Source organism: Lactuca serriola, chromosome 9 (genome assembly GCF_051521515.1).
Source record: "Lactuca serriola cultivar US96UC23 chromosome 9, Lser_US96UC23_V15, whole genome shotgun sequence".
NCBI classification, from domain to species: domain Eukaryota; kingdom Viridiplantae; phylum Streptophyta; class Magnoliopsida; order Asterales; family Asteraceae; genus Lactuca; species Lactuca serriola.
Window position 1 is genome coordinate 209,492,916 of NC_136416.1, and position 60,811 is coordinate 209,553,726.

Genomic DNA, 60,811 nt, shown 5'->3' on the forward strand with positions numbered 1-60,811 from the left:
CACACACTTTACCCTTTACAGTGCACCGGGTGCGAAAGATGTTATTTCAAAGCCATCGATTATCGTCAGTGAGGAGGCTAGGGATCATGCCAAGAACACGCTGGGCGATGAGGGCTTAAAATAATTTTGGTGTCCTCATCTTTATGTATTTCACCGTCAGAATCGTATTTTGGTGGAGTGTCCTCTATGAGAGTCACGAGTTGGTTGTTGGGGCAGTCGGGAGCAAAATGCCCTAATCCTCCACATTTAAAACAACGTGGTGGGTTTCGGGTTGGAGTGATAGATGGATTACTCGAGCCTTCAGATCGAATCGAGTTGAACTGGTTCGCTAGGGTTCCACCCAATGTTCCTTTATAAGTTTCAGTTTTCTGGAATGTGGGTCGAGTCATAACGGTTTTGGCCTTGATTTTCATCTGTTTTCAACTTTAAGTGCTAGTTGACATACGTCAGTGAAGGACCAATAAGGTTGTAGTTGGACGATGTGATAACTCAATAATAATATAAAATAAATATAAATATAAAATATAGATAAATAATTATTAGGGTTAATTGATGACTATTAAACTCTAAAAACGTCATTGATTGGAGGCATAAATTCGGACTCATGAGTGAGCTAGGAAGGTTACAAACTTAGGCTTTATAAAGGGCTTGAGAAATGGAGTGGGATGCCCACTGGAATTGCAAGAAATCATTGAGAATCAAGGGAGAAATTGGAGAAGAAAGTTTGTAAAGAGTTTTGATATTTTGCTAGGAATTAAGGTATGTTCCTTTGATTTGAGGTTAGATTCATTGTTTATCTGGTTTGGCGTTGTAGGGTTTCAGTGTCTAGTTGAGTCCTTGTGTTCTAATTCGGCCGAAAATATGCATTCGTGTATCAAAATTCGAAATTTTATTTGGTTGGTAATCTCCAACAAATTAGATGTTTGAAATTTAATTTATGAGCTATGGTCATAATGTAACGATAAAGGAAAATAGAGATAAGTTTTTTAGTACGTTATCTAAATTTATTACGTGGTTTTATTGAAAAATGGAGGCTTGAATTTACAGAAATGGTGGAAATATATTTCTTTACTTTCGGGTGAAGAAGATAACCCGTTGAATTTTCGGGGTGGGCGTGTCCAGATCCCATTTAATTTGACTAAATTTAAAATATTTAAGTTGACACACACAGAGACGTTTTCTTCTTTGAAACTAGATTCATAATTTATAGGTTTACCCCATGTATTTGAATCATTTTAAAAGTTTGGCCGATATTAGCCATATATGCACTTAAAAAAGTTTTTGCAATCTACAAAATGGTCCCTGAAATATTATTGTAATATTTATTTTAGTAGTATTATTAATTAAGATTGATACTCGGTTCGTGTTTACTAAATTTATGATTTTTTTAAACATTTATCATATAAACACAAATTTTGTGAATAGATGGAAAAGAAACCTTAGTTTATCGGGCATTTCTATTCGCTAATATATTTTTACGTATTTTAAAACATTGTCGATGCATTTAAAAATTTATATGTTAGAATATCATTAACGAAAAGACACATTAAAAAAAAGGATGAATCATAACTTTTCGTTGGCTGATAGGAACACATGAGTCACTCAACCAAACTCAGTGAATGATATAGTGAATGAACTGTTAAGAGATAGATTACTTGACTTAGAGGTATCTACTAAAATTTGTAGGAGGTTTGGTTGGCGGGGATAGGCTATTCTAAGCACCTCATCTACCAGGTGAGTTTTTTTTTTTTTTTTTTTTTCCTATGGTTGCTCGCACATAAACGTTTATCATGCGTTTATTATGTGGTTTTTATTTATTTATTGACGGTATGTTTTATGATAAGTATGGTTGCGTGCAATTGCAAATGTTATTTTGAATTGTTTATCTATTGTGAGTTTTTTTGGGTGAGATGTTTAGTGAGAACGGGTGAGATATTTAATCGCCGTAAGCATGGCGGATGTGTGTGATCGGCGGGGATGAGAATTGAGAATCATACTCGTTTCCTTGGATATTTAAACTACTTGAGTACAATGGATAATAAGTTGTCTCAAGGAAAAGGGAAATGAACCTTTGGTTATTTCTCTGAATAATTAATCGTTCCCCTAAATTATGTCATCGGGTGATATGTTTTGTTGTATGATTTATTGAACATATGTGATAAAACTATTTGTTTTTTTTTAAATGATGGACATGTATGTGCAACACGAACTCACTAGGCCATAGGCTTACCCATTTAGAAACTTTAAATGTGCGCAACCCAGAAAACTATTTAGCAAGTGGTAGTAGGAAGGCCAAGGAGAAGGATTTATCAACAAGACAACAAAGGAATTCCGCAAAGACGTAACACCCGAAGTTGTTTAACTGAATATTTTATTTTATTTTATTTTGCTTCCGCTGTAGTTTAGTCTATAAGTAAGTTCAGAATTGATCTTGGGAGATGTTGGAACGATTATTTTTCATTTAATCGATATTTGAAAATTGGGGTGTTACAGACGACATTTGCGATTTCGGACTTTAAGGCCCCAAAAAATCGAGCTATAATTTGTTCCTCCTCTCTTTCTACCCCACATCTTATGCGTAATCTGTCGAACTCACTTATGATCTCTTCCACTGTTGATGATCTTTGTGCTACGTTGTGATAGTCTAAGAATGCCTCTTGATGGAAATTAGGTGGCAAAAACCTTCCCGCAAAAGTTTCTTCATCTTTCTCCATGTCGTTACCTTCGAGTTTCCCTCTCGATTCCGCTTTTTCTTCACAGTTTCCCACCACATCGAAGCATATTTAGGGAGTTTTAGGGCTACGAGTTTTACCTTATACTCATCTGATATATCCCGCAAATCAAATACATATTCCACTATTTGAAGCCAATCAAGGAACACATCAGGATCTGCTTTCCCATCAAACTCTGGTACGCCAATTTTGATTCCCAAGTGTTGGAATGGGTCTGTTTTCCGCTCTCTCTGTTCGAACGGGTTCCCACCGTGTGCGAATGGATTGTTTGCATAATCCCCATCATCCTAAATGCGAGGATCAATGTTCGTTACCTCCTCTAAGCATTCCTCATGTTGCATCTCCAGGTCCCTGACCCGTTACTGTAATCTTGCTATCTCTTCAATGTCTAGTGGATTACGTTGGTGTTCCTCATTGACTCTGCCGGCGAATCGACGGGGGTTCCCATACCTTCGTCCTCCACGGTCTCCCATTGTCGAATCTTCCTTGAGCTCTGATACCAACTGATGCCGTTCTCCAGGAACGGCCTGTGAGCTGATGGAATGATACGAATTGGAATCTCTTTACTATTTCCAAATTAAAAAAACTAAAAACTGATTAGTTTTGATAACAATGACAACTATATGTAATCTAATGACCCCCACAAAATAGGAGCTAACTCTAAAGATGAATTAACTAAACAACTAGATAAAACTTAAAACATCACATAGACTTGAGATTCCAACTTGATCCAATCACCTTTAACCTGGACCGCCACCATTGTCTTGATCTGGCCCAAGACTAAGCAGGTCCACTGCATCACAGAGACTATGAACTGTAACCAATTTTCAATGGGTGCAAATGTGTCTTGAAAATCCACTCCTTCCATCTATGTGAACCCCTTTGTTATAAGTCTTGCTTTATATATTTCAATTTATCCGTTAGGTTTATATTTTATTTTATAAACTCGCTTTGAATCAATGACATGCTTTCCTTTAGGAAGGTTCTCAAGAGTCCATGTCCCATTATCTTCTAGAGCTTTGATTTCTCTTTCCATTTATCATCATGTGTTGCTTCAACAAAATTCTTTGGCTCATTATTTATAATGATGGCTGCTAAGAGATATTTGTGAGAATCTAAAAGCTTTTCATAAGATTTACATTTAGCTAAGCGGTGTACCGTTGAAGATATTTGATCAAGCGTGGGTGGCGCATGGTTTATGGAAGGTGGCAAGTTAACTTCATAGTGCTTTAGATGTTTTAGCTGAGATTTGGTTTTTTCTCTTTCTAGTATTGTTGTCGAAATTTGTAGTAGCAGAAGTAGTAGCCTTGAAATTCTCAACGTTTTGATCCTCATGATGTGTACTCTCATAGTTAAAACTTAAACCATTATTATTATTGGGTCTCAAATAGTCTTCATATTGATCAAGTGATTTACATGTTTCTATGGGAATGGTGTCACTTTGACAATTGCAAGGATTGTTAAAAGTTATATTTGTTGGATATTCGAGAATTATAGTCTTGTGATCATCATCTCTCTTTCTTGTTGTGAAAGGAAAAGAGTCTTCAAAAATTTTTACATCTCTTGATATCACGACCTTTTTATGTTCTAGATCATAGATTTTGTAGCCCTTTGTCCCTTGGGGGTATTGTTATGACCTTATTTAACTATGTATTTTAGGCCATTATCCTAATATATTTGAATACAAAAGTTATATTTTAAGATATATGATACACAATATGCTTTGAAATGTTCAACTATATTTAAAATAGAAGATTGGAATGCAAAAGGAAGATAAAGGAGCTAAAAATATGCAAAAAGGATGTTGCTGGACAACTTGACCCATCGTCAGGTTTTTGACCATATCTCATGATTCGTAACTCAGATTGATGAGATTTAATATGTTCTGAAAATTAGACAAAATTACATACGACTTTTGTGTTTGTGAAAATTTTGGATTCCCGGTTCCCGCGTCATGGCAAAGCCATTTCCACAGCATGGAAAATCAGAAAATTTCGTGTATGGGAAGATTCCATCTCCCACAGTGTGGCAAGTCTTTTTCCACGCCGTGGCGATGCTGGAACCTATAAATAGAGTTGAAAATTAACCCTAATGATATACTTTCCACCCTAATTAATACCCTACAAAAACAAACCCCCTAGTTGTGATTTTAAGGGTCTAGAAAGCAGCCAGAGGGCCATTAAATTGATATGGAGTGAAGATTTGAAGGATTCGAGAGCTAATTTATGACATGAATCATTCGGTTTGCTATTCTGACCATGATTAGAATTCCAATGTTTCTATTTGTGTTTTTGCTTTCTGAATTTAAGTGTTAAAACTTGTTGCTTTCATTTCGAGTAGATGAAACTCGATTTTATGTGTTGATTTCAATGATTTTGGATTTTTTTTTAGTTTGGTTATTAATTGTATTTGATTGATCATCACCTATGATGTTAGAGTTATCATTTCTATTGCCTATTGCTGAGTTATGTGTAGTTAAGAGGACTAATCTAATTACATTAACTTGAATCTTAATTAGTTTATGATCAATAAATTGTTAGGAGTAGAGATTGATCAAATCCTAGGGTTAGGTAAAGTTAATCTGTTACTTTGCCTGTGTTAGAGAGCTTAGATATCCATGCTATCCTACAATTGATTGTCATGACCATTGATGAGAAATCACTAGATCATATCTTTCATATTCCAAATATATTAAATTAATTAGGTGTTCACTAATTACATGATCATTGTGTTAGTTGTTCATTAATTATTAATACTAGGAAATCCGATCAAGATACCTAGTCACATTAGAATTCGGTAACCAACTAATAGATCCGTTGCACTATTAACAAAGTTAACCATGATTTTGAGAAGTAATCCAAACTAAACCAAAGTACCTGAAGTGATTTGTTTCCAACATATCTAGTTTGCGGTTTACTAATAAAACCCTTTTTTTACATTTCTTTTATTTAATATAACCTATTATAAAACATCCACCCTAATAAATGAAAATGACTTTGCCACATGTCATCTTCTCATTCATTTGGACACATGGCATTTTCTAGAAATTTAAAATTTTTCTATTTTCCACTTGTCATTTTATTGTATTTTTGATTTTATTAAATTAAAATCCACATTTAATATATAAGGTAATATATATGTAAGGTATTTATTAGAAAATGGTTTATATATGTAATGTATCTAATGCATTAAAGTCTCATTAATTTTAATAATTCAAAAAATTTCTTATTTTTCTTATAAATTTAAAGTTTTCAAATTGTTAAAATTTTATATTTAATTTTTTTTAAATAAACTCATGTAATACATGGGTCTCACACCTAGTTCTAATATTAATTCACTACTGTTCCCCTTGAGTTCAACACCCTTGCTTATCAAAACTATACTATACTCGATTAGGTTCATTGCCTGTAAGACATGGTTAAATGCGATAGACTAGGAACTATAAATTTAAAACTAGTGCATTAAAAATACACATCATGTGTCCTAAGAACAATCATAGCCTCCCCCTCACTTCGAACTTACATCCCTCTGTTTTGTGCTTCTGTAGTAGGCTAAGAATCCTAAGACTTTTATACAATCATTATCGGACTCTTGATTGAGAAAATCTCATATAGGGTTTTGTTTTTGATGACATTAAAGGGAAAACGATTTATGACATATGTGGCCATTAAGATTCATTTTCCCCACAATTTAGTTGGAATATTGGCTTCAACATGCAAAGCTCTAGCGATTTCCAACACATATTGATGCGTTCGTTCCACATCCCCATTTTGTTGAGGTGTATGTGGGCATGTAGTTTCCAAGAGAATTTCTTGCTCAATGTAAAAACTAGTCATGATATTAGAGGTGAACTCCCTCCATTGTCACATCTAGTCCTTATGATACTTTTTTAAATTGGAATTTTTGACCATTTTGTAAAAATTAACTATACAATTGCTTCCTTCAGATTTGTGTCTAAGAAGAAAAACCCAAACGACTTTATTGAAATCGTTTATTATATTTTTAAAAATAGTTAGACCCTGAAAGTGAAGGTGTATGATATTTTCCCCAAATATGACAATGTATTAACTCAAAAAAACTACTAGTTTTATTGAACTAATTAGAAAAGGTAACCTAGTGTGCAGTTTCCACAAGAACATCATGGCGTGGGAGAAACAAATTGAATTTTGTCTCATATGCTTCGTAATTTTGTGTTGTATGCTGATACGAAGGATCCTTCTTCGTTTGTGACTGTGAGAGATTGTTTGATTTCATACTCCCTTGGTGCACTTTTTTTGCCAAATATTTCTTCGAGGTCAAACCATATCTCAGATCCGTTAGCGTACATTACGCTACTTCTAATCGCTTTCTCCATCGTTATGGTGAACAAAGCCTTCACCATAACATCGCACTACATCAATGTCATATAGTTTGGTAAGGATTCTTCCGCCTTCTGGAGAGTTATAATATTGATGAAGCCTACTTTGTTTTTGGCAAACAATAAATTCAAAATCTCTTGTGACCAGTCACTGAGCACATCGCTGACTTGCATCTATCTAGTGTAGTTAGATTCATAATTGTAATATGGGGAGTTTGTATCGATGGTGTTTCCATCATTATTTGGTGGCGGTATTTCATCATCTTCAGACATAATTACTTTGAAGTTTGAGATAGATCAATCTAGATCCACTTTGATGCCATAAAGATTTTGATGTTTGCAAAAGCTTGAATTCATTCAACTGACCAAATGGTATAAATACAAATGGAAGGATCAAACAATTAAGAAAGTAGAAACCTAGAAGGAAACTAAATAAGATAACTATGAAAAGCTAATAATAAGGAAAATAGACAAGCCTTGGAGTGCAAGGCAAAGTTATTAATTTATTTATAGAACCTTTAAGGTCTAACTTGAGAACAATCATGGTCGTAAGATAAAAGTTGTCAGATAATAGTAGATAATATTATACATGACATATTAAAGTCTGTTAAATTTCCATAATGTTTGTAGAGTTTTAAGGTACATGGTATAGTTACTCAGCTTAGTATGTTGGCTCTCAACAAAATGGAGTTGTGGAAATGTGAAACTACATCATTTATGGATATGGTGTGAAGTATGATTACTAACCACACTGACTTTAAAAATAAGAAAATCTAGTATAAAGTATTTAAAGGTTTAGGAATGTCCAATGAAAGCCAAAGTTTATAATCCTCAAATTAGAAAATTAGACTTTAAGACCATCGATTTCTATTTTATTTGTTATATATACCAATCCAATGGTTACATGTTTTACTTACCTATTCATCCATAAGACTTGTAGAAACTAGACATGCTAAGTTTCTTGGGAACAATTTTAATGTGGGAGACAGGGTTCATGAGAGATGAAAAGTGGAGAACATGGAATCTAACGAAACTCGACAAACTACTGGGTCAATTATAATCTCAAATCATGATATAACATCAATACCTCAACCTCCTATTGATGTTATCGATGTTTAAATTGAGAGAGACTATCATATCATGATATCACAAAAAAAGACATATTACGGAGAAAGTTTCAAGAAACACAACTATGTGATTATCGAAAATACCCCTTAGGGTTTGCATTAACATTCTCAAGAAACCATACGTACCAAAAACCAACACAAATAATAGAAATAAACAATACAATTAACACCCCCCTCAGTTTGAGCGGGAGGTTCTCTAATGCTTAAACTGTCCCGAAAATCCACAAATAACTGTCAAGGTAGTCCTTTAGTGAAAATATATGCAAATTGATGATCCGAGGACTCACATTATCAACACTCCCTAACAAAATGTAAATCTATTTCCACATGTTTGGTCTGCTAGTATTGAATTGGGTTAGAAGCTAAGTACGTGGCACTCACATTATCACAAAACACAATTGTAGAGTGGGTCAAGTGGTACTAAAGTTCAAGAAGAAGATTTCAGAGTCAAGCAGTTTCGACGACTACATTAGCTACCCCCCGATACTCAGCTTTGGCACTAGACCAAGGGAAGACGTGTTGACGTTTGGAAGACCATGAGACAAGAATATCACCAAGATAAACACATAACCCAGATGTGTACTGACGTGTCAAGGGACAGCTAGCTCAGTTAACATCAGAATAAGAGACCAAACGATCGACATAAGACATAACTATGAATAGACCATGCTGAAGAGTACCCTGTAGATAACACATGATTCACTTAAGGGCTAGAAAGTGTGGTTCGTGAGGATCATGCATAAAGAGGAAAAACAGTTGAATCTAAGTAATATCTGGATAAATAAAGGTTAGATATAAAATAGCCACAACTAAACTTTTATAAAGGGTCATATCAGCTCGGGATAAAATCTCCTTGGCAAACATAGTTTGTGAGAAAAACAAACTGTCAGGGGAGAGGGTAGCAACAATGTCGAGGAAAAAAGATACCGGTCCTAGATTCGTCATGATAAACTTAGACAAGAGATGTGTAATGACTCTCATAATGAGCGAGAGGCTAGAATCCATGGAAATGATGTCAACAACATATAGCAGGAGATAGATAGTCTATGAATCACGATGAAATATGAAAAGAGAATTGTCTGATCAACTACTGGTGAAGACAAGAGTGGAGATGAATACATAAACATTGACACCAGGCACGAGCAGCATGTTTAAGACTATACAGGGCCTTACAAAGGCGGAAAACATGATCAGGGAAGGTGGGATAGACATAGCCAGGTGTTGTTTCGTGTAAACTTTTTTTTTTGTTAAATCGCCATGAAAGAAGGTGTTTTTAACATCAAGTTGATGGATAGGTCAGTGACGTGAGACAACCATACTAAGAATAGTACAAATGGTAGCGGGTTTAACAAATGGACTAAATGTATTGTTAAAATCTAGACTGAGTTGTTCAGAGAAAGCATGAGCAACTAACCTGCCTTTGTCGCGATCGAGGTAACCGTGCGAGTCTAAATTATATCGGTAGAGCCATCCAAAACCAACAATATTGGCAGTGGGTGGACGAGGAACAAGATCCCATGTGTTATTGTTAGTGGGGGCTAACATTTCCGCATCCATTTCTACCTTCCAATTCGGATCACTCATGGCCTGAGCTATGGAGTGAGGAATGTATGAGAATTCAGAAGTAGTGGAGAGATTGAAAAGAGTGTGTGGTTTTAGGGAACCTGTTCTAAAGTGAGTACTCATAGGCTGACTAGAGGGATGATGAGGAGGAGGGGGTGGATGGATAGAAGGAGAAGGAGGAAAGTGTGACGGAGTGGCCATTGGCTCGGTAGGAGGATAAACCGAGGGCAGAAGAGTGGGAGGTGGGTCATCATTATCAGGAGTGAATTGGTCGTAGTCAGAATTGGTAGGGGCTGGGTGAAAATCACAATATGGAAAGTGATCTTCATCAAAGACAACATGTCGGGATATGATGACATGTTATGTGACAAGATCAGGACACTTATGACCCTTATGGTCCGATGCAGGACCAAGGTAAACACAAGCAGATGATCGAGGATAAAGTTTATGAGGAGAGGTGGAAGATGTGCTAGGATAACACAAACACCCAAAAAGACGGAGGTGGTCATACTTTGGAAAGAAACCAAAAAGAACCTCAAAAGGAGTTTTAAAGGATAAGGTGGTGGTGTGGAGAAGATTAAGAGTGTGGACAGCAGTGAGAAGCGCCTCAGACTAGAAGAAGGGAGCTAGAGACGTCTGAAACAAGAAAATATGTACAATATTGTTAATAATACGAATAGATCATTCAGATTTCCCATTTTGCTGAGACGTGTATGGATATGAGAAGCGAATAGTAATACCATTAGATTGGAGATACGTGTGCAGGAGACGATTATTAAATTTGCATCTGTTATCACACTGAAAAGATTGGATGTCAGTTTTAAATTGGTTTTTGACGTAACATTCTAAAATTACAAAAGACAATATAGGCTACATTTAGCACGTAGAGGAAAACCCCACAAACAATGAGAAACATCATCAATAAACAAAATATATTATTTAAAGCCATCACAACTAGTAACATGATATGTCCATAAATGATAGTGAAGAAGTTCAAACACATGAGTAGTGTTTGTTAAAGATGACGAAAAACATAAATGAAAATGTTTTCCAAATTGACTATAGCAGCGAAGCCAAATGGAAAATAAAACGACGCGACTGTAAAAACGTGAGAACAGAGGAGCCGGGATGTCCTGAGAGGCGAAGCCTAGTGGGAAGAGAAACCGCAGTAAGAGCAAAATCTGTGACTGTAACGGAAGGGGTGCACGAGTATAGATCACCAACACTATCGCATCGCTTAAAAAGGGCACGATAATCAAGATCGTTTATAGAAAAACCAAACGGGTGAAAAGAGACAGAAGCCCAATTATCAATGGTAAATTTAGGATCAAAGACTAAAATTTTAATTATTTGATTTGAAACAAGAACATTTTTGAGAAAACTTCGATAGGCGAGAGGTGTAAGCACCGTGAGGTGTGAAGCGATCTCGTACTAAACGAAAAAACTTTCACTTTCCATAACCAAAATGAAAGAAAGTCAACCTAGCTTATTGTGAGAATAAGGAAGAAAAGTTTGACCAATATGTATTCCTGGAATGATAGCAACATTACCAATTATTATGGATTTAGAATTACAAGACGTAAGAGAGTGCATAGTACCTTGATTAAAATTCATGTGTGAGTTCTCCCCGTATCCATGTAATAATTATTATCTGGTGGTAGTTGAATTGACATAGCCTGAAAAATTGAAGACAGATCTGTAGGTGTTGGGCTGTTGGAACTGGGCTACTGCTAAACTTGGAGCAAAAGTATTGTTGGGCTGTGAAGGGAATATGCTGCTGGGCTTGATCTGCGCTTGAGGAGTGGGCTGGCTGTATATACATGGCGGGCTGCTGGTGGGTAAGCAGTGCTTTGGCTGCTCAGTCCAGCTTATTAGGCTGTCGCTGATTGGGCCGACAGGCTTGATCCGGCTGACATAATATTGGGTTGCGAAAATGGACTGTAATTATAGTAAATTGGTGGCAGAAAAATGCCAAATGGAAATTGAGCATTCTGGTAATTTTGTGGCAGTTGATTTTGAGATGTTTAGCCCCTTGCACTTGGATGAGGCCCCATAATACCCGCAAATTGTGAGTTTTGACTCGTATTTGTTGCGTATTGCACATATAATTAATGTGTAATTGTAGTTATATCACCATAACTTTATATCATATTCATAACTAGTATAGACTTCTTTGGCTTTGTTGAATATTGAACATATACTTAATGTGTAATTGTAATTTTTGCCTCAGTTTTCTGTTTATTCTATTGAAGATGAAGTGGACTAAATACCTAGCTAACTTAAGAATAATGACAAGAATAATACCCAAGTTCTAGAAAATGGGATCAAGGGTGATGTAAGATTTAGACAATCGAGTCTCTACCTGAACATAGAGAACGATTTCATTGTATGAATGATGATCTCCTAAATATGAAATCTTAAATCACAATGTAAAATAAATAATAGTATGAAACTAAGGAGAAAAACCATATACTAGCATAAAACTAACTTTAAACCAGCTACTTCAGGTCTTTCATCACACTATCTTTACATTTCCTAGTTAGGCGTCCTCTTTCCATCACATCATCAACTGTGATTGTTTTCGGCATATCTTTCGACTTGTCCAACTTAAGAAAATTTAATATGATAGACATACAACCAAATGGGAGAATGAAATTTTACCATTAATTATGTGCCTAAACTTTTTACAGTATATGGAAATATTTTTCTATCAGTGAATCACTTTAATAATTGTGGCTTTACTTACTTTTTAATTATTACCAAACAGTCCCTACAGAATCTCGATAAGCCATTCTAGTCCCTCTAAATAAATTAAACGATGGTTAACGCGATTTCTAATGTGCTTTAATTTTTTGTTCCTAATTACAAAACTCTCATTTATTATCTTTGAGACTAAGGATGTGTAAAAAATCAACACCATCACAAAGGGGACATACTTAGAATTGTTAAATCCTCCTTAATCGTCTACTCTCGTGGCGTCTTCTAATGAAACAAAATCAAGTAAGGTTTCATGTTTAATGAATGACATTTATATGTATTTTATGATGATTTTAGAAATCCTATTTTACATTTATGTTGAAATTATTTGGTGAAATCATTCAACTCAAGGGTGCTTACCCAATCAAGCAACATGACCTCTTCGTCATAATTGGCAAGCCGAGCAAGGTCAAAGGCTGGTCGCCCAGTGATTAGTTCTAGAAGCATCACACCATACCCAAAAACATCAGTTCTTTCTGAAGATCTCCCCGTGGCTAGATACTCAGGGGCTATATGTCCGATCGTACCACGAACACCTGTTGTTACATGAGTATCATTGCAGTCCATGAGTTTAACCAACCCAAAGTCTCCTACAACCGCTTCAAACTCCTCATCCAACAATATGTTTGCAGCTTTCACATCACGATGGATTATCTTAATGTCACAATGATCATGCAAATAAGCAAGTCCCTTTGCGGATCCCAATGCAATTCGTTTCCTTGCTGGCCAATCAAGTACAGGTCGTGTATAAGTTCGATCTACAATAATTTATCATTTAGGTTGTTAGATATTATCACATTTCATTGTTTACTCTATTCGATGTTTTGTAAGTAGTGTTAAATGTTACTTGAAAATTGAAGACCACTAGCTAACCATCCATTAGCTTGGTCGTCGATCAACTAATGGAATTGAGGCCCATTTCAGTTTTAATTAGGATTTGAATTGCACCGAATCATATTCGTGTTTAAACTTGTGAATAATAATACTCCATTTTGCCTATGTATGTAGGTCAGAATGACCAAACCACGCAAACACTGTGTCTTTGTGTGTGAGATTATTCTCGTTTATTCCTGACAAGTGGTATGAGAGTTACATTTTGCTTTGTCAATTGGAGAGATGTCGTCTTACAAATTTAAGTTGAAGAAATTCAATGGCTTGAAAGACATTACTTTATGGAAGGTGAAAACGAGAGCTCTTATTTTTCAACAGGGTCGTGTAATGGCTTTAAAAGGAGAAGTAAAATTACTACAAGACATGGTGGGTGTTCTGGAAAAAGCACATATCGCTATTATGTTTATGAGTAACTAATGTTGTGTTATAGGAGGTTGACGATCAAACAACAACTTCTAGTCTTTGGGAGAAACTCTTTGATTAATATCAGAACAATTATCTCATGAATTGGTTATATGAGATGGAAGGTTTGTATACCCTTCTGATGATAAAAATAACGTAATGATCATCTAGATAATTTTAATCGTATTAGAATTGACCTACAAGGTGAATAAGTTAAAATTGAAATGAGGATCGAGCTATTAGTTCGTTGTTCTCTCTATTGAATTCTAATGAGAGTCTCATTGATACCGTGTTGTATGGTAGAAAAACGATTATTGTCAATGACATGAAGGATTCCTTGGTTTCCAAGGAACTAAAGTGTATGGGTTTTGGTAATGAAGAATGTTTCAATTCAATTTTATTTGTTGGCAAAGAGATGGTGGAAACAAGGGGAAGCCACATTATAAGTCTAAATCTTATGCTAAGATAAGTGTTATAACTACAAGAAAAAAGGGTCACTATAAAAGAGATCTCCATAGCAAAAGAAAGATAAATTCAAGGTTGAATCAAGAAGTAATAAATGTGATGTTATGGTTCAAGAGATTTTCAGATGAAGAAGACATATATGAAAATTTAGCTATATGTAAGACTGGTTCTGCAAATGCTTGGATCTTGGACTTGGGCGCATCTCACCATATGATCTATAATCATGATTTTTTTTAATCTTTTAAAGAATAGAATGGCACGGTGAAGATGGGTGATGTTGTAATGTAATGTATTAAGGACAATGACACAGTGCAGATCAATATCTACGATGACATGGTCAGAAAACTTGATTTTTGGTATGTTTTTGATCTTCAGAAGAATTATTTTGGTGAAAATGTGTAACACCACGTTTTGAAAAGTACTTTGGTGGCGGTCTCAGAGGCCCATGGTATAACCAATTCGGTTGTTTATGGGTCTCAGGTTCTATTCGAAAGGTTTTAAGACTTGGATATGTAACTAGGAGGGCAGGGCTTCTCGCCACCTTTTTGTGGATATAAAGTTCGTCAGAAACGGACTTAGAACGAAGAAGTTATAGCACTTTGAAGTTATTGGCATAAATGGTCCCTAATGGAAATGTTTGACAAGCAAATCCCATGCATGCAATGGAAACATGCACATGTACGGCTGGGTACGCTCAACATAAGCTAGTGTACGCTCAACGTAGTGGAGTACATGATCGCGGGTGTAGGGGGAATACGCCCATCATATGAGAGGTACGCCCAGCGTACTCTCAGAGACCCTAATCCCTAATTTTTAGGGCATGCCACTATATAAGGAACATTATGGCTCAAACCATAGCCCCATATCAGCCTCCCCAACCTTAGAGAAACCCTAAAACGCCTCATCCCTTCATCCTTGGGTGATCTTGACCTTGAGAGGCTCATTTTGGTGGTGTAAGCTTAGAAGAGGAAAAGAAGAAGTTGGCAAGGAAGAACTTGGGAAGTTGGAGCTTATAGATTTGGGATATCATCATCATCTGGAACTCCTTGGAGGTATAAAGTTCATAACTTTACCTAAGAGTACTTAGATCTAGTAATGTTTAGCTTTAAAGTAATTTTGGTCCAAAGGTGGAAGCTTTATAGCCCAAGTGCGATTTCCAGGCGAAGGGTTGCTACCATTGGTGCTAAATGACTCCTTAGGTCAGAAAGTTGACACCTTGATGGTCTTAATGGATTCATGCATGACTTAAGACCATCTTCATGGAAGTAATACATAATTTTTGGAGTTTGGGTTTGTTTGGGACAAGTAAAGTCACCAAGTCAGTGACTTTATGGATTAGGACGATGAAAAGGACTTGGATATGTAATTATAGCTTCTGAATCTGAGTATTAAGCACTTAATGAGAAATGGACTTAACAGAGGATTACGCTAAATTTACATGCAGGTACGCCCAACGAGCACATCATTTGGCCAATACACTTAGCGTACATAGGAGTACGCCCAGCGTACTAATCAGAGACGGGCCTTATGTAATTTAGGCCTCGGATTGGGCCATACAGGGGAATTTTGGTCCTTTGGGCCTAAGTGGGCCATCAGAAGCCAGTTAATGTGGTTCAAGAAGATGTTTGGGCTGTAAGGCCCATTAGAGGGATTGGGCCTAATTTAGCAAATTAGACCATTAGTGGGTTTGGGAAGCCCATCAAGTGTTGCGGTTTGTATATTAGAGTTTTGAGCCTTAGGTATGGACCAAGTTGGACTAGGGATAAAATGGTCATTTTACCTTAAGAAGGATTAATGTTTTGGACTAAGTGATATTTTGGTATTGTCAGCTCAGGAAGACGAGAGATCAATAGTTCGGGGATTTGCCAGCTAGCAACGAGGGGTTATTCACAAGATTCCATAGTCAGCCTTGCGAGGTGAGTTTTATCCAGTAGGAACGGGTCTAAGGCATCAATGCCAACCCGTTTAGGTGTGGTAATGTATACTCGATTTAGATCTGATGCTGGGGTTAGCCCGATGCAGTTTATATGTTCTAGATTTTGGTCCGATGTCGGGTGGTACCCGAGGCAGTAGTGTATGTAGTTATACTTGTTGTCTTTGTGATACTTGTATATGCCTGGTAGGGAGGTGAGTGTGGTCGGGGGCCCGTATCTCATCACTAGCTGTGTGTGGATGGGGTTCCATATCTCATTAGCATCAGAGTAAGGGTGGGACCTTTAGACTAGTAGTTACAACGTAGAGATTGTCTGTATGTATTAGCATGATATTATGTGTATGTGATTGTATGTGTATAACGGGCGAGGCCTAGGTGAATCAAATATGTATATCGAGGGGGATTGATGCCAGTCGGGGTTTGATGCCAGGCATGACTCGATGCCGAAGCAAGTCCGATGTCGGGTAAGTCCCGATGCAGCGGGCGGGGGCCCAATATGTGTGTTTATGTGTATGGTATGTGGTAGATTAGGGAGCTCACTAAGCTTCGTGCTTACGGTTTTCAGTTTTGGTTTCAGGTAGTTCCAGTAGCGGAGGAAAGAGCTCGGGATGATTGCATTGCACACACCAATAAGCTTTAGCCTGGGATGTTTTACTCTACTAAAAGAACATGTTTTGAGATGATACTCTGATGTGATATAACGACTTTTGTTTATGAATGATTTGATATGTTTATTATGGTTTTATTAATGATTTTAAAACGAAATTTTCAGACCGTATTTTTGGATATTACAAGTTGGTATCAGAGCCTTAGTTTGAGGGATTCGGGCACACTCTCAGGTGTGTCTGAATTCAAACTGAGGACTTGGTATGAATTTTTTTTTTAAAGAAAAATCATTTTTATAAAAGAACTTTGAGAAGAGAAAAGAACTTTGAAAAAGAGAAAAAGGGTGTGGTGTATTCAATCAGCTGAGCTCAAGTAAGTTCTCCCAAATTACCCATACTTATTTGTTTAGATATGATATGCTTATGAGAACTGCATGCTAGATTAGGACTAAGGATCTAGGAAGGATGCCTTATGTGCTTGTTATATGTGTATGAGCTTTATGAGTTGTATGCTAGTACAAATTCCCGACATATGAATAGAATAACTGGATTATGTTATGATTAGATTTTCCTTTTTGTCTGAATGCTACTTACTTTGTGCTTTGTGGAACTCTGAGTGATGGGAGTTAGCCATTAGGTGATACTCCAAGTCACATGTGATCAGGGTTGAATAATCTCAGAGTGCTAGATTTGGCCATATTGCGCAACTCTTGTTTGAGTCTAACCGTTATAGGAATGAGTCCTTTACTTGAAGGATTATCTGAGCCTCGTCACATGTGATGACATTCAGGTAGTGGCCAATTGGCATTATGAGGATACCTGCAGTAGCTGAGGAATGGGATTAGGTTGGAGGTTACCCTAGGGAAAGACTAGGATGAGAGTAGTGTTGGGAGCAGTAGTAGTAGTAAGGGACTTGATGGAGTCGAGGCAATTCTCGAGGAAAGTATAGATAGATGTGGAAGGTAGTATGGGCCCGTACTACTGAAAGCAGAGGATCCGTACTCGATTTGAGAAAGGCTAAGATAACACCAAGGAACTTGTAGTGCGTGTATGATCCCTCAGTAGTGATGAGTATTCTGATGATAGTTATGTTATGTTGCAGAATGGTGACGTTACGTGAGAGACCAGTGGGCGATTCAGGCGCCGATGAGGGATCAGGCTCAGGGAGCAGGCGGGAGAGTTTATATCAACTGAGATTATGTGCAGTATTCTAGACCAGACTCCTGTGATCTTTGGTACGGTCAAGTAGGGCATATTGGAGATTATAGAGGAGAGGCTCAGGGCATTCAGAGTCGAGATTGCTGCGGACTAGGCTGGGGCCCGAACTCCCTCGTTCTAGGAGTTCAAGGCGTGCAGGACGCCAAAGTTTTTTGGGGTTAGGGACCTTATTGTTATCCAATGCTGGGTGTTAGATATTGAGAACACCCAGCGCATTAGTTCTTGCCCGGATGCAGAAAAGGTGGGTTTTGCTTCATATATGCTGAGAGACAGAGCCGAAGATTGGTGAGGCGAGGTTACTAGCCAGGTGGGAGCAGCCGGTGTGGCTGAGATGTAATGGGCTGAGTTCGTTCGGCTATCTGACTTGGAGTTTGCACTAGCCATTGAGGTGCAGAGGATGGTGAGAGAGTTCCAGGAAATCCAGCAGACCACGGAGACTGTGGCGGAGATCACCGCCAAGTTTCGGGAGCGAGCTTTGTTGATCCCACAATATGCTACATATGAGGATATGAGGTAGACGAGATATCACACCATGCTGAGGGATGATATCTGGGAATTTTTGAGATTTACAGGGTGAAAAAACCTGAATAAGATGGTGGAGAAGGCCTGTAAGTGGGAGATAGAGTTAGAATCCCGCACTAAGCAGAATCCTGAGCAGGCACATGCATCAGTGGGTCAGGTTAAAAAGCCGAAGACATCAGATTCTAGATCGAGAGGTCATCAGGACCGTAGCTGCTGTGGCAAGTGTGGCAGGACGCATGAGGGTGCGTGTAGGACCGGCAATGGTGGTGATTCGGGCTGCTTCAAGTGCGGTCGTGTCGGTCATTTTAGCAGAGATTATACCGCTACCACTACCCAGGAATCAAACTTGATATGCTTCCATTGCAGTTAGCGGGGCCACAAGAAGGCCTAGTGTCCAAGTTTTCTTTCAACAGGACAAGTAATAGCACCTACCCCTACGACTTTGAGGATCACCGATGGCCGTTAGGGGCGGGCAGAGGCGCCTACGACGAAGAGCAGGGTGTACCGGTTGGTTTCAAAGGAGACGCGAGCAACCCCTGATGTGGCAGGTGCGTATCTTTCATTTTCTTATCAGCTTTTAGTTATGATTTATTTGTTATGGTACTGCATCGATGTTAGTGACTATATTTTAGAATATTATAATTCCTGCTTATGATGTTATATGCCATCTGCATACCATGGATGTTAGAGTAGTAGTTCAGAGATGTTTCCCTAGGGCAGGTTCTCAGGATGCAGTCACTGTAGCAAGTGTGAGTAAGGCTCGAGAGATGTTCTGTTAGTCATTCAGAGTAGTTCAGATTCGGTATTGGTTAGTTTTGGAGCTCTGGCAATAGTAAGTATTGGTTGTCAATAGATCGACCATTAGATGGAGAGAAGGATTGAGAATCCTTTCCAAGCGGGGAGCTGTAGGGATCTAGTTGAATCGAAGTGGGCGAGAACCATCCTAGTGGTCAGGATCAGAAGTGAGTACACAACTGGGATGCGTTCACGACTTTGTTGGGAAGGAAAGCTGCCAAGTGGCTGCTTGAATAAGATAAGGAGCGCGTGAGTTTGGAGTTTGGGAAGACTTCCCAACATTAAGTCCGTGTATTCACGACAGTTGATAACTGGTTGGGAACCAAGTTAGAGATCTTCTCGGTGAGAATGCGAGTTTAGCCAGGATGTAAGACTACGGGATAGCCGTAGCATTCATCAATAGTTAGACAACGTGAGGTGTTGTAAGATTGCGGGTAAGCCGTAACATTCATTAGCAGCCTAGTTAGAGGAGTGGGTGAGGGTCCGTATCTCCTAGTTAGTGGAGTGTGGGCGGGGGGCCGTATCTCCTAGTTAGTATGATAGGAATCAGGAAAAGATAGCAAGTTGAGATTCAAGGAGGAGTGGGCCTGCATAGCCCTAGATAGGTGAGACCTGTGGGAGAGGCCGCTCCAAAATATAGTTTGGGTGAGACCCATGGGCGAGGCTTGTGTACTTATAGCAGCGCATGTGAGACCTGGTAGAGACGGTAGGGTCAATGTAGGGGATCGAGGGTCCCAAGATTTATAGAGCCATAATATGATAGGAATCAGTTTTAGACAGCCGAAGCTTCCTTCGGAAGTCGCTGGGAGCGACTGAGAGATGGAGTTGAGTTCACTAACCGGTCGGAGTCCGGTAACCATGATGGTGGTGGATTAGTTGGGACCAGGGTGGTCTCGGATCATCCGAAAAGCGAATAAGAGACAGCAAGACCTCCGGATAGGAGCAAGGATGGGAGAATCCTTTAGGGGAGCAGCCAGTTGAACGAGTGGTGCTATGTCCCTCACAACGAGATCACATAATCACATAGGGGATTGATTTGACTTTGTTGTGCAGCTCTTGTCTGAGTCCAACTATTGCAAGGATGAATCTTTTACTCAAAGGATTATCTGATCCATCCGCTGAGTTGGGTGTTCAGCACTGAGACGCGATAAGAGGAAGCATTCAGTGTGTAGCAGTGAAGAGACAGCACTGGGAGTGACTGTAGATTTGGTACAACGTAGGGTTGTCCAACGCAGAGATAGAGAACGTTGCTGCTTATGGAAAGTTGCCGTGGGAAGGCCAGTTAACGCGCATGAAAAGAAGGAGTGAACCCCTAGAATGTTCAGCGTGGGTACTCCGACAGTACTAGAAGAAGTATCGATTAGGTAAGAGCGGTGTACTAAAGGTTTATAGCGATTAGATGGTTCTCCAGAGGATACCCTAGAGGGTTAGAATTTTGCTCAAGAAGGATCGGATGGAAGACAAGTAGAGGCGGTTCTTCGAGGATTGGATCGGGCAGACAGAGTATGCATCATATCGGAGCACCGTTAGAGGAAGCGGGGTAGTTGGCTGTAGCAATCTTCGAGGATGAAGTCTAATTTAAGTGGGGGAGAGTTGTAACACCCTATTTTGAAAAGTACTTTGGTGGCGGTCTCAGAGGCCCAAGATATAAGCGATTCGGTTGTTTATGGGTCTTGGGTTCTATTCGAAAGGTTTTAAGACTCGGATATGTAACTAGGAGCGTAGGGTTTCTCGCCACCTTTTTGTGGATATAAAGTTCGTCGAAAACGAACTTAGAACGAAGAAGTTATAGCACTTTGAAGTTATTGGCATAAATGCTCCCTAATGGAAATGTTTGACAAGAAAGTCCTATGTATGTAAAGGAAACATGCACGTGTCCGGCTGGGTATGCCCAGCGTAAGCTGGTGTATGCCCAGCATAGTGGAAATGATCGCGGGTGTAGGGGGAGTACGCCTAACATACGAGAGGTACACCCATCGTACTCTCAAAGACCCTAAACCCTAATTTTTAGGACATGCCACTATATAAAGAACATTATATCTCAAACCCTAGCTCCTTATCAGCCTCCCCAACCTCTGAGAAACCCTAAAACGCCTCATCCCTTCATCATTGGGTGATCTTGACCCTGAGAAGCTCATTTTAGTAGTGTAAGCTTGGAAGAGGAAAAGAAGAAGTTGGCAAGAAAGAACTTGGGAAGTTGGAGCTCATAGATCTGGGATAACATCATCATCTAGAATTCCTTGGAGGTATAAAGATCATAGCTTTACCTAAGAGTGCTTAGATCTAGTGAGGTTTAGCTTTAAAGTAATTTTGGTCCAAAGGTGGAAGCTTTATATCCCAAATCCGATGGTCTTAATGGATTCATGCATGAGTTAAGGCCATCTTCATGGAAATAGTACATCATTTTTGGAGTTTGGAGTTGTTAGGGACAAGTAAAGTCATCAAGTTAGTGACTTTATGGATTAGGACGATGAAAAGGACTTGGATCTCTAATTGTAGCTTCTAAATCTGAGTATTAAGCACTTAATGAGAAATGGACTTAACAGAGGAGTATGCTGAGCGTACGCCCAACGTACGCATCATTTGGCCAGTATGCTTAGCGTACATAGGAGTACGCCTAACGTACTCATCAGAGATGGGCCTTGTGTATTTTGGGCCTCAGATTGGGCCATACAGGGGGATTTTGGTCCTTTGGGCCTAAGTGGGCCATCAGAAGATAGTTAATGTGGGCCAAGAAGATGTTTGGGCTTAGGGTAAGGCCTATTAGAGGTATTGGGCCCAATTTAGTAAATTGGGCCATTAGTGGGCCACTAGTGGGTTTGGGAAGCTCATCTAGTGTTGGGCTTTTTATATTGGAGTTTTGAGCCTTAGATATGGACCAAGTTGTACTAGGGGTAAAATGGTCATTTTACCCTAATAAGGATTAATGTTTCGAACGAAGTGATATTTTGGTATTGTTAGCTCGGGAGGACGAGAGATCAGCAGTTCGGGGATCTACCAGCTAGCAGCGAGGGGTTATTTACAAGATTCCACAGCCAGCCTTGCGATGTGAGTTTTCTCCAGTAGGAATGGGTCTAAGGCACCAATGTCGGCCCGTTTATGTGTGATAGTGTATACCGGATTTAGATATGATGCCGGGGTTAGCCTGATGCAATTTATATGTTCCGAATTTCTGTCCGATCTCGGGTGGTACCCGAGGCAGTAGTGTATGTGTATGTAGTTATAATTGTTGTCTGTGTGATACTTGTATATGCTTGGTAGGGAGGTGAGTATGTGCGGGGGCCCGTATCTCATCACTAGCTGAGTGTGGACGGGGTTCCATATCTCATTAGCGTCTGAGTAGGGGCAGGGGCCAAGATAGGCGGGGCCTTGAGACTAGCAGTTATAGCATAGAGATTGTCTGTATGTAATAGCATGACTTTATGTGTACGTGATTGTATGTGTATAACGGGTGAGGCCCAGAGACATGCGAGGCCTAAGAGAAGTAGATTTGTATACCGAGCGGGGCTCGATGCCAGGTGGGGCCTGATGCTGGGCATGGCCCGATGCCAGAGCAAGTCTAATGCCGGGCAAGTCCCAATGCAGTGGGCGGGGGCCCAGAATGTGTGTTTATGTGTATGGTATGTGGTAGATTGGGGAGCTCACTAAGCATCATGCTTACGATTTTCAGTTTTGGTTTCAGGTACTTCCGGTAGCGAAGGGAATAACTCGGGATGACTGTATTGCACACACCAAGAAGCTTTAGCCTGAGATGTTTTACTCTGATAAAAGAACATGTTTTGAGATGATACTCTGATGTGATATAACGAATTTTGTTTATGAATGATATGATATGTATTATGGTTTTATTAATGATTTTAAAACGAAATTTTCGGACCGTATTTTTGGATGTTACAAAATGTTTGGATAAAATTTTTCCAACGTGATCTTATAGTTACGAAAAAAGATGAAATATGGAATTTATTTTCTAAATGGCAACGTAGTTAAAGAAATGATGGTTGTATCCCAACGCTTAGAGAAACGTGATGAATTGACAAAGTGATGACGACTTAGATTGGGGAAAATGAACGAAAAAGGCATGTCAATCTTGAGTAAACGGTGGTCTTTTGGTGGAGAAATAACTAGAAAAGTCAACTTCTATAAACCTTGTGTCACTTTGAAAGCAACATAGGGTGAAGTTCAATTTTGTGAGGACACAACAAAGGAAACCCTTGAATATGTTCTCACTCATATTTATGGTGTCCTCTAGCGAAATTCATGATGGATGCTTGTACTTTATGAATTTTATTGATTACTATTCAAGGAATGTCTGGTTACATTTCTAAAGAGAAAAATATGAAGTGTTTGGAAAGTTCAAGAAGTTAAATACTATGGTTGAAAAACGGACAAGCAAACAAGTCAAGACACTTAGAGTGTTTAATGGGGTTGAGTTTTGCAATACACTGTTTGACAATTTCTATAAAATAGAAGGTATAGTGAGGCACTGTACTATACAAAACACACCAGAACAAAACAAAGTCACATAACAAATGAACTAAACACTGATCATGCATCGTGAAAGATGTATGCATTTATTTGATGATTTATCAAAGTAATTATAGCATAAGAAGTGAACACTTCTTGTTATCTAGTGAATAGATCTCTATTAATTGCAATTAATTTAAAGACTCCTTAAGAGGTATGGTCCAAAAAAACCTCTAACTATTATGATTTATGTACATTTGGAAGCCATGCTTATGCTCATGTTAATGATGGTAAACTATAGTTGAGGGCTATGAAATGCATATATTTAGGATACTCAATTGGATTGAATGGTTATCAAATATGGTGTTTACGAAAAGGAAAGACTCCAAAATTTGTTATTAGTAGAGATGTGACGTTTGATGAATCTGCTATGTGTAACCAGAGAAGAGAAAGTAAAACTCTTGCAAGGAAACATGATCATGGTGCTAGCTAGAGGCGGAGTTTGTAACGCAAAACCTAGATAGAGTTATGATAAATGAAGAACAACAAACCTACATGAAACATCCTAGATGGGATGAATCTCATGATCAACCCATTAACCAAGAATCTAGAGATGTTGGTGCCGGGATAGAGTATATAAGGAAGAAATTATAGCAAAAATAAGGTGGAAAATGAACATTTAAAAACATGCTAGATATGTTGGATGTGTCAATTCTTGTGACATTAGTTTTGTATCTTGTGACATTAGTTTTGTAGCATATGAACTAATGATTGATGAGGACATTAATACTAACAAACACCTGTCTTACAAAGAGTTTGTTGCAAGTAAAGAAACAACAAACTGGTTAATGATGATGAACGAAGAAACGGAATCATTGGAGAAGAATGAAACATAGATCTTGTTGGTTACGAAAGGAGAAAATTTGTGCGATGCAAATGAGTCGTTAAAAAAAGAAGGAAATTATGTAGTTAAACCAACAAGGTTCAAGGCATGGTTGGTGGTAAAGGGGTTATCACATAAAGAAAGAATTGACTATCATGAGGTTTTCTCACTTGTGCTAAAGCACAAAATAGTTCATGTTCTATTAGCTATGGTTAGTGCACTTGATTTGGAGTTTGAAGAACTTATATCAAAACAACATTTCTTCATGGTTGTCTAGATGAGAAGATTTAAATGTTCCAACCAAAAGGGTTCCTTCATTCAAAGAAAGATAATGTATATTTGCTAAAGAAATTCATTTATGGTTTGAAGCAGTCTCCATGAGAAAGGTACAAGAGACTGGAATCTTTTATGACTTCGTAAAACTATATTCAAAATCAATTCGATAATTGTTTTTACTCAAAGAAGTTGTGTGATGGTTCTTACATACATATATCTGGTGCTATACATGGACGTTATGCTTATTTCAACCAATAATATGGTTGAAATTAAAGACTTGAAGGCATTGCTGGAAAGTGAGTTTGAGATGAAAGATTTGGGTATTCCAAAGAAGGTTTATGAGTAATCCGCGTCAACTTTAGTGTAAAGTGATCAATACCTAGCTGACGGAGAGGCTTAGACATAATAGATGTTCGTGGGAGTTAATAGGAGTTGCAAAGATGGATTTGGGATTTTGCTTAGACGTAATAGATGTTCATAGGAGTTAGGTCCCTACCGGGAAAATTGACAAGACAGAGAGAAAGTTCTTGGTTTTTGTAGCTTGGAGTATTACTAAGTCAAGATAAAGATTATTAAATATGATTTAAGAAATTGTTAAATATGACTTAAGAATTGAAGACAACAATTAGCTCATAAGTAGCTAGTTGGTTGGCCGCCGACAGTCAAGTAGTTTGGTTGTTGATTAACTAATTGAATGGAGACCCAGTTCGGTTTTATGTTACATTGACCGAATTGTAATGTACCATAATATTATGTTCAAGCTTGTGAATAAAAATACTCCTTCCTGTCCGGTTGATGTATGTCACATTGACCGAACCACGTAAATATTATATGTGTGTGTATGTGTGATTATTCTCGTTTCTTCATGAGAGGTCACATATTTATTTTTACCGAAATCAATTAAACCGAACACACCATTACATATTCAATTATTCAAACACGTACCACATACCTTTTAGACATGATGCTACGCTGCCATTGGCCATGTAGGGATAAACGAGTAAGCGTTCGGTTGGTGTCATGCAAAACCCTTGCAGCCGAAGTAGATTGCGATGTACAGCCATGCTTATCAACTCAACCTCCATTTGAAACTGCAATTCACCACCTTGAACACGATCTATCAGTCTTTTTACAGCCACCAGAGCACCATCAGCTAACCGCCCTTTGTAAACTTTTCCAAATGCACCTCGACCAAGAATGTTTCTGTTACTGAAATCATCGGTTGCAACTTGTAGTTCACGCAGAGAAAACCTCTTCAGTAGTCCCAGATGAACTTTAGGGTCCTCTTCAGTTGCAAACATGCATACAAGAATCAAATGAGCGGAAAAACAAATTCAGGAAATCGATGATTTTGTTAAATATAGTAATTAATTAATTAACATACCTGCTACATCAGTGAAGTGATCTTGTCGTTCTCTGCACCACCGCCAAGCAGGTACAATTACCCAACCTGCAAGAACAAGAGCAGCACCAACAGCAGCTCCTCCAGCAATAGCTCCCTTGTCTTTCCCGTTGTTTCCGACTGAATTACAGTTGCATGCACAATCAGAAGGGGTAAATATATGGACTTCAAAATTTACTGTGATATCAAGATCCAAGCTTTCCCACGCTCATGACTTAAAGTGGCAATGAAATGTAACTAATGGCATAAAGTAACCATGACAATCCAAATTACCTGAAGGAAATGATGGACTTATTGGAAGAATCACAGATGCCAAGTCGGTATTATTGGCAAAGCTGAAAGACGAGAAGTAATTTGCTGATAACATCATTAATTAAAGCCATAGGACGTGATTTCAAGACTCATGTAGGTAATTAAAATCAAACCTTAGGGGCGTTAACCTCGGAAATGAGCCAGTACTGTAATAGATATCACCTTCTAATAAGTTGTTTGATAGATCACTGCGATGGAAAGAAACTTACCAATTTTAAATTTGTTTCAACATTAATTATCCAAGAAAGAATATAAGAGAGACTTTTTTACTGACACTATTTCTAGCGAATATATCGTAGTTAAGGAATATGGAATGCCTCCCGTTAATCTGTTGTTATTGAGACGACTATCCTTGCACAAAGAGAAGAGAAACAACAATGCATGCATATTAATTACGTACATGAGTCTTGAGACCAATTGCTAACTTGTGTATGAAAATTAATGAAGTAAAATCAACAAAGCTACTCTAGTTTTTATATATCAAGAGAAGAATCTGAATATTGTGAAGTCGTACAGAAAACGAAGTTTCTGAAGGTTGCCCAGTCTTTCTGGAATGTCACCTTCTAACCGGTTCCTGTAAAGGTCTAAGCTCACCAACTCCGTTAAGTTCCCAAGCTCCTTAGGAATTCTTCCGGTAATGTTATTACTGTGAAGCTCCCTATCCAAGAGCATCCCGTATCAGAAATATCACCATATAAATTAGTAAGTTTATAATCATATATATTATATATTTGATTTGTATCGTACGTAGTATGATCATAACACAAAATGTGAAGACTTACAAGTACTGTAAGTTTGTAAGTTGACCAAGCTGCGGAACCAGTTTACCAGACAAGCCTGCATTTCCAAGATCACTGCATGCTTTCCAGAAATCAAAAAACACGAATTAATTTCTTCACTGAATGTAAAAAGTCAATGGAATTTTGAGGGTTGCATGAACAGGTTGGTAAACTCACACGCTAACAACTTTATTCTCATTGTCGCAAGTAACATGATGCCAAGTACATGGAGTTACAAGAGTTGAATCCCAACTTTGCATAACATCCTTAGGATCGTGTAATCGTGCCTTTAGGGCACTCAATGCATCAACTGTTTTGCATATATGAAAACTGATTAACAAGTCTAATTTTGAAATATCAAATTAATGAAGATTTACTGTAAAGCATCATAAATCTGATCGGGATATCTCAATTTTTGTTCTTCATGTGTACTATCTATAATTAGGAAAATGATTCAAGGAAAGCAATTGCAATAAGTTACTATATTTATACAAGCAACAGTCATTTAATTTAAAAGCTAAGTTAGAATTAAATTAAGAATCAAGAGTCATGAAGAAGCACAAACCTTCAGCATTCCCATAAACCGTTAACAAATTATAGAACCCCAAAATAAACGAATAGGCTATAACAGGGAGGGTCCGAACCATTTCTGGCAAACTAAAATCCTGCTTTCCTCATTATTTACTCAAATTAAAAAAAAAAAAAAAGAATTACAAAATACCACGTTCAGCACGTACAGAATGCTAGCTTTGAACACTATCTATATCAGGCAAAGATAAAATCAACAAACTTAACCCAAAAAAACCCACTTCAAGACATTCCTGAAAACGGTAATTCTGAATTTTTCTTTTGTGGGTTTTGCTCTATTAGAGATGCTACCTTATATGTAGTAGTTTTTTTTGGTGGGTGGGTGGGTTTGGGGGGATGTCTTTGTGTAGTCAGTCAAAAGGTTTTATTATTATTTTTTTTTATGGTAAAAAACAACCCGTTGTAGGGATAAAGAGTGGGCAGAGTAGCATAAATATGGGGCCTTTTGTGGAAAATGGGTGTATTGAAAAAGTGATAGATGACTTCCATAAAAAGCTTTTGACTATACTTTCACATAGGAATGTTGGCAGCGTGGTGGGTTTAATTAATTATTTTTAAACCATATCATGCAAGGCAATAGAACTTAATAAACATGTAAAGAATTAGGCAAGACTCTAGTTGTTAGGGTGAAGATAAACGGCCTTATTATCATTAGTTTCAATTTTATAAGAACTTGGTTTTAATTAACTAATTAATTTTGGACCACCACACAAAATACCCAGCCCCCTGAGTCATCCTTAGGTTATCAGGAATACTCTTCACACCAAGGATCGTGGAGAGCTTCCAGTGAGCCACCTAGAGTGACCACGAACAACCACAACTATCGGGTGTACTCTCCACTACCCAAAAGACCCACTACCCTCCTATTGGTTGTTGTTCATCGTGGTAGCCACCACAACCCACCAAGAACATGGCCAACAACGGACACCCGGGGTGGTGTTCATGGTTGCGGTTCGTGCCAGCATGTATACAAGCATGTACAACTGGCCCTCTGTTGAGGGTTTTCCAAATGGTCTCACGGGAAAGAAAAAGATAATGCAAAGAATCACTCGAGTATGTCACCAGTGATCAGAATATTATTGTGCTTCAAATATTTTTCTCGGTACTATGTGTTGAACGATTGGCAATTTTTTTTTTAATTATTTTAAACATTTGTTAATATATATATATATATATATATATATATATATATATATATATATATATATATATAGGTTCATGCGAAAACATAAATATTTTGCGAAAACGTGAAAACCGATTTTATATTATAAATATCAAACATATCTACTATAAAAATTAAATTTATTAGCAATGAATTAAAGATAATAAATTTACATTGGATGACGTTATGGTAATATAGATTTAAAGGCGGTTTTAATATTTTTTTTTTTCATGTCCTTCATCATTTTTAAATTCATGTTTTCATAATAAAATGTCAAAAATCATGTTTTGCTAATATGAAATAATTTCTCATCTCGATTATCATTATGTATTTCAAAGTTTGGATGTATTATTATCCAAAATATAATGTTGAGGTGACACAATCTCATAAATTTTTCTTGTTTTCAGTATAAAAGAGGCAACAAGCCTTCTACAAGGAAGTCTTGGTTTAACTAATCCACATAGAAAAGGCGAAAATAAAACATGGACATAAAACAACAAGAATTTATGCTTGTTGAAAAAGTAAAAGTACAAGGATATGATAAACAAAATATGAAAGTATATTGTTATTTCTTGTATTTAACCCCAATATGAAAGTTGTTTCCTTCACCATCGAGGTGAATGCTTCCATATGAATTACGGATTATGGAAAAAGAAGAACCCCTCTCAATTGAAATAATCTCAACCAGAAAGAAAAAGACCAAAACTTATTGGAAATCTTATAAGAATAATCTTCGGGAATGGAAGTTTGGGTCTTTTTTTGAATACATACAACAAAGGCTTCTTAAGCTAACAATTTTGCCATTGTTCTCCCTTCTTTAGAATGTGTATTTCCCAAATTAAAGCTTTCTACTTCTTCAACTATAGCAATTAAATTGCAAAATTTTTCTATCTTTATTACTTAAAGGTAAAAAATGGAAACATAAACAAAGACCAACTATTTTTAGAAATGGACACGGAGAAATATGATGAGGAAAAGGAGGACATTCATGTAATATGCACATATAAGAGATTGTGAGTGAGTTTATGTGCCATTGTTCTCACTTCTTCAAAATGTCTAACTCGAATGCACGATACATACATAACATAGTACAATCAAGAGACTTTAAAGTATGTCGAAAGTACCTATTTTTTATCTAAAAATTTAAGACTCGTGCTCACTCTTTTCACATCACACAAAATATTGAAATTGTCATATGATAATATCAAAATGAAGACATGCATCTGGCGTATGTTACATGAGATATTGTTACCTTTAGTGATGCGGATGAAGCCATTCATGTCTTATGCATAGAGGAGAGATTGCTACCGAGTCTATCAACCCTTTAGGTGGGAAAATATTAATATTTGCACATTGATATCAATCTCAGTCCCCGTTCATGTATTCAAAGATGACTACTGCTTGTAGCACACCAGTGCAACTCTAATTCAATCAACAATATATCACATTCTGAAAGTCATCATAACGTTGGTAATCAATTTTAGGCTTTCGTCTTTCGTTTGTGTTTATAGACATAGTTGATTTGTGATTATTGTTATATTATGTATTTTCTAAAGTATGCCTTATTTAAAAAGTACTTACATTGTCTTTGTTAATTTTTGGACAGAAGATTGCTAGTATTGATTCTAGAGTATGAAATAACACCGTTTATTTAACCTAACATGATGTTTAGGGAATAAGTTTATCCACAATTAAGCTTCAAGGGTTTTTTTTTTTTTTTTTTTTTTTTTTTTTTTTTTTTTTTTTTTTTAACTCTATGATGAGTATGTACTTGGTTCCACATTATATATTTGACATTTATTTAGATACTTGATTCAAAAAGTTTTAAAATATTGATGAAAAACCGTTGAATTTTTATTATATTCTACGTGCTACAATTAATTATTTATTTTATTTATATTAAAGACAAAATTATATAGATATAAGTAGCCTAAATTATAGAATTTCATGAGTATTTACTGGCACAAAATGTACCACAAAATATTTTTGTATTGTGACAAATAAAAATGTGAAACTAAATTTTGAATGTGTAACTAAAAGTAGCATAAATTCATGAATCAAATGAGAATTCAATGGCCAAAAAATATATGCTACAAAAAATTTTCTTCTACTATAATAAAATGAAAAGCGCCACTAAAACTCTAAAAAACTACAACAACAAAAGCAAAAAGTGTCATTATAGCGTTTTAGTTGAGCATTTCTAGGGACACTCATCATATGTGCTGCCGATTATTATGTAATGCCAATTTTGTAAGAAGCCTTTAGTTGCCTTTTTTGGGGCTTTTGGTGACACTTTTAATGTGCTACTAAATGGTATATTGTTTGTAGTGTGCCCCTCTCACCATTAACAATTACAAATGAGAGGATACCTTTTACTTATTCCCCATCCCTAATATTATCAGAAGTGTAAGAATACCCGCACCAAACTTTCACGAACCTTTTAAAACTCTTATAATGTATTTAAGATGTCCTGTATCAAAATGTAACCATTCTAGTAATTGGAGAGCTACTTCCTTTGATGGGCAATTTAGGTTTTTTTGGGTTTATATCTAGGGGCGAATGCATAAATTCATATTAGGTATTGCCGGTGCATGAAAAAGAGATAAAAAAATCGAAAAATCAAAAATTTTCTACTATTTTCAGGAAAAATAGGTGTTGTTGGTGCAACACTAGGAACCCATATCCGTCATACCTGAATCGATTTCAACCTTTAAATCTTTTTTCACACCCACTTGTGGCTAAATTTACAAAATTCCCTTGACCCATATACAATTTTCTTTAAATCATTTTAACCATGGTTGCAGAAATCGCTAATCGGCCGCTAATCAGTGAACTAGCGATTAAGGATAATCGGCAAGACGATGATTAATCGGGAGATTAGTGGAGGATTGTTAATTATTAAGAAAATTATTCAAAAATTTATAAATCTAACTTTAATCCTCCAAAATAAGCAATTATTCGGCGATTAGGTCTGATTAAGTCCGACTTTGACCTACATTGATGAAACATGATTAGGCCCGATTAAGTCCGATTAATTCTGACTTTGACCCGACCAAGCCCGATTATAGTGATCGATTAACAATAAATCTCATCGGTGGAGGTCCGATTAGCGATTCATTGGTCGATTAGGCCGATTTCTGCAATACTGATTTTAACCCAATCCAAAATATCAATGACTCAACAAAAATACCTTTCTTAACTTCACCATCTTTAGAAAAACTCATTATAGTAGACAGATTCTTAGGCTTCAACTTACTTGTACCTTGTGCAAGATCACTTCTGTTTAACTAGGTTGGCTATATATTACAACAACAAATTCCTACTCCACTGGCTTGATTGTCCAATATTTAATTTTGCTCGAGGATCCAGTCCTGAATTTAAACATACCTCGATGGTTTGTCCCACTTCTACTGCTTCAACTTCAACTTAGAATACTCCACTTTTGCAGGCGTATCTTGTTCATCTTCATCTGGATTTTGAGCATTCAAAACATTGGGTTCCTTTGTTTTAAAGTTTTGTCCACGATTTAATTTTAGTGGCACGATGCCTTCTTAATTGCAGTATTGAGTATCGCCTAAACTCTCATGTAGGTTTTTCATCGGCACTTCCAACTTTTGTATAAATTGGGCCTTGTTATTTAAGGCCATAAAATTTGGGCCTGGCGACTTGGAATCCAATAAATTTCCTTGAATTCGCTGAATCCACCCTTCCACATGTTTAAGATGATCCAAAATATTCCATTAACGATCCAATGGAACAAAATTTATCTTCATCTCTTCCCACTATAGAATGGACGCTTTGATACCACCTAAGCGTGTTGTTTTCAAAAGAAATCATAATTTTCTTCATTATCCTGTTTATCGAGTATAAAGTAGCTTTTTGGATCTGAAATCCAATTATTGGGTTTATTTCAGCTCAAAATCGGCTCTTCAATCTTCTGACTTTTAATTATGTTCAATCTTCTAGTTTCCGATTTATTTTTATTAAAATTTATAATCAAAGATATCAACCTTTTACTCTACTACATTTTTTCCCCTAATATTATCAATTGTTTGTTTTGTGAAAGATGATAAATGATGTTTTTAATAAATATTCGAGGAAATAACAATATATTTGAAAAAATGAACGGAAATATAAATAAAGGATAAATATTAAAAACCCATGGAGTAGATTTAGGAGGTCTGTGATTTCGTCTCTCAAAAAAAAAGAAGGTATAGTCTGTAAAAAGGTTAGACGTAATGGAAAAAACATCAATATATTGGAGTTGTTCTTTCTATAAAAAATCAGATAGGAAGACCCTTTGATCATCTAGGGCCAGACAAGTGATCGTTGCTAGCGTTATAAGTTGAATCCGGTTTAAAATGAATCTGTATGTGACTAAAATCATGCCTTGAAATCTCTTCTTTCTGCCATTCATCCCACCTTTCCACTAAACCGTTACATTCGAGCATTTTCACCACTTGTGACATCTTGGGTCGTTCCGTTGGGTTGACTTGTGTGCATGATAGAGCTATGTGTATCAGCTCTTCCACTTCGTCTCTTAGATAATTACCTATTAAATACTTGTCCACAACTATATCCAACCTCATATCTCCAGGAAGTCCTTTCACCTACATATATAATTTCAAACTCAATCATTCATGCCGAAAAAATTTGAATTTTCATACATTGCTCAAAAATGATATGATGTGATTGGGATGAGAATAAAGACTTGTTAGGATAAGTTCAATCGAGGCTTGTTTTTGCATGAATTTATAACTCGAAAATTAATTTTTGTATTGAAGTAAAATGATAATGGTTATTCATTTACTTTTGGATGCAATCAAATAATTGTGCTTCATAAGTCTCATATTGTTGGTTCCTATGTTTTAGAGGGAAACCTTCTTTTGATTGTGTTTCGATATAATTTTCTTTTATTGTTTATAAAGGTTGAATGTGACTAAATGTTCATACCGTAGAAAATAAGAAAATGAAAACTCATCTAAACTCTGGCATAAACGAGTTGACCATATACCTCGAGAAACAATGTAACATCTCATGAAAGATGGGATTCTTGATAGTCTTGGACTTTAATCAACTTATCGAGCATATGATGGGGAAAATGACAAGAGGATAAGAAACAACACATATGTAATTTGAGCTTGGCGGAGATAATTCACACACACCAACGTTTGTGATTTTTTATGAATAAAATTTAAAGGAAAAAATCTTCACCTTTATTGATGATTACTATAAATATACTCACTTGTACTTGGTTAATGAGAAATTAGAGTTATTTAACATATTTACATGCTTTAAGGTCTAACTTGAGAGCCACCTATACTGTAAGATAAAAGTTTTCAAATTGGATAAGAGCAGAGAATATCATGGACGATATATTTCAGTCAAAGCCATATAACGGTTTTACTTCGTAGGAAACTAGGACAATGTAAAGATGAGGATCCACAAACCCAGAATCTCCCACTTGGAGGTTGATCAATAAATTTGCTATCATCCAAAAATTAATTATGTAACCTCCATCTATCTTTCTAGTTTGTGCAAGTATCTAGAAAGCTTGTCGAAGCCATATATAACTTCAACGTCTTTGTGTGTTTCTTGGATATTCTTCTCGTCAAAAGGGTTATAAATGATGCTCACCTCTCACTCGGAAAATGTATACAATAATGGATGTTATATTTTCGAAAATCAACCATATTTCCCCAAAACCAATATTTAGGGGGAAACTAAATATATGTTTTAAGAAACTCTTTAATCCTTACAAGAGGATTATCCTATTCCAGAACAAAACTCAATAAATCCTTTTGATACAAGTTCTCTTGAAATTACTTAACAAATCCTTTTGATACAAGTTCTCTTGAAATTACTGCAGCCAACCCTCTTGAAAACACCTCTCCTCAACTTCGTGTCTATTCAAGAAGGAATCATCTACCATATCAAGTAGAAAGCCACTGCACCACAAAACAATGACCATGATGTTGTCTCGATCTTCGTCACCGATGATACTTAAAAACATACAAAATAGCTTGATGACATCAATTACATTGTTGAACCCATTATTGATGATTCCAAATTACCAATTGCTTAACATAAATGTGTTCACTCATGTACCGAACATCACATTGAACGATATGTTGCAATGTTGCATATAGTAAGCTTCAACCTTCTTATAGATCCTTTGAGAAGAATCTTGATCAAAATACAAGTTCTAGGCTCCATTTATGAGGCTCTCAAAGTTCCAAGGTGGAAATTGGCCATTGAAGAATAAATAAAAGCCCTTAAATCCAATGACACTTGGATAGTCAGAAAATAACCTAAAGGGAAACGTCATGTAGGGTGAAAAGGGATATTATTTGTCAAATACAAAATTGATGGTAGTTACAAAGCGAGATTAGTCGCTAAAGGCTTCACTCGGTCCTATGATATTGATTACCAAGAGACATTTTCCCCTGTTGCTAAAATGAATATGATTATAGTATTGCTCTCTCTAGTTATAAATAACGATCGGCCTCTCTACCAACTTGATGTAAAAAAATGCTTTTTTAAATGGGGATCTGGAAGAAGAAATGTATATGTCAATGCCTCTGAGGTTTGAGGACTCCAAAGACAGTATGGTGTGCAAATTAAAAAAATGTCTCTATGGTCTTAAATAATCACCTCATGCATGGTTCGTAAAATTCAGTCGAGCCCTCACTTCCTAGGTTTATGCTCAATGCAAAGTTGTTCACACATTATTTACCAAGACTGCTTCTACAATGAAGAAAGCTATACTAATCGTATACGTTGATGATAGCATCGTAACAGGAGGCAATATTGAGACGGTTAAACTTCTAAAAAGAAACTTGGCGTCCGAATTAAAAATTAAAAATCATGGGCATGTCAGATACTTCCTTGGAATGGAAGTTGCTTGGTCTTGGGAAGGTATTGTTATATGTCAAAGAAAATATATTTCAGATCTTTTAAAAGAAATTGGCCTTCTCAGATGGCTTGTAGAAAATCCCATGGATCCCACCAAGAAAGTATGTAATGGAGAAGAGCAAACCCCTGTGGATAAAGAAATGTATCAATGACTTGTTGGAAAACTCATTTGCTTGTTTCACACCCAACACTGCAAATTCTGTAAGCATTATTAGTCAACACATGAATGAACCCACTGAAGGTGATCTGGAAGTTGTGTATCTTAAGATGACACCATGTATAAGCCTGTTCGAAAAGACCAATGCTCGTGATGTTCAAGTGTATACTATTACAAGTTGGGCTGGTTAGGAAACATACCGAAAATCTACCACGGGTGACTACTCATAGGTATGGGGAAATCTTGTTACATGGAGGAGCAAGAAGCAATTTGTTGTGTCTCGCATGAATCCGAGTATCGAGCTCTTGCGCTAGGAATTTGGATTCAAAGTCTCCTCAAGGAACTTGGAATGAAGAACGAAGAATTTGTAAAGATCTTCACCGATAGTCAGCCTGCTATTAACATAGCAAAATCCTTGTTCACCACGACCATACAAAGCACATAGAAATTGATCGACATTTCATTTCTGAAAAGGTTGATAATATAATTGTTCAGCTAAGTCATGTTCCATCCGGTCTCCAGATCACTGATGTCTTACTAAAGATCACTGATGTCTTACTAAAGCCTTGCCAAGGGCTAACTTTGAAGAACTTATTTCTAAGCTTGGTTTGTTAAGTATCTACAACCAAGCTTGAAGGGGAGTGTTAAATATTACAAAGGTATGTTTAGTAGATTTTATCCATTTTATTTATTTTTAGAAAGGATTAGAAATGACTTAAAATTCATATAATTTAGGATCCAGTTAGTGTAGCCGGTCCTACACTTGGTGTATATATTCCATGTACGTTTCTTATATCATTATTTTGAAATCATACATATAATTTTATCACAGAATACTCTTTCAATTTCCACAGTAGACAATCGAGTCGGCCTCTATCCGAAGGAGGTAGATTGCTTTCAATGTTGACCTCTGACATAAGAAAAATGCAAGCACATATCAGATGAATGATGGACTTATGAATATGGAATGTTAGCCCATTCCATTCCTCGGTACCACCTTGTTTTTAGAATCATGCCTTAGAAATGGCTACTTATATTTTGAACATTCTACCCGCTAAAACAAAGAACTTCACCACTCCAATCTATCCTCTCTACATATGTCATCTTACTTACAATCATCTACGTACCTTTGGTTGCCTATGTTTTCCCCTTCATCCCTCCCCCACCATTCATAAACTCGCCAATCGTTCTTCCCCATGCGTTTTTCTAGGGTATCTTTCTAATCACCGGGGGTATAAATGTTTAGACCTCTCATCCAACAAAATAATAATTTCCCATCACGCAGTCTTTGATGAAACTGTCTTTCCTTTCTCAAAATCACATCATCACCCTATTCCTATCAATTCCTCCACACCGAACCTCAGCCATCTATATGGTGCTGTCAACTTCCTCCTACCACAATCATCCCCTCTCCATCTCTTCTCCATAACACAGTTCCACCTCATACCACAACTCCAACTCACGACAACCCCCCACCATTCTCACCTATTCACGCCGCCCTAAACAACCAATAGTCCCTTCCCAACCTGTTGATTAGCCCCTTTCACAATCTCAATAACCCTCACAAATTGTACCCACATCAATAGTATCACCTCCCACTCGTCACCCAATGCAAACCAAAAGTCGGAACGGTACCTCCAAACCTAAAGCTCCAATGAACCTACATACTACCACCCTTTACCCTTTTCCTAAAAATCCATCAGACGCCCTTTCAAATCCCGTTTGGAAGTCCGCCATGATAGATAAATTTAGTGTTCTTGTTGAAAATAAGACGTGGGAACTTGTTCCTCGTTGAACGGGTATGAATGGAATTCGATGTATGTGGATATATAAACATAAGACTAATGCTGATGGGTCCCTTGAACGCTATAAGGACCGTCTTGTTTGTGATGGCAAGTCTCAACCGGTGGGAATTGATTGAGGTGAAGCTTTTAGCTCGGTGGTAAAACCGCTACTATTCGAACAATACTTAGCATTGATGTCTCTCATTCTTGGCCGATTCACCAACTCGATGCTGAGAATGCTTTCCTTCATGATCATTTATCTAAAATAATGTTTATGCATCAACCAGTTGGGTTCCGGGACTCCTGTTTTCCTGATCACGTATGTCGTCATAAACGGTCCCTGTACGGCTTAAAACAGGCACCGAGGGCTTGGTACCAAAGGTTTCACTGATTATGTCCTAACTTTGGGTTTCAAAAACAGTTCATCAGATCACTCTCTATTTATTTATCATCACAGTCATGAAAAAGTTTACATACTTTTATAAGTCAATGACATTATCCTTACTACATCGACCGATTCTCTTCGTGACATGGCTCAACTCTCTCATGAATTCGCTATGAAAGATCTTGGTTCTCTAAGTTTTTTTCTTAGGATCGTTGTCTCCAAAACAGCCTCTAGTTTACATTTATCTCAACAAAACTATGACTCTAGAATCTTAGAATGGGTAGGAATGTCAAAATATATATATATATATATATATATATATATATATATATATATATATATATATATATATAATATTATATTATATTTTGAATATATTTGGAGATAAGACATGTATATCAGGTCTTAAAATAAAGGATCTCAAATTGTATCTTATATATATCATCAAGAAATACAAAGGAGGGACATAGAATCCTTAAAATAAAGGATCTCAAATTGTATCTTATATATATCATCAAGAAATACGGAATCCTTCGATACGCTTTTAGAAAATAAACAAAGACATGAAACTAATGGGAGAAAACATATACCATGATAAAATTAATTTTAAGACAACCGCGACAAGTCTAACCTCACACTATGTTTCCATTTCCTTGTTAAGCGTCCTCAAAGCTAATTTTAAGACAACTACTTCAAGTGTAACCTCACACTATCTTTCCATTTCCTTGTTAGGTGTCCTCAAAGCTAATTTTAAAAGGTGGTTAAAACTATTTCTAATAAATTTAGAATTTTTTGTGCCTAATTATAACATTCTCATTATCATCTTCGAGAGTAAGGATGTGCAGAAAATCAACGCGATCCAAAAGGGGGCATACCTAGAATTGTTAAAAATCTCCTTAAATTAAATCGTCTTCTTCTAGTAGAACATAATCAAGTAATTAAGATTTTATGTTTAATGAATGGCTCTGTGATGATTTTATCAATCCTATGTTACGTTTGTTTTGAAATTATTTGGTGAAATCATTAACCGAAGGATGCTTACCCAATCAAGCAACATGACCTCCTCGTTATAATGGGCAAGGCGAGCAAGATCAAAGGCCCGCTGCCCAGTGATGAGTTCCAAAAGCATCACACCATAACCATAAACATCGGTTCTTTCTGAAGCTCTCCCACTGGCTAGATATTCAGGTGCTATGTGTCCAATCGTACCACGAACGCCTGTTGTTACATGAGTATCGTTGCTTTCCATGAGTTTAGCCAACCCAAAGTCTCCCACAACTGGTTCAAACTCCTCATCCACCAATATATTTGCAGCTTTCACATCACGATGGATGATCTTAGGGTTACAATCATCATGCAAATAAGCAAGCCCCCTTGCCGATCCCAGCGCAATTCGTTTCCTTGTTTGCCAATCAAGTGCAATTTGTGTATCTACAGTAATTTATCAATTCGCCTGTTAGATATTATTGCACTTTCTTCATATTGTTTACTCTATTCTTCACATTATGTTTTTAGTAGAATGGTCTCCATAATTACATATTCATTTGTTGTGAAACCATATATACCTTGTAGACATGATGCAACACTACCATTTGCCATGTAGGGATAAACAAGCAACCTCTCAGTTGGTGTCGAGCAAAACCCTTGCAGCCGAAGTAGATTCCGATGCACAGCCATGCTTATCAACTCAACCTCCTTTTGAAACTGTAATTCGCTACTTTGTACACGATCTATGAGTCTTTTTACAGCCACCAGAGTACCATCAACTAACCTTCCTTTATAAACTTTACCAAATGCACCTCTTCCAATAATGTTTTTCTTACTAAAACTATCGGTTGCAACTTGTAGTTCACGCAAAGAAAACCTTTTTAGTTGTCCCAGATGAAATTTAGGGTCCTCTTCAGCTAAAAACATAAAAAAGAATCAAAGAACAACATTAGGATTAATTTAGGAAGCATAGTCAGGTGATCATTTTGCTCATTTGACTAACCTGGTACGTCAGTGAAATGATCTTGCCGTTTCCTGTGCCACCACCAAGCAAATGCAATTGCTCGACCTATAAAAAGAAGAAAAACACCAACAGCAGCTCCTTCGGCAATAGCTCTGGTGTCGATGTTGCCACCTGAAATTAGGGTTGCATTACAATTAGAAGGCAATAATTATTTCTACAAAACATTGACTTTGAAGGAATATGTAGTAAAGTAAATCTGATGGTCGGAAATACCCCAAGGAGATTGCCGATTAGGTAGAGGTGAAAATTGTGGAAAAACCTCATGTGTCAAGTTCGTATTATTGAAAAAGCTGAAAGAAGAGAAGTTTGCATATAACATTGGCAAGGCATAGGACATAAGTTTAAGAATGCATGATGTATCTAAAAGCAAACCTGATATCTGTGAACCGTGAAAAGGAGCCATTGGAAGGGACAGCTCCTGTCAAGAAGTTGTTTGAGAGATCACTGTGATATATATAGAAGGAAATTAACCAAAGTTTTTTTTAGCTTTGTTTTAAGCGAATCATAAAAACTCAAAATGGACCGACTTTTATACTTACAGAATTTCTAGTTTATCTATATAAGTTAACGAATTTGGAATAGTTCCTGTCAGTCTGTTGTTACTGAGACGACTATCCTTGCACAAAGAGCAGAGAAACAACAGTTTGATTCTCGAGAAAATCATAATTAATATATAATTTGCGAATGCAGATGAAGCGAAACAGACAAGGATCTATACTCAAGTTTTCATCTAGAGAAGAATACGAATGATGTGAAATCATACAGACAATGAAGTTTCTTAAGGTTGCCCAATGTGTCTGGAATGTCACCGTCTAACTGGTTCATGTAAAGATCCAAGCTCAACAAATACGTTAAGTTCCCAATCTGATAAGGAATACTTCCAGTGATGTTATTATCATAAAGCTCCCTGTCACAGAATTACATGACATTTCAAAAATGTCACCATATATAAGATTAAGATCATAAATAATAACGAAATTCAATATGCAAACAATAATGACTTACAAGTGTTGTAAGTTCGGAAGTTGACCAAGCTGTGGAACCAGTTGACCAGACAAGCCTGTGCTTCCAAGATCACTGCCTTCAACAAATTAACCCCAACATATGATTTTATGATCGCAAGACTAACAAATGAAGAAAAAAGCAATAAAATTTAAAATTTTATCGAAATGTACAGGTTGGTGAGCGAGCTTACATCCGAGCAACGCGATTCTCATTGTTACAAGTAATATGAGACCACCGGCATGGATTGACTTGGGTTATATTCCAACTTTGCAAAACATTATTAGGATCCTGTAATTGTGTCTTTAGGGCATTCAATGCATCAACTGTCTTGCACATATATGGAATTTGATTATGGGCATATCTTTAATGTATCAAATTAAAACAATGAAGTTCTAAGACAAAACATCATAAATTTCATGAAGTACGTCTCTATTTATTATCTATAACTAGAAAGCAACCTACTACGATTGGGAAAATGATTCAAGGAAAGCAATTGCAGTAAGTTACAATCATTCACATAAAACCCATGTCAAAATCAAATTTAAAAAAAAGAAATAAAAATAAAAACTTGAAAACAGTACATACCTTCAGCATTCCCATAAACCCTTAACAGATTAAAGAACCCCAAAATAAACCAATGTAGGATCAGAGGGAAGGTCCGGTGATCCATTTATTTCAAGCTAAAAGGGTAGATTCCTCATGAACTACTCAACAAGACAAAGAAATAAAAAATATATAGAAACTGAAGTAACCAGCATGCTAGCTTTTGAACACAACTTAACAACTAATTCCTATTAAAAACATCCACATATGCAAATAAACAAACTAAAATCATTAACTTCACTTCAAGAGAGTCTTCAAAATGGTGATTGTTGTTGATTTTTCTCTATTAGAGATACTAAATTGAAAGGAGTAGTTTGGGGGAGATGTCTGTATATTTTATCTCCTAATTAAAAAGACAACTGGTTGCAAGGACAAAGGGAGGTACATAGTAGCAAAAGGGGTAAGAACATTTACTCCATGCATTTTCTGGGAAAAGGGAGCATTGACAATTTGACTCCAAGAGAAGACATAAATTCCATATACTATATATACTTTAAAATAAAATAATGTGAGCAAGATATTTCAAAGAAAAAGTGTTAACTAACCAAGGGCTTAATTATAGCCTAGCAGTATCATGTTCAAGTCTTGCCGGAAACAAAAGGTGCATATATAATTAGGAGTAGGATAGTGGATGTCTGTCTTAGCCATTCTTAAAAAAACTACAGAGAGATTTCAATGATTTATCAATACGCATTTATGGGGACTGAGGTTTCTACCATCGGTTGATCTGAACACCCCCAACCTAAATTACAATAACATTAAAGAAGGTGAGACTCGAGTTCATAAGAAATTATCTCCTTACAGCTAGTGAAATCCAGCAACAACAGGTTACTTAAAGTTCTCCCTAAACAAGGTTTAACTGATACATTTTTATCAAACACTACAGTTGAACTGAGTTTGAGTTCGAATAGAAACGAGGTTTGCTAGCGATCGCAAGCAAGTTTGGAGTTTATAGCTGTATGCCTAATGATTAGCAAGAGCCATCAAAATTCCCCGCTACATATGATTTACAGTTGTAGCACAAAGTTTAGAATATATAATGGATAATCTTTCTAGAAAACACGCCTTTCCAAACAATGCCATTTCCAAAGTTCATTTTTAGGAGAAAATTATACTTATACTTTTTGAAAAAACTATTTGGTCGGTTCTCAATGTTTTTTATTTTTACTTGTTAAAAAAAGAAAATTGTAAATTGGAATTTGATAGTTGGCAATATTTTTTATTTTTATTTTTTTGTAGTTATTGTCAATTTTTTTTTTAAACTTGTATATGGTTTTGTTCCCTAACATTTTTAAAATGGTTTGAAAGGATAATAATGACCTTACTATTTTCTTTTTCATTTTCTTTATTTACTTCAAAAAAATATAATTAAAAAAAACTCCATCTATCCTTCCCCATCTCTCCATATTTTTACTTCTATATATATATATATATATATATATATATATATATATATATATATATATTAAAAATGGTATAATAAATCATTAAATAAATTAAAAAAATGGTATAATGGTAAACTTAGTATATATCTAATTATGGTAAAAAAATAATAATCATTTAATGCCTCCTTTAAATAATGGAAATCAGTTTAAAACCCTAGATATCCCCCTCTTTTTCGTCTGCTTCGAACATCGCCTCTTCCTTCGGTGATCCCTCCATCGACTCTCCATCGTTACCTATGTCAGCAAAGAAAAATGAGATGACTGCTCAGACAATATTTGTTTCCTCGTCTACATATGTTGATGATCAGAATGATATCAGTAGCAAAAGGTCTCATGGTATGATTGATCTCAGATTGAGGATGATGGCTAGGGTTCAGTTTAAGGCTGGTGCTTTGTGGTCTAAACGTCGGATTCTGAAGATTTATGCCCTAATTTGTTGATTAGGGTTGCTTCTCCTCGTTGTCGAAAGCAAGAAAACCGGGGGAAAGAAATAGCAGCAGATGGCGGTGAAGAGGTGCTCGGTGCCTGTTGTGGAGTCTACAAAAGGAGGTGAAAACGAAGGCAACAAGGGATTTTAGGTCGTCAACAACACCACCTATCGGACCCTAAATCTGTTGTGATATGATTCTACCTTCTATGGTTTTCTCGTTGCCTGCCTCTTCCCAACATTCTCAGCAATTAGTTCTGGAGGAGGACATGCTAGAAGTTAATTGTCCTCGTGTCACCCCTGAATTTGTCTTGAAAGCATCTAGTCATGTTGATAAGTTTACTGACCTTATGGTTAAAGATGAAAAAAAATGGAACTTCTTACAGAGCTTACAAGGTTGTTGAACTCAAATACATTCTTGTTGTTTTGGATGATAAAGGAGTATGGCATTGTTGCACCTGACACTAAGAATCCTCTCTCAGATTCTTATCCTTTCAATCTCATGTTTCAGACCTCAATTGGTCCCGCTGGTGTGATCCCTAGGTCAATATTATATCTTATATTAGTCTATTATTTTCATATTATTTTACTTCATAATTGAATGATTATGGTTTTACATTCTTCCATATTTTACTCATTTCATTTTATATGATTCAAGTATATACATCCTGAAGCAGCACAAGTACATATTCCTCCAACATTTGCATAATACAAAATTTTAAAGATATTCAAAACCATTCTGCAAGAATAGTTTGTTCTGTAAGAATATGATTGCTGTATTCTGATAGAAATGTAGTTAATTATTTATATGTTTAATGTGCAGTTGTTACAAGTGTATCACTACAAAATATTTGGAAATGAATATGTGATAGAAATGGCTTGAAGAATGGCTTGAAGATCTGATGGGAAAGGCTTAGAGAATGAATTAAAGAATGATCACACTCACTGTTTAAGAATGTTGTTATTTTTTTTAAGAATTACATTTGTTATTCTTTCATAATGTTGTTATGATTATATGAATCACAATCATACAATGTAATTATTTTGTATATTATTAGTTCAAGAATCGCTTTTGTTTTAACAGAATAAAATCAAAAATATATTTACTAGCTTATGGGTGGCATTCTGCCATTCTGACAAAATAAAATCGAAAAATATAGTTACTAGTTTATGGTTGACATTCTATTATTCTAACAGAATAAAATCAGATTTTTAAATTTGAATTAATTTAAAATATTCTGATTTTTAAAAATAAATGAATTAATTATCCCTAAAAATCCGAAAATTTCCTTTTATAATATAGGTTAATTGATTAAAATGTCCTTATGCTGAAATTTGTGTGATTATATGGTACATATTATCCTATTCTAATATCATAGACCCTCAGATCATAACCTTTAATTATATTTCATCCGATGGTCCAAATCTATGCATTCTGACACACAATAGTTGGTAAAATCAAAATAACCAAAGCATATATATATATATATATATATATATATATATATATATATATATATATATATATATATATAACCCTACCCACACCTCCCCATCTCTCCCTTTAGCTACAAGACTTGCACCACTAAACACCACTGCTATTGTAGCTCGTCAATTCTAATAAACCTAGCTTACGAGATGAAAATCCTAGCTCACATATCATCTTCGGTCTTTCGGATTTGCAAACAAACGTCATCACCACCATAGTCCACCAAATCTAATAATTATAGCATTATCATCACCTTGAGATTGATGAACGTCATCTGAAAACCCAAGTCTAAAACCCTATTTTATTTCATTTTCGTAAAACAGATCTACTAATGGGCTCTATAAAGGGGTATCAAATTGTCCCTAAATTTATCTAATAACCCAAGTCTGAAACCCTACAGTGACGTTATGGAGAAAGATCGTGTGTATCTATTGGATGTTGGATACCAGACCCTTCTTTGTGCACCAAAAAAACAGATCTAGACCTGTGTTAAATGTGAGTAATACAAAGTTAACAGATGATATAATTGAGACTCAAAAACAGATGCAACTCTTATTCAGAAAGTAAAAGGCTTTTATAACCTAGTGAAACGTAAACAAATTAAACTCAACTAAAGGAAAAACAAGCCCACACTTTCCTTTCTTTTTTTTTTCAGCTACTCACCTAAGTTCTAGAAGTCCCAAATTACTTGGTCCACGTGATCCATTCAACTCAAGACCCATTATATTTATTCAATTAACTAAGAAAAAAATACTAAAGTAAAACTTACGTGACCTGTCAAGATTGAACCCAACATTCACCCCTTAACTCACTTTTCCATCAAAGCAATGTTGGTTCTTCGTCTTGGATCTTGTTTTCTTCTTTGTCCTTGTCTTTTTCATTCCACTTTGTTCACTTATAACTAAATGCCCAAAGTTTCCACAATTAAAGAAACAAAATCCACTTTTATCACCTCAACCTCTTCCTCTTCCTCGGCCTGTTCCACCTCTTTCAAAGTTTCTTCCTTGTCCTCTTCCATGTCTACTACTTTCACCATATTTTTTTTCACTTGCCATCATGAGTTGAACATGCTCTTCTTCCATTTTATTCAAGACATTGAAGTCTTTCTTCATAAGTTTTAACCCTTCCAACCGCTTTGTAACACCCAAAGTTTTGAAGGCCAAGAAAGGAAAGAAAACCCTAATTTTTAGGGGCGACTCGGCGAGTTCAAGGAGGAACTCGGCGAGTCAGAGCGGGATCCGGGTCGAGGAGTAAGTGACCGACTCGGCGAGTCGGCCAAGATGACTCGGCGAGTCTGGTATGTGCGAGGAAAACCCTAATTCCGGGAGTTGTATCCTATATAAAGGGTGTTATGTCCCTCCCTTAGCCCCCATATCATCCCAGAGAACCTGTAAACCCTATTTTCGTGTGAGCTTCCATCATTTGAGAGAAATAGCTTGGGAGGAAGGAAACTTTGGAAAGGAGCTTGTAGATTAAGAAGGTTGCTTCAAAGGAGAGGTGTGTGCTCGAGATCTACTTCAGTTTGTGATCATCTTGGAGGTATTTAGCTGCCATTTTCCCTTCTTTGCATCTAGATCTATTTTGCCACGAGATTTAGGGGTTTTATGGTTGTTTGAGACCCAAATCGGGTTAGGGGGCTTCGATTTGTTGTTGCCACTTCAGATCTATTGTTGGGATGGTCCATTATGTCATAAAGCATCAGGAGATGAGTAGTTGGTGAAGCCCTTTTGTCCTAAAACCAAACCCTAGTATGTTTTGAGCCTAGATCTCTTTAGTTATACGTAAAGTTTGCAACTTTACGTAGGGATTGAGCTTTGGAAGTATGGATCTATGGTTTGGAGTCCCTGTATGACTCAAAAGTCCTCTGCATGTTTGGAGATCTGAATGTACTCGGCGAGTAGCATGAAGATGAAGAGGAACTCGACGAGTGGGATGAACAGCTCGTCGAGTCGGATGATGTTAGGCTTGTACTTGGCGAGTTGGATGAAGATTGCCTGATGCTCGGCGAGTCTGTTCTTAGACTCGGCGAGTCAGGTCGCGTAGTCCCAAACCTTTCGAGTTAAGACTCGAGTCAGCGAGTCGAGCAAGGACTCAGTGAGTTGGTCAGGACAGGATTCGGGAATCTGTAGACTTGGCGAGTCAAGTCGCGATTGGAAGGACTTTGAGCATAAGAACTCAGCGAGTCAGTAAGTGGACTCGGCGAGTAGGGTTGACCTGGAAGGTTGACTTTGACTAGGACTTTGACTTTGGCAAGGGTTGACTTGGTTGACCTTTGAAGATCAGTTGGATTAAGTAATGTGTTGTTATTGGTAGCTCGGGGAGCTACTGGAGCAGCAGCTCGGAGTCAGTGGTCGGGTAGCGGTCAAAGGGATTAGCAGCAGCAGTTCAGCAGTATCAGGTGAGTTTCCCTTTTGTATGAATGGGTCTACGGCCACAATGCCGGCCTATATGGTTATGAGTAGAAGACCCAGGGGTTAGCCCTAGGCACAGTATGCTAGTATGATATTCGGACGAGTTCCAATATTAGAGGGCGGGTGCCCAAGGAATGGTTTATGAGATAGTTATACTTGTTGTCTGTGTGATACTTGTATGTGCCTGGTAGGGAGGTGAGTGTGGGCGAGGTCCCGTATCTCACCAATAGCAGAGTGTGGATGGAGTTCCACATCTCAGTAGCAGCAGATCAGGGGCGAGGCCCAAGATAGGGAAGGAGTGAGGGTGGGCTGGGCCCGTATCTCACTATCAGCAGGAGTATGGACGAGGTTCCATGACTCATCAGTAGCAGGACACGGGCGGGGCCCAGAGATATGCAAGGCCTTAGAACAAGAGTTGTTAGTATATGTTTAGCTTATGTGATGATATGTGATATGTGTATGTGCTATTATATGTTAGTGGGCGGGGCCCTATGACAGGCGAGGCCTAAGTGAAACAGATCTGTATCCGAGCGGGGCTCGAAGCCAGGCGGGGCCTGGAGCGGCGGGACCGTTGTAGCGGGCGAGGCCCCGGATAGCGGGCGTGGCCCAGTATGTGCAGTATGTAGTTATGCATGGTATGTGGTAAAGTGGGGAACTCACTTAGCTTCGTGCTTACGGTTTTCAGTTTTGTTTTCAGGTACTTCCGGTAGCGGAGGGAGGAGCTCGGGGTGATCGCATGGCACACACCATAGATTAGTCAGCCTGGGAATGTTTACTCTGATAATAAACATGTGTTTTGAAAACTTATACTCAGATTATGTTTTGGAAAGATGTCTTTGCTTAAAGTAATGTTTTATTAAAAAGAAATTTTTGGTCTTGAATTTTGGGACGTTACAAGTTGGTATCAGAGCCTTGGTTTGAGGGATTCGGGCATACTCTCGGGTGTGCTTGAACTCAAACTGAGGGGTCGGATAAAAAGTTTTCAAAAATGAAATGATAGTTTTGTAAAAAGAATTTTGAGAACAAAAAAAAACAGTTTTAGAAAAGCAAAAAAAAAAGTATCCAGAAAGAGAAGAATTTTGAAAAGAGAAAAAGGGGTGTGGTGCATGCAATCAGCCGAGCTCAAGTAAGTACCCCAAAATACCCATACAAGTTTATGTTATGATTATCAGTTGATAGAACAGCATGCTAGAATAGGACTAAGGATCTAGGGATGATGCCCTATGTGCCTGTTTTTTGTGCTTTTGAGCTACATGGTAGTGCTGAGTAGACAGTAGTAGGATAGCCTGTTTAGGTTACGCCTGAGTTATGAGTTTGTGTTGCATGCTAGTTCAGATTCTTGCTATGTGGATATGATTGCTTGAGTATGTTATGGTTAGATTTTCCCTTGTTCGAATGTTGCTTGCTTTGTGCATTGTGGGATTCTGAGTGATGGGAGTTAGCCATTAGGTGGATACGACACGTCACATGCGATCAGGGTTGAATAATCTCAGAGTGCTGGATTTGGTCCTATTGCGCAGCTCTCGTTGAGTCCAACCGTTGTAGGAACGAGTCTTTTACTTGAAGGATTATCTGAGCCTTGTCGCATGTGATGGTATCCAGGTGATGGCTAATTGGCATCACAAGGAGACCTTTAGCAGCTGAGGACTGGTTTGAGTTGAGTCAGAGGTTTCCCTAGGGTAAGCCTAGGATGAGATAGTGTTGGGAGCAGTATTAGTGGATAAGGGACCTGGTGGAGTCAAAGCATTTCCTGGGGAAAGTACGGATAGATGTGGAAGGTAGTATGGGCCCGTACTACTGAAAACAGAGGATCCGTACTCGATTCGGGAAGGGCCGAGACAAGACCGGGAACCTGGTAGAGTATGTTTGGTCTCGCATCAGTGATGAGTATTCTGATGGTGGTTGTGGTATATTTTCAGCATGGTGACATTGCGAGAGAGACCAGCGGACGGATCAGGCGCCGGAGAGGGATCGGGCTCGGGTTCAGGGGCCAAGCAACTCGAGGAGCGGATGAGAGAGTTGATATCAGCTGAGGTTACGCGCAGTATTCTAGCTCAGACTCCTGTGATCTTTGGCACGGTCAAGGAGGGTATACTGGAGATCTTGGATGAGAGGCTGGGAGCCTTCCGTACTGAGATGATGGCATTGATGGGAGCGCGTACTCTGACGTTTCGAGAGTTCAGAGCCTGCGGGGCACCAGATTATCATGGGGCTAGGGACCCCATTGCTAGCAGCAGATGGTTGGCTGATGTTGCCAACGCTTTTCGTACGAGCAAGTGTTCCGAGGGGGACAAGGTTAGACTCGCTTCCTGTCTTCTGAAGGACAGAGTAAGGGATTGGTGGGAGGAGATTGGTCATGCTTTGGGGGATGATGCCGCGTTGGACGCGATGACTTGGAGCGATTTCTCGGCCAGGTTCAGGGCGGAGTTTTCGCCGATGATTGAGGTGCAGCAGCTGGCGCGAGAGTTTCAGGAGTTGACGCAGACTACTGAGACTGTGGCGGAGATCACCGCCAAGTTCAGGGAGAAGGCTTTTCTTGTACCGCAGTATGTCGCGGATGAGGAGATGAAGAAGGCTCGGTACCATGAGATGTTGAGGGATGACATCAGGGAATTCGTGAGCAGATCCAGCTGTAAGACGCTGGAAGATATGATTTCTTGGGCTAGAGAAAGGGAAATTGATTTGGAGCAAATCTGGAAGAGGAAGCCGGATGAGGTTCAGGTAGCTACGGGTTTGGGCAAAAGGCCCAAGGGATCGGATTCGAGATCGAGGGATCATCAGGACCACAGTCGGTGCAGAAAGTGTGGCAGGGTGCACGGGGGCGCGTGTAGGAGTGGTAGCGGTGGTGAGTCTGGCTGCTTCAAGTGCGGTCGGACTGGTCATTTCAGCAGGGATTGTACTGTTACCGCCACGCAGGGATCAGACTTGATATGTTTTCACTGCAACCAGCGGGGCCACAAGAAGGCCCAGTGCCCCAGTTTGACTTCGGAAGGATGGGTGATGGCACCCGCCCCTACAACCTTGAGGATCACGGATGGCCGTCAGGGCCGGGTAGAGGCACCTGCAGCAGGGAGCAGGGCTTTTCAGATGACGACCTTGGAGACGCGAGCAACGCCGGACGTTGCAGGTATGCAATTTCCCATTTTCAGTTCTTTTATTTGAGCATGATTATATTGTTATGGTTCTGCATCATTATCGGTATGAGTATTTTATTTTATGTGCGGTTGATTATGGTCGAGTTATATGCCATCTGCATACCTTGGTTATTTGTATGGTAGTAGGGGATGTGCTCTATTGAGGAAGGTTTCGAAGGATGCAGTAGCTGTAGCATGCTTGAGAGGGACTTGGTATGTCTCTCTAGATCGGGGTTGTGTAGTGTCAGAGATGGATTGGCTAGATCCCTAGCTATGGTAAGCTTGGGTTCCTTAGCAGATTGATTGCGGGACGGTAGCAAGGATTGGGATTTCTTTTGAGTATTGAGTAGCAAGGGGCAAGCAGGATCGAAGTGGGGGAAAATCCTCCGAGTGTGCCCAGAAGGGAGCACGCAGACCCAGAGTGAGTGCACGACCTCTAAGGAAGAAAGGAGTAATTCAGCGTTTGATGGTTTGAGGATTTCAGGGTTGGGAGTTTGAGAAACTCCCCATCAGCTAGTGCGTGTGATGGTAATGGTTAGTTCATGGTTGGGAATTCGGGTCGTGGATCACCCGTAGGACTCGAGGGAGTCAGAATGAGGATCTTGAGAGCTAATGGCACATGGGTGCCTTCGTGTCGGCAGTCGGTGGTAGGAAGTGATGTGAGACTACGGGGCAGCCGTAGCATTCACTAGCAGTCAGTGGTGGAAGTGTTGTAAGACTACGGGGCAGCCGTAGCATTCACTAGTAGTCAGCAATGGATGGTGATGTAAGACTATGGGTAAGCCGTAGTGTTCCTTGGTAGCTTCGTTAGCGGAGTTGGGGTGAGGCCCTTATTTCCTAGTGATCAGATGGGGATCAGGATGGATAGTGGATGAGGATGATGGGGAGTTGCCTGTATAGCCCTAGCAAGGTGAGACCTCGGGAGAGGCCGCTCCAGGATATAGTTGGGTGAGACCCGTGGGCGAGGCCCGTATGAGATTAGCAGTGTAGATAAGACCTGGGAGCAGGGTTGCTTAGTAGTATGGTTGGGTGGGACCCATGGGCGAGGCCCGAGCGTGAGTGAATAGACTAGTGGGACTAGAAGGATAGGGGCGGGTGGGACCCGTGGGCGAGGCCCGTGAGTTTTAGCAGCGCAGGTGGGACCTGGTAGGGACCTTAGTGTCAAGTTAGGGGATCGGGGATCCCAGGTTTGTAGTGCCTGAATGGCAGAATTGATTGAGCAGTTATAAGTGGTTGAGGTTTCTTTGGAAGTCGCTGGGAGCGACTATTGGTGGTGTTCGGATTAGCTACCGGTGGGAGCCGGTAATCCAGTCATTGATAGGTTGGTAGGGACCGGGGTAGTCTCAGCTCATCAGAAAGTCAGTCGAGGAATAACAAAATTGCCAGTCAGTGGCAGTGCGAGTATGCAGCATTTGGCGGAATTCAGTTAGTTGATCATGTGGTGCTCGACACCAAATTGTAGTAGAAAGAAATGCCCAGTGGATACTGGCGATAATGACCCGTACTGGAACTAGCGGGAGTAATAGAATCGGTGAAGACAGGGTCTTCGCGGTGGCAGAGGGAATAGTTGGTTATGGAGCATTGCCTTGGGGAGGCAAGGAAATCGCACAAGGAAGGAAGTGGAGAACCCCTATGGGTTCAGCTGCAGTACTCGGAGGGTACCAGAAGGATTTTCGGTTGAGTAAGTTGTGTTTCCGGAATGTTCAGGCTTAGGGTTGAACCAAGATGATTATCCGCAAGGATTGATGCTAGTCAGAATGATCGGGTGGAAGACCAGCGAAGGTAGCCAGCTGGTGTTGGAATAATTGGCAGGGTATTAGAGGAAGATCGCAGGCGGTGGGCCATAGCAAACTTCGAGGACGAAGTTTAGTTTAAGTGGGGGAGAGTTGTAACACCCAAAGTTTTGAAGGCCAAGAAAGGAAAGAAAACCCTAATTTTTAGGGGCGACTCGGCGAGTCCAAGGAGGAACTCGGCGAGTCAGAGCGGGATCCGGGTCGAGGAGTAAGTGACCGACTCGGCGAGTCGGCCAAGGTGACTCGGCGAGTCTGGTCTGTGTGAGGAAAACCCTAATTTCGGGAGTTGTATCCTATATAAAGGGTGTTATGTCCCTCCCTCAGCCCCCATATCATCCCAGAGAACTTGTAAACCCTATTTTCGTGTGAGCTTCCATCATTTGAGAGAAATAGCTTGGGAGGAAGGAAACTTTGGAAAGGAGCTTGTAGATCAAGAAGGTTGTTGATGGGTTTTGGTCATAAGACATTCTATGTGCTCATACAAACCCTAATGCTTGGATCTAGGTTTCTCTATTGTACATGCTTTGAATCCAAGACTATAAACCCTAATTCTAGCATATGGAAATCAATATTAACATATAAATGGGTTTAAGAACATACCTTGATTGTTATATAGCAATAACAATCCTAATCCTCCTTGAATTGACTTTGGAAGGCTTAGAGTCACAAGTGTCACTCCTCTAATGGCTTACAAACACCATAAGCAAGTGGAGAAGGTATAAAGAAAGAGGAGAGAGGTAGGAATTCGTCCTTAGGACTTCTTGGGAAGGCTTGGACGAATTCATGAGCCTTAGGGGTCTTTATATAGGGTTGGGATTAGGGTTTCAGTCCTTATCCTTATCTAGTTACTTGCCCATCAAGCAACCATAAGATAAGTCTTAGAAAATCCCTATCTCTTGGACCTTGGACGATTTTAAGGATATCCTTATCCTTGAATTCGTCCATCCTTTAACAAGGATAACCATTGCCCTATTTTGCAACTATCACATAATTACAATTCAGCCCCTCTAGTTTAATTAATTACACTTGATCACAAAATTAATTCTTAATTAATTATTGACCAATATTAATTAAACAAATATGATTTCTCGTTTAATATATTATTCTTATAACATATTAATAAATCATAATAACCTCTCTCTCTATTTATTTCTCCAATCAAGTTGCTTTGGTGAAGGCAACCCAAAAGGACCATGCACCATCGGGTCAAGTACATACCAAAATAGTTATGGACTTAGACACTAATCCAACAGTCTCCCACTTGGATAAGTCTAATAACTATTATGCATATGACTTCGGATCCCGATCTGCAATCGTAGCTTTCCAAAGCCGCCGTTAACTCTGATCATATCAAATACGCGTGTCCTTAGATAAGGGATCATATATTCCTCCATTCTAGATATCATATGAGATATGATTTCAAATCATTCTCTTTGTACTATATCTCGATTTCCGATTTATGACGACTGACTAATTGAACAAATCAAATTAGCCCTAGCCCGGCCGAGCATTTACGTTTGTCATCACTAAACCATCGAGGGGCCCAAAGATATCGCTTTTATCCTACCTTGGATAAAAGGAACGGATAAACTTTGATACAATGCTTGCTTGCACTCACTAACCAAATCACACACAACAATATGTTTTATAACACCAAGTTACTAATGCGTTTACATATTATCAATGTGCAACCGATTAGCAGGATACAACTCACACATCTCGGTTTCAAGAATATAAGATGTTATCGTCTCACCAATCACTCGTGATACAATTCATGGAGCGATCCAAGTGAGCGTGGGTTTAATCCAATGCTCAAATCATATTCATAAGCACTCATGAACGTTGCAGCAAACATTTGCTTATGTCTAATGCTCTTTAGACAATCCACACCAATTCACGACAGTCTTCATTCATATCTACTTCCAACATATGAACGACTGTGGCCCGTTCGAATAATTCGATTATTCTTAATAAACTCAATTATTCTGGAAGTCAAAACATGCAAATGTGAAACACAAGAATAATACTAATCCCATATGGCCTCAAACCTTTGAGTATAAATAAAACGCCTTTTATTTATCACCATATTGATTACTCATTATTTGTCGTTTTGGGTAATCAACTTCTTACTTGAATTCCAACACTTGTCCCATGCTCCTAGCATGCACACAATGTTTACCTATGGTTCTTACTTTATGAAATAGATCACATTGAACACATTTCCAATCCTTCTCATTTCACAACTCCAAATCCGTTTTTCATAAGTTAAAGGATATCAAATTCTTGTTACTTATAGAATATGCTAGATTCTAACATTCTATGTAACTATCCTTTCGTAATGTCACTGCACCAAAGTCACAAAGACTATTGCCAATGATATTACAAAGTCCTCTAACGGAGATTGTTACAAGACAATTCCTTAGATATGATGTCTCTTTCTCAAAGTACATTCCTTTGAACATCCTTTTGCATAAAAGTTTCTAATCTAGACATAGATTTTCAATATTTACTTCCTAATATGGACACGCTTCCATATTTTCCTCATGACAACTCATTCTTAATAGAATCTTTTCTATTTGTAATGATGTCGATATGATCCATCCAATATGGAAACATTTCCATAATTTCCAATACTATACTTCCAACTACTCACAAGCGACCAATCCTCGTCGAACTTTGGATTGTGCTTTGATAGTTGTTTAATTATTTTAGTCAAAACTGATTCTAGTCCCTTTTCCCTCTAAATGCGCTAGACATTTGGAAAATTTTAGAATGGTCAAACATTAAAGCATTTGCAATCGATCCTATACCCGAAGCGTATGGGACACGGCGCATAATGTTTAATTTGCTATGTTCTCAAAATTCGAATTGTGAAGAGGAATGCCGTAATCATAATCTAAATTTTAAGAACACACTATGTACCCTTGACTAAATCTATTAACATTTCTCAACCTAATCCTTTAGATTTGAAATGAAGCATAATATTCTCTCCCTTAATTATAGCAAAACAACTTTACAACCCTTACTACTTTGCAAGGTATAACTCTTGTTTTCTATAATTAATATTGCCAACTTGCAATACGTGCCTTAATAATCATACAATCATAACATTTATGCTCCCACTATCATGATGATTACTATAAAACATAACACTTATGCTCCCACTAGCTTCGACATGTATTCATTAACATCTTAACTTTCAAAAAACAATACTTATTGAATTTCTTAAGTTCATGTTTCTAATACTTAGTGCTTTGATAATCTTTTATCAAGGTTTCTTGAACTTATACACCTTTGCCTTCGATAGTTCATATGTGTGTCTAAACACTTAAGACTAATTGCCAAACCTCACAATTTAAATTATGGAAAGGGATACCGTAACCATAATCGAATTCAAGAATGCAATTTTACAATCACTATCTTTTTAAAATCTTTCTTAGTGAAAGCATTTCCTCACAATCATTTTCATGAAGGAGGAAATCTTATGACACTTAGATTTAGACGGTGTATGTGTTCCTATCCATGTGAATTTGTTAAAACCAAAGTTTACGACAAATTCAAACTCATATGGACCGAACTTTCTTAATCTTGATTTCTTGCCTTTTGGTAGCACAGCTGCCCACCATGTCTTCCAAGTAGTCAAGCAGCTCACCTTTTCCTATCAATGTACCTTTCATCGATTAAGGTGGTTTTCCATTTATGCGTTCAAAATGAGAACTCATAGAACTCATAATTAACTCAATTGGAATAGCACAGAAACAAAATAATGTCAACACGATAGGTTGTAAACCTCAACTCGTGTGCTAGTGATGATTGATAAGGTTTATTTGATTTGTTCTTGAAACCTTTCAAGACCATTAAGACTCCCACTGACTCTTTGACATATAAGATTCTCTTGTCAAAACATTTCTTGACAAACAAATATTCAAGAGTTAGTGTAGCTTTTATCAAAACTCTTCATAAATTGGTCCTAGTTGGTCTTTGTCTTATCTAAGATATCACAACTTACCACATTTAATGAATGTTTTAAACCTTCTTAATACTTTTCACTCATTGTCACAATCTTAGCTCTAAGACTTGTTTTGGAACAAAGTATGATTGACTTCTTGATTTGACCATTTCTTCAATCTATGATTCCTCTTCTTGGACATACAATTGTACCAAGACTCACTTAGAGGATCAATTGAGATATGGTTCTTAATCATTAAGACCTATCATAAAGCATAAAAGGTACTCTCCCTTCTTCTTAGAATGGAGAAACTTTTATCTCTCTGCCTACTTGATTCTTGTTATTCGTTCTACTATTGATTTAAACTTTTTCAATCAATTCAGAATTACACTTAATCTTATAAGTATAATTATATTTACTAAACCTTTAGTAAATCATGACGAATATCTCGTTACTTTTATGGTGGATTTGATCAGCACGCAACTTTGTGTGCTCGATCCCCTAGTCCTTCACTTGACACCTTGTCAACGAATTAGTCTAATTTCCAAATAAGAAATTTCTCATTCATCGTGCATCCAAGTTGCATGATTCCAAATTTCTGTCCAATTGAAACTTGGGTGATGAGAAACTCTCCCTTTTTGGTAAATTCTCGACTTTCCATAAATAACATAATAAGAACCAAATCCATTATTGCTAATAATAGAAACATTTTAACATCAATTTTTCATACACGCCATTGTAAGGATAAATAAATAAAATCAAAATTTATTTTATTGCGGAAAAATTTGTCCTTACAATGCAACTTATTGAAAAACTTATGCTAATACATCTTTCTTAGCAATCTAATTCTAACTCTAAGTAGTAGCTCAAGAATCTAATCTTCGAGAAACGCGATCGAAATCCATTCCTTCACGGTTAGATTCTGCTCACTTCTTCCCTTAAGCTTCCTTTCTTTTCTTCGATCCTACAAAACATCAATTGTAATCTTATCACATTATGTATTCAGAATCTAGAATGAAGCTTAAAAGAGTTAGTCAATGGATTTTACCTAAATTAGAGCCATACGTTTTGACTCTCCTATCTCTTAGATCTCTTAGGTAAATGGGGCAGCTTCGTCTCCAATGCCCCTTCTCTTGGAAATAAAAGCAAATCGACTCTTTTGGAACAGGACATGGAACTACTTCAGACATCGCCTTTCTCTTATGATCAAACTTTTCAATCATAGCATGTCTTTCGTTGCCATTGTCTATATCCATAGAGGTCTCGAAGGCAGATTCACCAATCAACTTTTCTTTTCTATTGCGCCAAATCATTGTTGATTCAGCAGCAATAAGCATATAGGTGAGATCTATGAGGGTCACGTCGTAGTTCATCATATAGTACTCTCTTACGAACTCACTATATGAGTTGGGAAGTGACTGAAGAACCCAATCAACAGCCATTTCCTCACAGACAACGGATCCCAACATTCTTAACCTATCAATGTGTGACTTCATCCCTAGGACGTGTGCACACACGGACTTTCCTTCTTTATGTTTACTTGCCAAAAGGGCTTGAGTGAGCTTGAACTTTTCAAGCCTTCGAACTTGTAGGTTAGGGAGAATAATAGGAGGAGGTGGAGGAAGTGAAGCATGATTTCTTGTTCCTCGATCGAATCGTGGAATATCATCTTCATGTGGAATGCTTGTTCCATGGGATTTGGGAAGACCATAGTTGTTGAACTTTGACATCTACAAAACGGGAGAAAAAACGAATTCAAGTTAGTTGATAAATTGAGTCCTTAGTAAATCACCCAAATGAAATACTAAGGCTAGGACCCAACACAATATTCTACAACTCGGGAGAGGGATGCCGTAACCCTAATTGCAGAATATTTGAAGGTAAGTGAATGACGATTCACTAATTTCCACCATGAAAAACGAAAAAGAAATTTAAGTTTTAAATCTATGAAAACTCCTAGATCCTTTGAGATTCATTGAACTTTCAATGGCATGTTTAAATCTCGATATGCCCCTCTTGTTTGTGATTGGGATGCCGAGGATCACAAAGCGGGTGTGAATAACCATGCAAACTGACATGGTGCCCTCACATGTTACGGTCACCTATTCGATGTGTCGGTAAACCACACACGCTCCACCGAACTATGACAAACATTGAGTCACCCTTTTGCTACCTTTTCTTAGAACCATTTAGTGTGCCGGTAAACCACACACGCTCCACTAACGTCTTCGCAAGGGCACAAAGTGTAATTTCATGGAATTGCATCAATTCACTTTTGCCTAAGTAACTAAGATTGGGAGTTTTATGAAAACATTTAGTTACTTTAATAATTCATTATACTTATAATGGAAGGTTTCGTCCTATCCTACCCGTTCGGCTAACGACCCTCCACTAGTCAAGAGTGCGGTAGGTAAGAGTGGATACCCATTCAATCGCCATTTTATAGGCAATTTCCTTAAACACCCCTTATAGACCAGCTTCGTGAATGAGGCCTACTAACGGTAAGACTGACTTTTACTCATACATATATATAATGTTATACCTTTAATGTTATTTATATATATATATATATATATATATATATATATATATATATATATATATATATATATATAGGGTGTATTTTATACTTTTAATATACTAGGTGGTCTAATTTAACAATTATACTTTTAATTCAATTAAATAGTAAACCTAAACTTTTATGGGTGTATTTTATACTTTTAATATACTAGGTGGTCTAATTTAACAATTATACTTTTAATTCAATTAAATAGTAAACCTAAACTTTTATGGATTTATTAAACTTCTTTTAATTATACACCTTAATTAATTAATAAAACCATAAGGGTGTGATTTGAACTTTTTCAAAACAATACTAGAGTTTTAGAATTTAACACTCCTAATTAAACTTTTAATCAACTTTTAAATTCCAAAACTTGAGGGCAAGTTTTGAAACATTTCAACACATTAGGGTTTAGAATTTAAATATACATCAAAATTAAACCATTTAATCAAAATTTAAATTCCAAAACTTGAGGGCAAGTTTTGAAATCTTTTTCAAAACATTAGGGTTTCAACTATTTAAATTTCAAAACAACAAAACTTTTGGGTTCAAATTTAAAATATAAAACCTAAAGGGCAAAATATGAAACTTTTCATAACAACAAGGATCAAATAACAAATAATCTAAATTAACAATTAATCACATAATTATCCATATTTGATTTATTTAATGATTTCTTGCAAAACAATTTATCAATTTACTCAAAATAATTAATCAATTATCTTATAAGGAAACAATTATCTTATTAATTGATAAATATCTTCAATTAGATCAAAATTATAGTCAAATATATCATATAATCGGATTAATATTGATCTAACATGATAAGGTAACTATCCATAAGCAAAAATAGCATGAAATCCCGTAGTACCCTCCATCTGACGAGTTGACTCGGCGAGTCAGGCTTGGACTCGGCGAGTCTGCATGGACTCGGCGAGTTCAGCCATGGACTCGGCGAGTCCAGCCTCCAGAAACCCAAAAAATGAATTTTCTAGTTATACAATGCATGAATACAATTGAAACCAAGCCAGACTCTGATACCACTGAAGGGTTTTGGTCATAAGACATCCTATGTGCTCATACAAACCCTAATGCTTGGATCTAGGTTTCTCTATTGTACATGCTTTGAATCCCAGACTATAAACCCTAATTCTAGCATATGGAAATCAATATTAACATATAAATGGGTTTAAGAACATACCTTGATTGTTATATAGCAATAACAATCCTAATCCTCCTTGAATTGACTTTGGAAGGCTTAGAGTCACAAGTGTCACTCCTCTAATGGCTTACAAACACCATAAGCAAGTGGAGAACGTATAAAGAAAGAGGAGAGATGTAGGAATTCGTCCTTAGGACTTCTTGGGAAGGCTTGGACGAATTCATGAGCCTTAGGGGTCTTTATATAGGGTTGGGATTAGGGTTTCAGTCCTTATCCTTATCTAGTTACTTGCCCATCAAGCAACCATAAGATAAGTCTTAGAAAATCCCTATCTCTTGGACCTTG

The 60,811-nt window shown here is 37.6% G+C and overlaps 3 protein-coding genes and 1 long non-coding RNA gene across 8 annotated transcripts; 1 reads left to right on the forward strand and 3 right to left on the reverse strand.

Moving 5' to 3' along the window:
• The first annotated feature begins 603 nt into the window (after nt 1-603).
• On the forward strand, nt 604-23,177 carry LOC145074469 (uncharacterized). 2 transcript variants are annotated; one of them, XR_013691861.1, is made up of 3 exons: nt 604-759; nt 1,687-1,734; nt 23,050-23,177. It is a non-coding gene; the product is annotated as an uncharacterized LOC145074469 (long non-coding RNA). The 2 variants fall into 2 exon arrangements; XR_013691860.1 differs by lacking the exon at nt 23,050-23,177 and adding an exon at nt 16,805-16,925.
• On the reverse strand, nt 12,716-32,807 carry LOC145074464 (BRASSINOSTEROID INSENSITIVE 1-associated receptor kinase 1-like). Of its 4 annotated transcripts, none has more exons than XM_079020835.1 (11): nt 32,621-32,807; nt 30,486-30,655; nt 27,661-27,793; nt 27,487-27,558; nt 27,219-27,362; nt 26,979-27,050; nt 26,818-26,892; nt 26,666-26,727; nt 26,375-26,512; nt 25,943-26,275; nt 12,716-13,294 (listed from the first exon to the last, which is right to left on the reverse strand). In XM_079020835.1, exons 2-11 carry the CDS (start codon nt 30,511-30,513, stop codon nt 12,861-12,863), a joined length of 1,491 nt encoding a protein of 496 aa, XP_078876961.1. In that variant the 5' UTR covers nt 30,514-30,655; nt 32,621-32,807; the 3' UTR covers nt 12,716-12,860. The 4 variants fall into 4 exon arrangements, with proteins under 4 accessions (XP_078876961.1, XP_078876960.1, XP_078876962.1 ...); XM_079020834.1 differs by having other exon boundaries at nt 30,486-30,682; XM_079020836.1 differs by lacking the exon at nt 30,486-30,655.
• Nucleotides 32,808-33,432: 625 nt separating this feature from the next.
• Nucleotides 33,433-41,149, reverse strand: LOC145076505 (BRASSINOSTEROID INSENSITIVE 1-associated receptor kinase 1-like). Its single transcript, XM_079022357.1, has 7 exons — nt 41,025-41,149; nt 40,858-40,929; nt 40,699-40,775; nt 40,465-40,596; nt 40,040-40,378; nt 39,517-39,905; nt 33,433-33,843 (listed from the first exon to the last, which is right to left on the reverse strand). Exons 1-7 carry the CDS (start codon nt 41,147-41,149, stop codon nt 33,538-33,540), a joined length of 1,440 nt encoding a protein of 479 aa, XP_078878483.1. The 3' UTR covers nt 33,433-33,537.
• On the reverse strand, nt 40,854-41,934 carry LOC145074466 (somatic embryogenesis receptor kinase 2-like). Its single transcript, XM_079020837.1, has 4 exons — nt 41,681-41,934; nt 41,491-41,562; nt 41,025-41,392; nt 40,854-40,929 (listed from the first exon to the last, which is right to left on the reverse strand). Exons 1-3 carry the CDS (start codon nt 41,824-41,826, stop codon nt 41,212-41,214), a joined length of 399 nt encoding a protein of 132 aa, XP_078876963.1. The 5' UTR covers nt 41,827-41,934; the 3' UTR covers nt 40,854-40,929; nt 41,025-41,211.
• Nucleotides 41,935-60,811: the final 18,877 nt, after the last annotated feature.

What these genes read in the sequence shown, in the direction of transcription:
- LOC145074466 (XM_079020837.1), bottom strand. Translation starts at nt 41,826, where the DNA reads ATGTGCAAGACAGTTGATGCATTGAATGCCCTAAAGACACAATTACAG. An exon ending in GAGAATCGCGTTGCTCGGAT is followed by an intron (nt 41,563 to 41,680) that starts GTAAGCTCGCTC and finishes TGTTGAAGGCAG; the next exon opens with TGATCTTGGAAGCACAGGCT. An exon ending in CTTCCGAACTTACAACACTT is followed by an intron (nt 41,393 to 41,490) that starts GTAAGTCATTAT and finishes ATTCTGTGACAG; the next exon opens with GGAGCTTTATGATAATAACA.
- LOC145074464 (XM_079020833.1), bottom strand. Translation starts at nt 28,130, where the DNA reads ATGGTTCGGACCCTCCCTGTTATAGCCTATTCGTTTATTTTGGGGTTC. An exon ending in GAGAATAAAGTTGTTAGCGT is followed by an intron (nt 27,559 to 27,660) that starts GTGAGTTTACCA and finishes GAAAGCATGCAG; the next exon opens with TGATCTTGGAAATGCAGGCT. An exon ending in CTTCAGAAACTTCGTTTTCT is followed by an intron (nt 27,051 to 27,218) that starts GTACGACTTCAC and finishes GTGCAAGGATAG; the next exon opens with TCGTCTCAATAACAACAGAT.
- LOC145076505 (XM_079022357.1), bottom strand. Translation starts at nt 41,149, where the DNA reads ATGATTTTCTCGAGAATCAAACTGTTGTTTCTCTGCTCTTTGTGCAAG. An exon ending in ATAGATAAACTAGAAATTCT is followed by an intron (nt 40,930 to 41,024) that starts GTAAGTATAAAA and finishes TATATATCACAG; the next exon opens with TGATCTCTCAAACAACTTCT. An exon ending in AGGTCATGTTGCTTGATTGG is followed by an intron (nt 33,844 to 39,516) that starts GTAAGCATCCTT and finishes TTATATATGTAG; the next exon opens with GTGAAAGGACTTCCTGGAGA.